This window comes from Gastrolobium bilobum, unplaced genomic scaffold (genome assembly GCF_033153095.1).
Source record: "Gastrolobium bilobum isolate Gb01-03AN ecotype WA unplaced genomic scaffold, APGP_CSIRO_Gbil_v1 utg46394, whole genome shotgun sequence".
Taxonomy (NCBI): domain Eukaryota; kingdom Viridiplantae; phylum Streptophyta; class Magnoliopsida; order Fabales; family Fabaceae; genus Gastrolobium; species Gastrolobium bilobum.
Window position 1 is genome coordinate 64936 of NW_026895545.1, and position 65777 is coordinate 130712.

At 33.4% G+C, this 65777-nt stretch overlaps 5 protein-coding genes across 7 annotated transcripts; 3 read left to right on the plus strand and 2 right to left on the minus strand.

Moving 5' to 3' along the window:
• The first annotated feature begins 5017 nt into the window (after positions 1–5017).
• Positions 5018–5442, plus strand: LOC133315873 (LOB domain-containing protein 25). Its single transcript, XM_061517550.1, has one exon. It carries the CDS (start codon positions 5020–5022, stop codon positions 5440–5442), a length of 423 nt encoding a protein of 140 aa, XP_061373534.1. The 5' UTR covers positions 5018–5019.
• Positions 5443–12323: 6881 nt separating this feature from the next.
• LOC133315881 (protein RST1) lies at positions 12324–26914 on the plus strand. Of its 2 annotated transcripts, XM_061517562.1 has the most exons (25): positions 12324–12854; positions 14428–14694; positions 14817–14903; positions 15026–15302; positions 15777–16027; positions 16265–16448; positions 16543–16730; positions 16838–16938; positions 17188–17263; positions 18295–18426; positions 18514–18595; positions 18734–18806; positions 19109–19268; positions 19380–19510; positions 19592–19683; positions 19890–19978; positions 20057–20272; positions 20395–20472; positions 20784–20966; positions 22016–22912; positions 23017–23313; positions 24345–25004; positions 25260–25410; positions 25617–25735; positions 25994–26914. In XM_061517562.1, the coding sequence occupies exons 1-25, from the start codon at positions 12462–12464 to the stop codon at positions 26354–26356; spliced, it is 5547 nt and encodes a 1848-aa protein (XP_061373546.1). In that variant the 5' UTR covers positions 12324–12461; the 3' UTR covers positions 26357–26914. The 2 variants fall into 2 exon arrangements, with proteins under 2 accessions (XP_061373546.1, XP_061373555.1); XM_061517571.1 differs by lacking the exon at positions 12324–12854 and having other exon boundaries at positions 14670–14694; positions 15072–15302.
• Positions 26915–28018: 1104 nt separating this feature from the next.
• LOC133315957 (pentatricopeptide repeat-containing protein At5g40400) lies at positions 28019–30314 on the plus strand. Its single transcript, XM_061517647.1, has one exon. The coding sequence runs from the start codon at positions 28073–28075 to the stop codon at positions 29954–29956; it is 1884 nt and encodes a 627-aa protein (XP_061373631.1). The 5' UTR covers positions 28019–28072; the 3' UTR covers positions 29957–30314.
• A 4093-nt stretch (positions 30315–34407) lies between these two features.
• Positions 34408–49063, minus strand: LOC133315827 (zinc finger CCCH domain-containing protein 41). Of its 2 annotated transcripts, XM_061517511.1 has the most exons (6): positions 48929–49063; positions 46601–47491; positions 38878–40071; positions 38190–38516; positions 35818–36299; positions 34408–34730 (listed from the first exon to the last, which is right to left on the minus strand). In XM_061517511.1, the coding sequence occupies exons 2-5, from the start codon at positions 47384–47386 to the stop codon at positions 35850–35852; spliced, it is 2757 nt and encodes a 918-aa protein (XP_061373495.1). In that variant the 5' UTR covers positions 47387–47491; positions 48929–49063; the 3' UTR covers positions 34408–34730; positions 35818–35849. The 2 variants fall into 2 exon arrangements, with proteins under 2 accessions (XP_061373495.1, XP_061373486.1); XM_061517502.1 differs by lacking the exon at positions 34408–34730 and having other exon boundaries at positions 35520–36299.
• Positions 49064–54437: 5374 nt separating this feature from the next.
• On the minus strand, positions 54438–59177 carry LOC133315895 (uncharacterized). The gene is made up of 3 exons (XM_061517583.1): positions 58697–59177; positions 57556–57834; positions 54438–55783 (listed from the first exon to the last, which is right to left on the minus strand). The coding sequence occupies exons 1-3, from the start codon at positions 59045–59047 to the stop codon at positions 54656–54658; spliced, it is 1758 nt and encodes a 585-aa protein (XP_061373567.1). The 5' UTR covers positions 59048–59177; the 3' UTR covers positions 54438–54655.
• Positions 59178–65777: the final 6600 nt, after the last annotated feature.

Consider the following 65777-nt stretch of genomic DNA (forward strand, 5'->3'; position numbering starts at 1 on the left):
GGTTGTTATTTATTATGAATTAATAATTAATTATGAGTTTAATTTGCGAAATTCATAATAAATGACAACCGTTGATTGGCGGAAATCAACGGTTATGATATATGGTTGTAAGAGGTTATAAAAAAAGGTTGTAACTATAACCTCTCCCTTAATACAATATTGGGATAGTATTAAATTTAAACACATTTTCAATACCATCGCCACATATCCTAATTTTTCTTAACTTTATTTCTCATTTGGTGTAATTAATATTAATTAAAGTTGGATTTCCTTCCAACCATATTCGTCTTTATTTCCAAAATAAGGCAATCAAACATTTCTACCTAAATAATATACGGGGGCCTATATGGGAAGGATATTGTAACAACTAATTAGGTTTATTATCTATGTTACTACCAATCAATTTCACAATTAGATCGATTATGTTGATCCAACGGTTATATTTATTTCTATCTTTGTATGGTTATGATTTCTCATATTTAATATTTAATATTTATTTTCACTTTTGTATGGTTATGATTTCTCATATTTAATGTGAAAGTATTAAATATGGAAAATCATAACCATACAAATATGGAAATAAATATAACCGTTGGATCAACATAATCGATCTAACGATGAAATTAATTGGTAGTAACCTTGGTAGTAATTCTAATTGGTTATTATCCTACCCCATAATATATTTAGGTTTTGAAGCATCTTTCAATCTCAAATAGCACTTTATGGGTGATATTTGGGAATGGATTTTTGTATGTATTATTTAACATTTTCATATTATGTGAGAGAATCTTAACAGTTTGTAGACAAATCAATGGTAATAAGTGATGAGAGAAAAAAAATATTAGGATAGAGAGTGACAAAATCATCATCGTTGATCTACACATTAATGATTATGATCATCTCAAATCTTACATGACATGATCATGTTAAATAACACATGAGAGGATCCACATTATAGTTATTTAAGTCTCATATGCTTATCTTTAAAATGAATAAATAAAGATACATCTATATCTCTAAATTATATAGTGGTTTAAATATCATAATTCACTTTATTAAATTAAGGATGAATATATTATTATTAGCTCAATTTAAAAATAAATTCACTTTATATGAGATTTTTTCCATTTAAAGGTATGGAATGAGATTCTTAACCTAGTATGAGTTTTGGGTATGCTATATTTATTTATATGCCATATTAGTGTTATATTCATATATCCCGTATTTTTATTGGATTTGATCAAGTTATTATCCAATTAATGATCGGATATAGAGAATATATTTTCTAGTGGACATTTTTCTTCATTTTTACACTTTAAAATTTTCCTATCAAATTTTTTTACCTAGGCAAAATTTTCCTACTTTATACCAATTATGATCATTTGTGAATCTCATCTACGATTTTCCTAACATTCTCAAGAAAAAATCCACATACAAACACTCCCGTGAGAAAGTCCATTCCTTACTCAATCCAATCATTCTTTCCACAAAGAGATGTACGGAGTGAATGGCACAGCAGTAAAACCATAAATATTTCCATACGCTAGATTTATTTGATAGATGTACGGAGTGAATGGTACAACAATAATACCGTAAATATTTCCATACGCTAGATTTTTTCCACAAAGAAATGGAATTCACATATTTATTTATTTATTTTATTCGTACACTCTTTTAATTATCTATTTTTTTCTCATTTAAAATAACATAATGTGTTATATTTTAAAATGACACACTTTTTCAAATGAAAAATGAATAGAAATAAAAATAGGAAAACGAATGGGAATTGTTTGTAGAGAGAAAGCGAGATCTAAATATCTAATTCCAGTTCTAGAGAGAGAAAGAATGATTGGATTGAGTAAGGAATGGACTTTCTCACGAGAGTATGCATGGGAGGGTTTGTACGAGGATGTTATGAAAGTGGTAGATGAAGTTCACAAATGATCATATTTAGTATCAAGTACAGAAAACTTGCTTAGGTAAAAAAATTTGATAAGAAAATTTTTATAGTGTAAAAATGAAAAAAAATGCCAATGGCAAAATATATTCTCTATCCGATCATTAATTGGAAAATAACTTGATCAAATCCAATAAAAATACAGGATATATGAATATAACACTAAATATGGCATATAAATGAATATAGCATACCCAAAACTCATACTAGGTTAAGAATCTCGTTCCATACCTTTATATGGAAAAAACTCATATAAAGTGGATTTATTTTTAAATTGAGCTAATAATAATATATTCATCCTTAATTTAATAAAGTGAATTATGATATTTAAACCACTATATAATTTAGAGATAGATGTATCTTTATTTATTCATTTTAAAGATAAGCATATGAGACTTAAATAACTATAATGTGGATCCTCTCATGTGTTATTTAACATGATCATGTCATGTAAGATTTGAGATGATCATAATCATTAATGTGTAGATCAACGATGATGATTTTGTCACTCTCTATCCTAATATTTTTTTCTCTCTCATGACTTATTACCATTGATTTGTCTACAAACTGCTACAATTCTCTCACATAATATGAAAATGTTAAATAATACATACAAACATCCATTCCCAAATATCACTCATAAAGTTCTATTTGGGATTGAAAGATGCTTCAAAACCTAAATATATTATGAGGTAGGATATTATAACAACTAATTAGGATTACTACCAAGGTTACTGCTAATCAATTTCATCGTTAGATCGATTATGTTGATCCAACGATTATATTTATTTCTATCTTTGTTTGGTTATGATTCTCCATATTTAATGTGAACATACAAAGGTAAAAATAAATATTAAATAATAAATATGGGGAATCATAACCATACAAAGATATAAATAAATATAATCGTTGGATCAACATAATCGATCTAACGATGAAATTGATTGGTAGTAATATTGGTAATAACCAATGTTGTTAAAATCGAGATCTTAAGTAAGATCGAAAGAGGATTAAAAAATCGTAAACCGTAAAATCGTAATGTAAAAAAATCGTAAAAACGTGAAAGCGTTTGGAATATTAATAAAATCGTTTTGATGAAAAAAATCGTAAAATCGTAGCGATAAATCGAGATTTTAACAACAATGATAATAATCCTAATTGGTTGTTACAATATCCCTCCCGTATAAGCCCCGTATATTATGTAGGTAGAAATGTTTGATTGCCTTATTTTGGAAATAAAGACGAATATGGTTGGAAGAAAATCCAACTTTAATTAATATTAATTACACCAAATGAGAGATAAAGTTAAGAAAAATTAGGATATGTGGCGATAGTATTGAAAATGTGTTTAAATTTAATACTATCCCAATATTGTATTAATACCACATTAAATGAATTTGGATATGGATTTAAATGCTATGACAATCGGACATTGAATTTAAATATTAATTTTTTTTACATTAAAATTACATAACTATACTTAAATTGCATCTAAGCAAAAAGCAGATATGGGCGAATCTATAAATTTAAAAGTGTTACGTTTTTTTTTTTTTGCACATTACATTATTACACCGTGTTTATACTTTTCTTTTCTGGAAGAAAATAAAAACACAGATTTTGTTAGAATCTAATTTGTATTTTTCTTGATTTATCATCCAAAAAAGAAGTGGTGTAAAACTTTTATAATTAATGAAATTGGTGTAGAAATTAAATACAATTCTTAATTAAATTGAAAAAGTACGTTTTCTGAATTCATTTTCATTCCATTTTATGTTTCTTTCTTTCTCATTTTTATTTAAGGGTTCTCTTTTTCTGCAGTTACTACAGATAGTATGCCCAATACTTTATTATTTGGGGCGGAAATCATGGTATTTTTGTAATTTTAATTTATTTCAGGGTTATTATAGTCTTTATAATTATAATTTTTTAATCTTTCAATTTCAAAACAACGTCGTTTTGGAAATAAATGCAGATAACTTATCTGCATTAACTGCAGAAATATTTTTCTAGCCTTATTTCTTTCCTCCAACGTGTCTCAAGTTCAATGAACCTAAGCAAAAAAAGTTGCTAGAAAGTAAGATAAATCCTGTTTTGCTTTCAACTATAGTATATGCTTGTTCAGTTGCTAGAAAGTAGCTACCACATGTAAACGCAAATTAACCTTGGCTATATATACTTGTTCAGTGCTTGATATTATTATATATAAAGGTTGTGTTATAGTCATTGTTGTCCTGCAACTAACTAGGGTTCCTCCATCAACTCTCACATCCAACAGTAAGTTTTCATTGACTCTCTCCCTCTCCCTCTCTTCTTCCTTTTCACTCACATTATTAAAGATTAATACATCTTGAAAGAGCTAGACTTCTACATTAAGGGAGAAAAAAGGTAATGATCGAAATTACATAATGTTTGTTAAAAAAAAAAAAAAATAGTTCCACATGCATGGTACAGATTTTCTTCCAATGATCGCGTTCTTTGTCTTGATTTTTATTCTAGTTTTGCCCAAATAAATTAATGTTCTAAGGTTTGGTCAAGATTTTGGTTCAATTTTTTTGAGGAATGAAATTCTTGTTGAATTAATGGTGTAAGTACCATTAATATACATATTGAACTTGAAGTATCACTATTCACATGACATACTTATCATATATATATTTTTTATTATTTTTGTTTTAATTCCCTCCATCGTCTTTCTTGGTATTGAGAATCTATGAATAGTGATACAAGGATTCATTGAAGACTGCTTAGGCACAAAAAGTAAATAAAGTTATAAAAGTAGTAAGCAAATAAAGTCTCCATAACCCTAGTTTAGACAATTTCATATTAAAGAATTGAATTTCGCGCGATTAGATGATTAATTACTATGCATGCCGACAAGAATTTTATATATGTACGATAGGGTTTTTGAGATGCCATGTGTACTCCGAATTATGAATTATATTTATGTTGAGGATATTGATTTATATAATATGATGATTTAAAAAGTTTTAATGATAGGGTAGAGGTTGTAATTAATTAATAATTATTTGGTTTAATTAAATATATTGCATGCTTTGAAGATCATGGCCCCTTCAAGCTATTCCAAATCTCCTTGTGCTGCCTGCAAATTTTTGAGAAGGAAATGCATGCCAGATTGCATTTTTGCTCCATATTTCCCACAAGAAGAGCCTCAAAAGTTTGCAAATGTTCACAAGATATTTGGTGCAAGCAATGTGACTAAACTCCTGAATGAAGTCCAACCAAATCTAAGGCAGGATGCTATGAACTCTCTGGCTTATGAAGCTGAAGCAAGGATTAAAGATCCTGTCTATGGTTGTCTTGGGGTCATTCCAGTGCTCCAAAGGAAAATCATTATGCTCCAAAAGGAACTTGATTTCATAAATGCTGAACTCATCCGCAATACCAGCAATGGAATGCCAACTCAAGCTGGGAGAAGGATTAATGAAGGAGCTTCCTCTCTTGGTTTTCATCATTCTTCTATTTAGAACAATAATGGTCCTTGTGGGGATGGCTAGCTACCATAGAGTTGATAACATTGTGTGATTTTCAATCTTCTCTCTATGCATCAATAATGCAACTACTCTAGTAATAAATTTCAAGTTAGCCATTTTGGGTTTTTTATCTTAATGTATTGAAGGAAGGGGATATACATAGAGAGAGTAGGGATATTCTTACTACTAGAAAAATTCACTACCAACCTATTACCTCCATAATCACCATTGGATCAATATTTTCTCTTTCTTCAAAAGCTTTTTAGCATTATCTCTCTTTGATCCAATGGTAATTGTGGAGGTAGTGAGTTGGTAGTGGATATTTTTGGTAGTAAGAATATCTTCCCTCATATATATATATATATATATATATATATATATATATGGTTCCTCATGGTTTTTATGAATAAAATATGGTATGTTATTGTGAGATGCATGGCCCTCTGCTTAATTATATATTACAAAATGTGTCTCTAACCAATAATAGGAATTAATTCTCTTTAGCTAGCAAACTGAAAAATGAGAATCTATCTCAAAGCGTATTAGAACTCAAATTGTTTCATATTTCTCAGAATAATCTCAGTGACAGCGCAACATATATAGGATGTGCATAACCTATGATGCACGGACACATACACGGGACACGGGACACGACACGACACGCCGACACATTAATTCTAAAAAATGTTATATTTGGACACGTTTAGATATTAAATAAAAATTTTAATATATATAATATGATTTATATTTAATACATATAAGAAACCATAATAAGTCGTATAACCAATCAAATATTTAAATTTCATAACATAAATATAAATATAAATAATTTTTCGTACTTTGTTAATTTTTAATGTCAAATTTCATAACAGAAAAAAATTAATTTATAAATTATTTCTTTTATATTTAGTTAACAAAATAAAATTAAGATTTAAAAAAAAAAACAAAAAAAAAACGTGTCAGAGCGTATCCCCAAATGTTGACTGCGTGTCCCTAAATATTGACCACGTGTCGGAACGTGTCGGAGAGTTGACCGCGTGTCCCCAAATGTTGACCGCGTGTCCGAGCGTGTCGGAACGTGTCCGTTCGTATCAGACACGTGTCTGACACGCAAATTTTACAAAATTTTGCGTGTCCGTGCAACGGAGTGCATAACAACCATTCTGTTTTTTGACATTATTTTATGAGAAAATAACTTAAATTATATAAAATGGCCCCAAGTATCTTAGTCCTCCATATTCCCCCGCCTTAATTAAAGTCCGAGATGTTATCTAAACCAGTGTTATTAAATCCGACCCGGGCATCGACCCGGTCGGGGTACTGGGTCACTGATCGGACTGATGGATCACTAGTCGAACCGATTGACCCGGATACATATAGATATATAAAAAAATATATAAATATGAACATATAAATTCAATTATATTTTTATATCTAAAATGAATTAAATAAGGTTCCTCTAAATAAGCTCAAAAAACATGAAGTATAACTAAATAAAAATGCACGTTATTACTATGTCAATTTAAATTGTTACTCAGAATCCCCATAAACATACCTCTCAATGACATTGAACACATATTTTTTAAATTCAACTACATTAAAATAACATATGTTACATTCTCTTAATTTATTATTCCGCAAATTGTTTCAGTATTGAAAACTGAAATTTGAGATAATTGTAGAAGAATATATTAACAAATAAAATTATAAAAAAAAATTACAATGAGCTCTACATTTTTTTCTCACAAGATGAAACAATTTTGATTTTTTGGTTTTTTTTTTTTAATGAATGACCCGACCGGGTCAACGGGTCACCGGGTTTTGATCGGGTTTGACCGGGTCGATGCATGACTGGTCCAATGCTTGACCCGGACCGGTTCAATGACCGGGTCACCGAGTTCCGGGTCGACCAGGCCGGATCGGGCCAGATTTTACGACAGTGATCTAAAGAGAATCTTGTTGGTCTAATTAAACTCGTTATTTTTGTTTTTGTGAAATAGTGCGATATATTTCTGAGAAATATTGTCTCCATTTCATTGTTAATTAAACACCTATTTTGTTTCTTTTGTTAGGTCTTGCATTATGGATTAGGAATATTTGGGGTTAATTGTTCACAACTCAAAACCCCAGGTATTCATGAATCCTGCATAGGTTTATTTCCAATTCACTACTAAAAAAAACTGACAAAATTTATCAACCGAAAATATTCGGTCAAAAATAATAACAAAAAAATTCCGTTGAAAATATGAATATTTCTAGTGATTTATCGTCGCCTAATCCAACCACTTCAACTTTACTTATAACTTTCTGCTCCATACATGCTCCCAAACACAGACATTTCGTAGAAAAACTCAATTAGATAAAATTTACAAGTTCACACAATTCTCAAGATGAGTTCATTGTTGACTACGACAAAGATTTGGAGGAAGCAATATCTTATGGTTCATCGCTGATAACTAAAGGCAAATGCTAATTGGCATTGGGTAAAAAATTATTTAGAGTTTGTTAACGCGTGCCTTCACTACAAGAAAAAATCTTATTAGTGTCGCAAATTTCGTCACTACATATGAAATTTCGTCACAAATTCCCGAGTCGCAAATTTATTAGTGATGAAATTTGATTATTTGTGTCGAAAATTTTTATTTGTGACAAAATTTGTGACGAAATTTTTTGTCACAAATAAACTTTTTTCTTGTAGTGCTTTATGTAACGTATTTAATACCTTAGCTACAGTGTGGTTAATATATTGATAAATAATGCATTTACTTTTTTTTAAAGATATTTACCTAAGGAATTATAAATAATAATTATTAAATGAAAATTATGTATTAGTTATTAAGCCTTAAATTTAGTTTAGTTTAGTATTTTTTTCTTTTCAATGTTTTAACAACATAGATATCAAGATCAAGAGTGATGACTCATTAGGCTAATTACCAGGTTATATTTTTTAATAAAGTACTAATTATTTCATTTTATTAATACTAATGGGTTTATTTCTTTTGTTTATTGCAGGATCAAAATTGAAGAATTTGTTGTTCTTTCGCTATCATTTTTAGATATTTAGTTTTTTTTTAATTTAAGTATTTTGAAATGCTTGTAATCTTGTAATGAATTAATTTATATGTATTTTGATTTTAAAAATTTTCTTGGATATTTTGTTATAGGTATTTAAATTTGGGAGCTTTGTTGGATATTTTTTTCTGTTTTAGTTGTTGTAAGTAAATATATAATGGATAATTTATTTTTAAATGTTAGATTTGAATTAATTGAAGGTTTACTATTTTAAATAACAATTGTTATCATTCCTGTCTATAAATAAAATAGATGTCACTATTCCAAATAAATTTTAATAATAAGAATTATAAATTTTGTGTTATATAAGCAGAGGGCCATCTCACAATAACACACCATATTTTATTCATAAAAACCATGAGGAACCATATATATACACATGTATATATATATATATATATATATATATATATATATATATATATATATCTCCTTCCTTCAATACATTAAGATAAAACACCCAAAATGGCTAACTTGAAATTTATTACTAGAGTTGCATACACACAATGTTATCAACTCTATGGTAGCTAGCCTTCCCCACAAGGACCATTACTTTTCTAATTAAATAGAAGGATAACCAAGAGAGGAAGTTCCTTCATTAATTAGTCCTTCTCACAGCTTGAGTTGGCATTCCATTGCTTGTAGTATAGCGGATGAATTCAGCTTTTATGGCATCAAGTTCCATTATTTGGAGCTTAATGATTTTCTTTTCGAGCACTGGAATAATCCCAACACAACCATAAACAGGATCTTTTTAATCCTTGCTTCAGCTTCATAAGCCATAGAGTTCATTGTATCCTCCCTTTGATGTGGCTGGACTTCATTCAGGAGTTTTGGAGCTTGATGAAGAGGCCATGATCTTCAAAGCATGCACAATATCTAAATAATTAAACCAAATAATAACTATTTAATTAATTACAAACTCAACCTATCATTAAAACTTATATTATATAAATCAATATCCTCAACATAAATATAATTCATAATTCGGAGTACACACATGGCATATAAAAAAACCCTATCCTACATATATAAAATTATTATCGGCATGCATAGTAATTAATCATCCAATCGGAATTCAATTCTTTAATGAACATGTCTAAACTAGGGTTATGGAGACTTTATTATTTGCTTATTAAATTAAAGCACTTTGCTGTTGTTACTTTTATAACTTAATGTACTTTTTTGTGCCTAAGTAGTACTCTTCAATGAATCCAAGTATCACTATATATATATAGACGCTATGTCAAAGTGTTGAAATCTCTTATTTACAGATATGATGGGCGTTTCCAGCCCGAGATTATGTAACCTTAAAATTTATATACTTCCCTCGTGAAAGATATCAGAAACAGAAGAAGAAGGAGAGGAAAGGAAATGAAGAAGAGAGAAACGAAGTTCTTGATTGTAAGCACAAAGTAAAGAATGAAAGAATTGTCTAACAGATACAAGAGAGTGCTTAGCTTTATATGTTGAGCTAGGCACCACTAAGTGACTGTAAATAGAATAACAGTTAAACTGAATTACTAACAAACTAATAGATGTAACAAACTAACAAACTAATATATTGGGCCATTGGACCGTGGGCCACAGCCTCATATGGCTTTCACCTCGTTTTCAAAAAAATAAAAATAAAATAAAATAAGAATTCAAGAACCAAAATCTTGACCAAGAACATTAATTTATTTTAGCTAAACTCGAATTAAAATCAAGACAAAAGAAACGAGATCATTGGAATATTAAAAACTGTAACACTGGTCAAGTATATATTATATTATATGTATGCATGCTCCATATATCTGCAGGTTCTTATTGTACCTATTACATCATATCTCGATCGAAACTTCCTATCTACCAATATAAATGTTGACCTACCTTTCGATCGTATAATTTTTTGAATGTACGTAGTGTTGATAAGCCTTTGTTGTTTAGCTCTGGCGGTTCTACTTGTAAACACGTTCTACTTGTAAACACGAGTAGAAGAGATATAATAAACAAAAAAAAGCATTAAATAAAAATTATTAAATGAAAAGTAATTTTTTTTAAAAAATTAAATATCAAATGTTTATTTATTTAGTATTTATCATTTTTTTTTATTCCTCAATCCGTACCTAATAATACCCGTAGAAAAATATTAAATAATATCAATTAATTCAGTTTTCTAGCTCACTAATGAACAGCTAGGTCAGCGCATGCAGCTGATTAATTAAATTTCAAATCTTATCTGAGACTGCAACTTCAACAAAAATTCCTCAGGTTAGAATTTCATGGTACGTAAGTTTACATTAGTGTTGGGGTACGGTTTTTATTTTATTTTATTTTATATTAAATTTATTAGATATACATGCAGATGCAGGGATGGTCATAATAATATGGGGAAAACGCAACCCTAATACCGTACTACGTTACAGATCGTATGTAAGACGCGTGGGTCCATAGATGTTCCTCCTAACAAGTAACAAGTCGCTATTTCCTTTGCATGCGTTGTAGAGTTCAAATTCCTAAGATCAGTTAAATTAACACAAGTGAAAATGAAAACAGAGAAATATAAGGAAACAAAAATGTCAAATATAAGGAAATAGGTTTTACATTCCCAGCTCAACTAATGTATGGTATGGAATAAGCCTCCACAAAAAAAAAAAAAAAAAAAAAAAAAAAACTAATGCATGGAATATGACTAAAATGAAAAAGAAAAAAAGAATTTGTGTGTGTGTGTGTGTGTGTGTGTGTTGTTGAAGGAGAGTGTCTCTTCTCTTATTCTTCAATTTTTTTTACTGATTCAAGAGGTGAGTGGAATCCGTATTTTCACAAGTTTGAATTGGTTAATCCTAATTTTCTCTTATTATAACCTCAGTATTAGCTCATATCTTTTTATGCTCCAAAGTTATCCCTTGAAGAGTTGAAGTGTCTTAGCTTGGGCCGTTAGTTGCTTTTAGAAACCCATTTCTTCATGTTTTCACTTTTCCCAAACTTGGGCTTTCTACGCATGATAAAACAATCACATAAATTGTCCAAAAATATTACCACACAATTTTTTTTTTTTTTTGAGGTTTTTCAATTCATTTATCACTTCATAATTAATTTGATTCTCGTGAATTTCAGAATTAATGCTTTAAATCTCAGATGATATTGAGAGGATGAAACACATATTTTCACTCCACTTACTTAGTTCCTATACGAACTAACATCAATTCAGCCCCAAGTTAAAACAAGTTATAAAAAAGGTTTTTTTTGCTCATTTTTTGTCCAATTTTCTCACAATAAATCATGCTTTTTAAGTCTTGACCCAATCATAAAAACATGGTAATTTCACATCAAAACGCACCTGGGTAATAAACAAATAATATTAAAAATAGAGTTCGTTTTTTCTTCGGTTACTATAAATAAATTATTTGCAATAAACTTAATACAATGTTGTTTTGGAAATAAATACAAATAACTTGTACATTTTTTCCTTAAAAATAACATATTTTTAGTATATTTCTCATATAATTGGATATCTAAAAAATAATCTATCAACGATTCATCATTGATGTAATTATTTTTTGTTACATATTTCAGATTTTTTTATCAAATAATAATATAAAAAAAAATAAAAATTAACGTAACAGTAAATAAAAAAAAATAAAAAAAAGAGTAAACACACTTTTTAATCCCTGACAATATCTACGAAGTCCTTTTCAGTCTCTGGCAATACAAAAGGACTAAATACTGAAAGTACAAGAAAATGGTCACTCTACATATTTGAGAGTTGACATAAAGACTAACATGACCTTTTTTTGTAATTTCAGAGACTAATTTGATCATTTTTTATTATTGTCAGTGACTAAAAAGAACTTCGTAGATATTGACAGAGTTTAAAAAAGGTGTTTACCTAACAAAAATATTTGAGTCTGTGTTCCACACGACTTGAATTTGCAGAGTGTGGTAACAATTTGTGTGTGATGGAGTCTTATGATTCTCTTCTGGAGAAGACCCGAGTCCCTCAACCGGGCCTTCAAAAGTTGGCCGTTATAACCATTTTCTCGAAGCTCCGATCAGCGCCCAAGTATCTCGACCCGGAATCCGAACCCGGAAAACACGCCATTGCTCACTGCCTCAACTCCTCTTCCGTTAACGTCGTCGACCAATCCGTTAGGGAGCTATGCCGCCTCGTCACCGACTCCGTCATCGCCGTTTCTCGCGGGTTGATGGAGCTCCAATCAGCACTCGAGGGATCCGACCCGAAATTCGTACCCGTTTTCGTCAAGGGATTGGGCTTCCTCGTTCGCTATGGTTTCCAGAAGAACAATGGCTCTTGGCGCTTCACTTCAATCGAAACTCACCCTTTTGTTAAGGTCAGTGAGTCACAGCAATTTTAACGCTTCACCAGAGTATGACTATAATTTTTCAATTATTGCTCAATTTTATTTTTATTTTTTAAATTTCTTTTTCATATTTATTGGTATCTTAGGCTAAAAAAAGCCTAAAGATAAAAACTTGATTCAAAATGCCAAAATGGGCATGCTTTTTTTTTTTTAATTAAATTTTTTTATTTGAGGTAGGGAGTGAAAGTTTGTGGAAGGCATATTTGCTGCATAGTATGAGATTATGCCTTATAGTACAAGATCTTATAGCACAAGATCTATATTATAAAATCTGATTAAATTTTAATAGTATCCATATGGTATTGTATAAGATAATATCCTCCCATATTTAAAAATTAGAGTAAACACTCTTTTTGGTCCCTGACAATATCTACGAAATCCTTTTTAGTCTCTGACAGTAAAAAGGGACCAAATTGGTCCCTAACAGTATGCAAAAAGGGCCACGTTAGTGTCGGAAGAGTTGACATAAGGACTAATGTGGTCCTTTTTTCATAATTTTATGGACCAATTTGGCCCTTTTTTATTGCCAGGGACTAAAAAGGATTTCGTAGATATTGCCAGGGACCAAAAAAGGTGTTTACTCTAAAAATTAATATATTAAAAAAAATTATTTTAATATATTAATATTGAAATGATATATTAGTTCTTGAGAATTGTACTTGTAAGCAATATTAATATATCAATCTCTTATAAGGCCTAATCTCATCCCCTTAGGCCTGATTAAGTTATATACCATTTTGATGTATTAAGGGGTTTTGCTGTATAAGCTTTATACTATACGATGATCATACCAAACAACTGAAAATCTCATAACGTATAAGCTTATACTATCAAGTCTTATACATCACACCAAACAGGCACTAAGTGTAGAAACTTTGCATAGTTGCAAAGACAAAGATTGGAGAGAGTGTAAGTGATTCTGAAAGTGTGATTCAATAGTCTGAGTAACTAGTACGTACAGAAGAGTATTTATAGGATAGGATCTAAGCTAGGTTCACAACTAACTCTTAACAGAATTTGTTACAGACAGTTGCAACTCACTGACTGCTGTTACAACAGTTACAAATCTGTTTGTGATATAGACTAAGGCCCTGTTTATATACTGTTTTTTAAAAATAGTTTTTTGGTTTTTAGAACAAAACAAAAAACAAAAAAACCCATTTGATAAGGCTTGTTTTGTAAAATAAGTTTTAAAAGCTGTAACTTTTTTTTGTTTCTAGAATCAAATTTAGAGAACATGTTTGAGTTGTTTTCGTTTTGTGTTTTGACTTTTAACTTTCAGAAAAAAATAAAACACCTATTTTGATAACTATTCTAAAAACAGTTTTAAGAACAAAAAAACCAGAATACAATCAAATAGACCCTAAGCTTAGTCTAAATTCAACTAATCCTAGTTCTGGTTGAGCTATGCACTCAGTGCATTCTCTAACAGTAAGCCAAACAAAAACAACAAAGAAATTCATTAAACTTGGTCTGGTTCTGCAAGTTAACTGTTGAGTGTTGGATGAAGTAGGAGTGTTATTTTTCTTTTTTTGTTTGGCAGGTGTTGTCATGCCGGTCGGAAGTTCAACATGAACTCCTGCAGCAGGTATTGCTGTTTATGTTGCAGAATAAGCGGCTGGGAATGGTGGAAGTTTGTGAGTTTTTGAGGCCCTTGTTGAATTTCTCAACCATAAGATATTCCTCTTCATTTGCGATGCAAATGGTATCAGCTATGGCATCTTTCTGTTGCTCGTTTCCCAATGAGTCCATGCCTGTTTTTAAGCTGCTAATGGGATGCCTTAAGTATCTTCCACATGAGACCTCTGAAGTAAGCGTAATTTTGAGAATAAGCATTGGATATGTTGGGTTAAATTAGTTTTATTGGTGTAGTGAAAGGTGAAATGAAATAATTACCTTATTGTTGTTTTCTTTCTTTTTGGACCTTCTCAGGACTACAGGAAGTTAGTAATTGTTGTAGAACATGTGGTGGAGGCATATATAGTGGTACTGAGATCTTTGGTGGTTGGAAAGAAATCGGTATGTTCCTTGTAATTTGTTGTTCACTTTTGCATCTATTACTGTCATGACTCATGATGTTGTTCCTTTGATTAATGTAATTTGTGCCTCGCTCTCATGTTGTTCTTGATCCCTCTTAGCAGCTGATTACTGAGGCTCAACTTTGTGCTATTGAATTTCTGGAAACAGTTTTTTCTCTGTCGACATCCCTTCAGTGGCACCCTGGTGGTCATGAACCCATGTTTGAACTCTCAAGGCGGTTGTTGTGTGTGCAGAAAGATCTTGGGTTGCGATGGGTGCCTGGTTTGTCATCCACTATGGTATCATTATTCACAATCCTTGTTCAATCAGAACTTGAACATGAACAAATTTCTATATTGAAGCTCCTTCTCTTAATCCTTAAGTGGAAGTATGATAATGGTAAGTTTTCTATCGCCGTCCTGATTTTGGGGGTTTATGCATACATTCAAGTTGAATAAATGTGACCATAAGTATGATATTCTTCTATTAAAAATGTTGACATTTGTTTTCCAAATCTTCCTTTTGAGTTCTAAGTCAATCTATGCCAATGGCATTCATATTTCATAGAAAAAGTTTATGAATTTTTCAGTGTTTCGCCTACTCAATCTTCATCATATTGTGATGAACTGAGTTCAGGATTTTAGATGGTTGGTTTGTTAAATATTTGGCAATTAGGCTGTGTGTGCCTTATCCATACCATCTTCCACGATCCTGAATAACCTTATATAGTTCTTGGCATTGCAACATTTTTTCCTGATGTAATTTGCTCTAGCTCAAATGCATAAAAGAACCCTGTACTTATGCTCATTTGATACTCCCCTTAATATCATCATTTTTTTTAAAAATTATTTGTTGTAATAATTGCCAACGCAGATGATGCTATCAGCACAACTAAATCCTCTCCATTTGAAGAGATTTTGTTTCTACTTCTTCTTGTTGGCCTCATGTCATCTCCTTCCAAATCTGTGAAAGGACTAGCTACTGATTTGCTTCTCCTCTTGGAGAAGCTCCTTGTCAAGATGATTGTGGCACCAAAAGATAAACCAATCATTGAGGGGGGAGTTCCTTATCTTAGCACACCAGGAATTATAGTTTTGAGACTTTTGCGACATCTGTGGTATCAGGTTTTTTGTCTGGCATATCAGAGTTTTTGTGTTTAAAATGTTATATTTATTATCTACACAAATAATTTTTATTTTTAGATGGAAGCATTAAAATTGCTGTTGTCCTGAATGAATATATGCGAGCTCACAAGTTATGTGACTAGAAACAGGGCAGTAAAATAATGAGGATTATAGCTATTTCTAGTTTTCTTCCAGAAAATAATAAATTTTAGAAATTCTATGCTTCTGTTGTTTCAGGATGGAGAATCTTCTTCCAGAATTTCCCTCCTGAATTTGGCTTTAAAGGGCATGAATGAAAGCGAAATAATGCATGATAGACCAATATCTTGGGTTTCTCATGTAAGAGGATTTTGTTTGTCAATTGTTGACCGACGAAAATCTTTATTGCCTCTCTCGCATTTTGAGGAAGTATTTTTGACTGGTATAACCCTTTAGCTTTTGGAAGTGGAGTTATTTAGCAGAGTTTTGTTAAAGCATGCAAGAGATTTATGTTATCTCTATCACTGCCCTTGCAGAGATGCCCTTGTTACTCAGTGCTGTTCTTGGTGTTTTATTCATACATCCATCAATGGGGCCTGCTGCTGTTGATTCTTTGTCTTCCATTGCCATTATGGATCCCAAACTGGGAGTTCCTTTGTTGCTAACAATTATGTTTTACAGTAATATACTCACAAGAAACGATGTCATTAACCATGATATGTTGGTAACTTCTCCCTTTCGTACTGGCGCTTATTGCATAAACTATGTTTTGTCTCCATCATTTGTAAGTATGATTTTTTTCTCTCCCTTATTTTTAAACTGTTGTTGCAGCTAAAGATTTTTGAAATGCTGCCATCACTTGCTTCACACTCAGCAATGATTCCACTTGTTGTTCAAACTATCTTGCCAATGCTTAACAAAGATGCAAAAGTGTAGGTAGTCTGCTAGATTGTGTGTTTTGTTTGCTTCTTTTTAATTTTTAATTTTATTATTATTGTATTACTCCGGCCTTATGGTATCCTGCACCATTAGGAGGATGTTAGTTTTTATGATAGAAAATCCATTATGGTCCTCAAATGTCATTCTGGCCCTGAAGTTAAAATTTGGTGCTGATGTATTCATCAAAATATTAAATATCAATGAAATTCAGCTTTAAATGTTCTTTTCTGCCCCACATGCAGCTCGTTATATGCTACAGCAATTCGATTGCTTTGTCGAACCTGGGAGATCAACGATCGGGCCTTTGGAAGTTTACAAGTGAGCTTTTCATTCCACACTTTCCTATACCATCCACTGCCACACATATTCTTTTAGGTGAAGATAAATTATTACTTAATGCAGAAGATGAGAAGATTTGAATGGTAATTGATTAAAGAAATGGAATGGTTAAGATAATGAATCAAAATTGTAATTGTTTATAAAAAAAATCTCTTTAAGGAAGGTTGAACAGATTGAAGTAGTACCAATATTCCATTCTCAAACATTTTATTATTTGTTAAGATGGTGTCTTAAACTGCTAATAGAGTCATGGTGTGGTTTGTTTAATGTATATGTTATCCTTTAGTTCTTAGGAGCAGGATCTGTTGTACCATGTCAAGAAATGAATGAAGGATGCATGGGGGACATAAACTATCTGTAGGTATAAAGTTAAAAACTTATTTTCTAGGTTTTTCTACTTATCTGATAATAGAGAATCTGAGATGACTCCTGAGAAATCCTATTTGTGGCTAGTCTGAACTCTGTTTTGATTCACAAAACCAGTTGCTGGAACCTATATATATTTTTTCTTAAATTTATGTGCTGTTCTCTAATATAAACTTTGTTTTATATGTAGAAGGTAATTTAGGAGAAGCAAGAATAATAGTTGCTTTTAGTTTTAGGCCAAAGTTGATGTAGCATATTTTCCTCTCTTTTATGGGAGGGGATGCCAGCTTCTTAGCACCTCACCTGAGCTCAGCCTTATAGCCACAAGACTTTGATGCTATATAAACAACTCTTACACATTCAAACTCGTACTTTATCTGCAGTCTGCACCATTATATTTTCTTGAGGATCTGTGCTGGGTCACATCGAAAGGTTTTGCACATATCCATATGCAGTCTTACAACTGTGCATATTGTCTGTCCCATTTTATCTTTCTGAGAGTTGTCTGTACAGCATATTTCAAAGACTTTTGATGTTGAGATGCCAATTTGCTTTTTTTTTTTTTATACAGCCCCTTGCTGTTTCTTCGAAGTCTTATTATTTCAAAATTTCCCCAATCTATTTTACATTTTCTCCATATCTAGGGTGTCTTGCTTCCTAAAGGGTTCACTGATTTCATGTCAGAGAGAGCTATCTGCATCAGCATGGCTGCTTCCATTCGAGATGTTTGCCATAAAAGCCCTGATAGGGGTGTTGACCTTATCTTGTCTGTTTCGGTATGCCCTGCCCGTACACTTTTTCCTTAATTATCTTTTTCCTGTGCATGCTTTTATGATAAATTATGGTTGTGTTGGAATAAACAGTCTTGCATTGAGAGCCAAGATCCAATAATTAAAGCTCTTGGCTTGCAAAGCCTTGCCCACCTTTGTGAAGCAGATGTGATTGGTAATGGTTTTTTTTTTTTTTAATTATATTTAATGGAATAATACTGTACTAAGGCATAGGAAGTTATTCATGAAAAATAGTTTGATATTAGATTGTGTTTAAAGCATTCTGATGGGATATGATGCATCATTGGCTTAGATTTTTACACTGCATGGGATGTCATTGCAAAGCATGTGCAAGGTTATCAAGAGGATCCTATTCTTGCACATAGGTAAGCATCTCTAAGGCTCTAAGCAGACGCTTGTATGTTGTTGACTGACTATAACAGTGATGGTGGTAAAACAACTTCTAGCCTAAACTGAATATTTTAAACCCCTGGGCCTTTGCATCCCAACTCTCATTGAGTGGCATTGGAAACTTTGGTTGAAAATCTTGAATTGCTTTATAAATATTGCTTTAGATATATCTTCTTTTTAGTTAATATGTATAGTATTTTGATTACTAAATATGATTTCCAAATGTTAAATTTTCATCCTCTTGTCTCAATAAAAGATACTTCCTGTCTTCTGGCAGCATTTGCCTTCTGCTAAGGTGGGGTACGATGGATGCAGAAGCATATCCAGAAGCATCAACTGGTGTGGTGCAAATTGTGTGGGATGTAGTTACCTCTGGCCAGGGTATACAATGGGAAAAAGCAAGAATTTCAGCCCTGGAGGCACTTACCCAATATGAAGTATATCCATCGATATAAGCTTTGCTCTACATGAGTGGACTTTTATTTTTTATTTTAAATTAAGTCGTTTTCACTTTTTTTCATTAATATTGTTATGTTACCACTTCCCAGGTGTTGCAGCTTGAAAAAAGTATTCCAGAATTTAAGAAAATGAATTTGGAGCTGTTTTTTTCTGAGACAAATCTCAACGTACTCAAGGTTATGGAGGATTTTCAAGTCAAGATAATAACATATGAGCACATGTAATCGTTACATCCTACAACCAATTTACTGATCTGTTGAATGTGATAATATGATGATAATTTTCTGTCCATTTGATTTAGAAATCGTCGAAGAGCAGTGAAGGAGAAAAGAGTTACAGGAAGTAAGATTGAAAAGTTGATGGATGTATTTCCACAGGCTATATTCTCTTCAGGTATGGTGGTATTAGCTGTCCGTTGTAGTTATGTTGTCAGGACATGGTTACCTACCTTTATATGATTTAGAAAAAAGTGAATGGTTCCTTCAATGGAATGGTGGAAATTCTGTCACTAATTATTTCTATCCAACTCTGTCTGGTTTAATGTGTTTTTATTATTTTTAATTTGAATATGTCTTGATATGTAAGCATTCTATTTTTAGGGAAGATAAGTGAGGCTAGAGAATTGCCTGGTGCAGCTTTATTATGTTTTTCTTTCACTCCTAAAGACGTGAATGAACATTCATCAAAAGTAAGATATCAATAGATTAATTAGACATATTCTCTGTAGATTTGACTGAACTTTTAATCTGATATTATAAGTATTCAGAGGCTAAGGGACGTCCATGCTGGGTATGAGAATTCTCTAGTGGAAATAGCTGCTTCTCTTCAGCTCTCAAGAAATATCATGCTTGCACTTATGGCACTGCAATCATGGAAAGGCTTCATGCGACGTTGGATGAAGGCTTGCATGCTGTCCTATGATGCTAAGGCACAATTGAGTGTCCTAGATAAAACTTCTAAAGCTGCTAGTGATATTTTAAAGGTCCAGTTTGGTGTTTTGTTATTACAAAATATCCTCTCTTTTTTCATTAACCAGTTGTCTGCTAGAACTGCTCAAGTATATGTCATATCTGATGTAAGTTTCGTTACATGCTTTTTGTGCAGAGTATGATAGCAATAACAGATGAGGCTATACCTAGAGCTGCTGAAAATATTGCACTGGCCATTGGTGCACTCTGTGTGGTGAGAAGCTTTTACATGGTTGTGCACCCATTTTTTATCTTTACAGATTCTGACTACTTATCATCCGTGCTGCTTATTGGCATCTCAATATATAAGCCGTTGTTGGGATTTTGGAACATGTAATTCTATGGGTATTAACTACATGTTTTATGAACACTTATGCAATATGAATGATCTTGGAACTAATTCAGTCTGAGAATCTGATATCTGTTGCAGTAACCGATATCTATGATTTGACTTAAGGTGATGTATTTTGTGTAATTAGCATAATAGCATTTAACTGTTACAATCTCTGGCCTTTCTTTTCTCAGGTTTTGCCTCCATCTGCTCACACTGTTAAATCTGCTGCTTCGAAGTTTCTTTTGGAGTGGTTGCTCCAACATGAACATGAACACCGGCAATGGTCTGCTGCAATTTCTCTTGGATTAATCTCAAGTTGCCTTCATGTAACTGATCATAAACAAAGATATCATAACATCACAGGACTTCTTGAGGTATTCTTGTTCTCTTCTTTTTTGCATATTTTTGTTGTCTCTTGTTTTTTTTAATAGATCTAGGTTATCTTCTTTCTATTCTATTTTTTCTATTTTATAAAATACCTGTTTTAAGGGGGTGAACCGGAACAGTGGTAAAATTGTTCATTCATGACTGAAAAGTCATGGGTTTGAATCCAGGAAATAGCCTCTTTGCAATTATGCAAGGGTAAGGCTGTGTACAAGGATTTCCTCCACCCCACACTCGCTAATCGGGTTTAACGGGGAGTGGTTTTTATTTTTTTATTTTTTTATATAAAATACCTGTTTTAGAAAACAAGATTGAAGAACAAATTTCAAAGATGAAAGAAAGTATAGTATTGTTTATGTTATTATTTCTCTTAACAGTGTTTAAATGAAATGCAAGTGTTTCTGAAACAGTTTTCAACTCCTCCTTCTCCCCTTTCCTTTGCTTTCATGAGTCAAATCAAAACTTTTTGGAGAGAGATATTCATACCTTATGAGATTTTATTAATGTTGTAGCATACTTGGGTTCCTATTCACCTTTGTAGTAGGATAATTGAGAAGAAAACTGAAGAAGGCTATTATATATATTTTACACACACACACACACACACACACAAAAAAAAGAGAGTGAGAGAGAGAGGGAGGGAATGGGTCTATTCATTTTATTTATTTATTTTTTTCCATTGGTTCACTTTTGAGAGGAACTTATTTACAAGATTTTCTGGCATTCTATTTCATTGATATTGTAAAGAACCAATTCAACCCAAAAGCTTAAGTGTGAGGATTTTTTAATGGTTTATGCTATTTTCTAACACGCCCCTTTACAAGAGAGTCCATTGGGCTTGAAAGGTGGATGATGCATCAGGCCCAGCCTACCTGTGCTAAGAAATTCCACAAAAAAAACGGGGGGCGTTGAGGATCGAACCGTGACACTGAGGCTCTGATACCATGTAAAGAACGAATTCAACCCAAAAGCTTAAGCTGGTGGGTGAGGGTTTTTTAATGGTTTATACTATTCTCTAACAGATATTATGAACATCCAGGTTCTTTTTGTTAGCAAAAGTTCCCTTGTAAAAGGAGCATGTGGTGTTGGTTTGGGTTTTTCGTGCCAAGATCTTCTTACCAGGGTTGAAGTTGCTGATGACTCTATTGTCAAAATGGAAACAGAAAAGGTTCCAGAATCTGAATTACTAGGAAGAATTGTTAGGGCCTTAGCTACAGTGATACATGAGAGAACTCAAAGTTCTTCTGATGTTTTGGACAGTCTATGTTCATGCTTTCCACCTGGTTCACATGATGTGAATGCTAAAGTATTTGAACCATCATCTGAGAATAGTGAAGACTTGGAAGAAGATGTCTGGGGTGTTGCAGGACTTGTTCTTGGTTTGGCTACCTCCATAAGTGCAATATACAGAGCTGGAGAGTTAGAGGCTGTTATAAAGATAAAAAACTTGGTAATATCATGGCTTCCATATGTGAACTCACTTGTTCAAAGCAGTAGTTTCCAAGGGGAAGAATCTGAGATTGTTTTAGCACTAGGATCCTGTATTGCACTTCCCACAATAGTGGCTTTTTGCCAGAGAATGGAATTGATAAGTGATATTGAGTTGGACCAAATTGTGGTTGGCTTTAAAGAGCTGATTTCTGAGTTAATCTCTGTGAAAAAATCTGGCATTTTGCACCATAGTTTGCTGATGGCATCATGTGTTGGAGCAGGGACTGTACTTTCTTGTATACTGAATGAAGGCATTCACTCTATTGAGGTTGAACGTGTTAAATGTTTGCTGGAACTATTCAGGAAATGTTACTCCAATCCTTTCCCTTTTCTTGTCCATCTTGGTGGTATGCTAGGAGTTGTTAATGCCATGGGAACAGGTGCAGGGATTTTGCTTTATATGAATTTTCCAAATTATACTAGGGAATCTGGTTATCAGAAGAAGGTAATTTACCTTTTGTTAAAAATGTTACCAGCTATCTTTCATCATATATTTGTTATTTTTTTATTCATGCTTCCTATTTAAATATCTTACTATATAAACAACAGGAGTCTTATTCTGTCATGGGTCCTCTCCTGTCAAGTTCTGTCTTGGAACCATACTTGACATCATTGGTGCAAGAAATGTTTCTTGTGGCACAGAATTCTGATAATCATCATCTACAACAGTTTGCTTCCTGGGTACTCAGCTTCCTTCGACATCATTTATGGTCCAAGGAACTTTTGGTGATGGATGGTGATAGGAATGTGGCTGAAACTAATTCAAAATCTGTTTCTCAAAGTTTTTCTGATGACAATGTGGTTTTGAAACTTAGCTTGTGGCTTACGGATTTCAAATACACTGAGGTAGATCTCTTACTGGTATTGTGTAAATTGTTTTTAATAAGTTCTTAATCCTTGAGTGAACTATGTATATGTATTTCTAAATATTTCCATATTCGTCTTTCATTTCCAATTAGCTGCCTGTTTCTCTCTCCTTCAGTAACATTTTTCTTTCTGTGTAGTCACCTTCCTTTTCTTGACAGGAGGCCTGTGTGTTTGAAGCTGATTTACATTTTATCTTTGAATTATCTAGAGTTTTTGTTTCATGTATGCAGTTGGAAAACAAACTAACTACACATCAACAACACCTTTATCCCAAATAGCTTAAATTCTATAATTCATTTGACAAATTATGGAAACTTGGTCATAAATATATGTAACTCTGTTAATTATTCACTCGAAGCTAGTTGTTGGATTCAGTAGTTTCTGTTAAAAATGATTTGACACATCAAATCAATAGTTGATATCATTTGTAAAGAATCAGTTCAACCCAAAAGTTTAAGCTGTTAGGTGAAATCTACATTAATGGTTTTATATCATGCTTCTCTAACATGTTCCCTCACACGAGAGTCCATTGAACTTGAAGGGTAGACAAAGTACAAGTCCACCTACTCGTGCTAAAATAATCCACAATATTTAATTATTTATTAGTAGAATAGGGGCGGTGAGGATCAGACTCGTTATCACTTGGTCATAGAAGCTTTGATACCATGTAAAAAACTAATTCAACCCAAAAGTTTAAGCTGTTAGGTGAAGGCTACATAAACGGTTTTATATCATACTTCTCTAACATCATTAATAAATAATATGTTTAAATTTGATTGAATTTATTTTTCATCCTTCTTGAAAAGTAATAATAATCATGCTAACATAATTGGATGTCAATCGTTTTAGTATTATTATAGCCATGCTACCTGGATTTAAACAGTTACAATTGTATATGATAGACTTTTAATATACATTCTATACTTAACAAGTCTATTACATTGGTTACGTTATATGTTCTTTGTTATTCTTTTCTCATTGTTCTCATTTTTTGTCTTGTCCAATTTCAGCCAGGCACTATGATTCATGTTGGCACAGTTGTTGCTATATTAAGGTGCCTTTCTAGAGCTCCCAGGTTGCCAAGCTTGGATTGGGGGGCAATTATTAGGCGTTGTATGAGATTTGAGGTCAAGGTTGCTGAGTTGTTGCCAGCAGATTCTTCTTTTAAGAAAGGAACTCTGAGGGAGGAATGCATAATGTTTGCAATAGCTCATGCAAATCAATTTGATTCACTGTTAACTTTTCTTGATGAGCTATCTGACTTTTCGAGGTTCAGGACACTTGAAACAAATCTACAGTCATGTCTGCTAATTCATCTAGCAGACCTCGTAAAAGTATATTCAAGCACCAGGTTGGAGAAACTATTCGGTGAAGTGAGTAATCACTTGTCTTCATTCACTTCATACAAAGAGTCTGGCACCTACCAGAAAAACTTGTTATGTATTTCATGCTGGAAGGGTCTCTACGAGTGCCTAGATGAAGTTTCTGTGGACACTTCTGGTCACATATCCCATGTAGAGAGATGCATGGAGGTTCTATTTATGTTATTGCCAGTTGTGCAATCTTCTAGCAGTGAAGTGTCAGGGGACGTAGGTTCTGTAGAGGAGTGGTATGAAGCTGTAAGATGCTTAGGGAAGGCTCCACGGAGTTGGTTATTGGATTTCCTAAAGGTATGCATACCTTTTACTGTATCTCTTCATCTGCTTTTCCCCTCAAGAAAATTATTTTGAGTTCTCTTACTCCAATAATAATATTTTACTATGTGCTATCATTTCTGTTGTTTAGTACATTTATTGTGTTGATGTTTTGTTGTTTACTTTAAGTTATTCCTCCTTGGCATTGATTCAAATTGATTGAGGTCAAGCTTATTAGATACAAAATGTTTGTTTAAACCCTCTGAGTTAAGCAGTCATTTGCAACCACAGGTTTCACATGAGGAATTTGTTCAAAGTGCTGACAAATCTATTGAAGTCCAAAAAAAGGTTCTTGCTAAGATCAAGCTAGTGAAGATTGGTTCTCTTCCACTGATTGAACTTGGAAAAATGAAATCCTACATATTGAATTCCAAATCACCAGGTTAGTTTTCTTCTCTACTACTCAATGTTACTGGTTTTTCGGGAACAGGAACTCGGATCAATTTGGGCTGAAACAATTAATGGTTCTTACTTGAATCAGAGTTGCTATTTTTTCAGTCACTTGAGAGTTGTTTGGAACTTAGAAGGGTATTAAGCTAGAAGTGCTTCACATATCAAATATCAATATTAAATATTTAGTTTTTGCAGGACTCTGGGATGTATTCTTTGAAGTAGTTGCGGCTTTGCACCATGCAGAGGGAAGTGTCAAAAGACAGTGGCTTATTGATGCTCTCGAAATTAGCTGTGTTTCCAGTTTTCCTTCCATGGTAGGAACTCAAAATTGATACCTATATTACAACTTTATTACACGGGTAGTAATTATTATCCAAATCTTGCATGACAAATTTCAAAAAATTTCAGCAAGAATTAGTTTGTGATCAAATGGTGGATATTTTCATTTATTTTAAAAGTATATAATACTTTAAGACATTTTGATGGAAAACAAAATTATCTTGGTTTCTTGGTCCCTTTACATTTATTCAAATAAAGCTTACTCTCTTTAATACATCTTCATTATTCTGCAGACACTGCGGTTTCTTGGTCTGCTGTCTGCTACCTGCTGCAAATATATGCCCTTAATGATTGTGGACCAACAAATGGTACTGAATGATCTACCAGTCACCCTTGTGTCTCTTCTAGCAGACCGAAGCTGGAATGTTGTTGCAGAAACTGTTGTTTCCCATCTCTTTTCATCAACTGAACGTATATATAACTGGGCTATGCAGATAGCAGATGGTTCCTATATTCCTGGCTCACAACCCATTGATGAAAGTGAGAATAATATGGCTGCTTTTCTACTGCAAGTGATGCATCATACATGTGTATTGCTAAAAGGCTACTTGCCATTAGATAAGCAGCTTAGGCTCGCCAGCATGGTTATTGCTTGAGATGCAAGAAACCATATTCTTGAAGATACAGTATTATGATGCTTCTTAATTCTGAAGTATGCTCTCATAAATCATTTGCTCAAAGGAACACCATCACCATGCCACATATAAGTGCCCATGTTCTTGGGAATTATGTTTTGCTCTTCATGGAATGTGGACAATTCTGTGTGTTATTCCTGCCACTCCTGTTAAGTTATTCCAAAAAAAGTGTTCAGCAGAAGCCAACAGTGTGGGAAATCTCAGCTAAAGCATGCAGCTATACATAAATTTGCTTGTCCAAATGCTGTAAAATTCAGCAGAAGCAGAATCATGTTGTGCCCTTTTCTTTTCTTCTTATACAAGCATGTTGTACAGTAGTGCCACCTTTACCATTGCTTGCAGAGATATGTAATGCATTTCAATTAGGTTACGAAGGAGAAAGAAAGAAAGAAAAAAACAGTATATTGGGTTACAAAATCTTGATTTCTAAGTTGAGTGGATGCTTCCATTAAAATGCCAAGTGTTAGTAGATACTTACATTTGTTTTCTCTTTTATTTTTTTGAACTTATGACTTTAAACTTGAGTGAATACATGAAGATTTAATTATAATGAGGTACATAATAGAATTTATGATTATATAATTTCAGGATTGTATGCTTTTATTTTTAGGAAATAAATTTTCATACAAACTAGTAAAGTAATGTTTTTGGATTAGATTTTTAAGTTGATCTTTTAAATATTAGTATGTCATCCTACAATTTTTTGCCATTAAATTAATCTTGCAAAGAAATAATGGAGTTATCAAATACGTTATTTGTCTCGTTATAACAAAATTCTTTATACGGACGAATGTGTTAATGTTTACTGTTATACTAATTTGATGACAAAAAATCTTTAAAGCATTAATATCACAATATTATAACCTTCAAAGAGAACTATAGCAATTTTTTTTTTTAAACTTAATATTATCTTGTTGTTTTTGAGAGGGACGTAACTATACTTTCAAGAAAGTATGTGCATAACTGTCTTTGGTTTAGTTTTTTTTTTTTCATTATTGATATATCTTTATTAGTAATTATAAAAGTATTATCTTATTCTTATTTTATTTTTAATAATTTATAAAAATTGATGAAAATTAATTTTTTTTCATATATTATAAAAAAGGAGAAGTTATAGTTAGTACCTTTTTTTCTTACTACCTCTTACAACTAAATTTTAACTTTTGATTTTCGTCAATCTAACAGTTGTAATTTATTGGGTCATATTTATTAATTAATTAATAATTTCTAATAAATTATAATCGTTAGATTAGCTAAAATCAACGATTAAGATTTGATAGTAATAAAGAGAGTAAGAAAAAGATGTAGTAAGTATAACCTCTTCCAATGAAAAAATGAGGTAAAAATAAGATAATATTTTTTTGATAATTAAAAATGGGGTAGAATCTTTTGACGTTTGTGTCAAATTAAAAAAGTTTGACATCAAATCTCAATCATTAATTTCGGTTATAATTTATCGGGTTATATTTATTAAATTTTAATAAATTATAACCAATGAAATTGAAAAAAAATTTAATTTAATTTGAGATTTGGTGTCAAATTTGACACCAACATCAAGCATCATCTCCCATTAAAATTAGATGAAGAATAGATGTGTTTGATTTCACACTCTATACAGTTCCCAGCAACCTGGTATGTTGTTCTTTCTCTGTCCTATTTCCATAGTTACCCATTAACATGATTCATCGATCTTCAATCTACGCTGCCACAGAATCATTCTCTTTAACAAAAAAATCAGCTTTCTTTTCTTCATCTTCTAATTCTCTAATCACTGTTCATGATTCTCAGTCCAAACCCATTTCGAGTCCCTTTTACAATCTTCTTCCCCATACCCAAAACCCCAATAACATTGTCAACCTCATCTCTTCAACCCTCAAACACAAAAGTTCTCATCTTTCCCTTCTTCAAAATGACATCAAAGGGATTCTTCCCCACATGGGTACCCAAGAAATTTCAAGGGTATTGCTCAGATGCCAATCTGATTACTCTTCAGCTCTCACCTATTTCAATTGGGTTAAAAATGATTTGGGTATCACACTTACTGTTCACAACTATTGTATAATTGTTCACATACTTGCTTGGTCTCGAGTGTTCTCTCAGGCTATGAAATTGTTGTCTGAATTAATACAATTGGTTGAGGTTGATTGTGTTTCTCCAAATGATGACATTTATCAGAATTTGGTTTGGTCTATTGAGGATTGTAATTGGAATCCTGTAATCTTTGATATTCTTATCAAGGCTTATGTGAAGACAGGTATGGTTGAAAAGGCTTTGGCAACTTTTAGGAAGAATGTTGAGGCTTGTTTTATCCCCAATGTAACTGCATGCAATTGTTTACTGAATGGTTTGTCTAAGTTTAATTACATTGGTCACTGCTGGGAAGTATATGAAGAGATGGGAAGACTTGGAATACATAGGAATGTTTTTACTTTCAACATTATGACTCATGTTTTGTGCAAATATGGAGATACGGATAAGGTGAATGGATTCTTGGATAAGATGGAGGAAGAAGGATTTGAACCTGACTTAGTGACATATAACACTCTCATTAATAGCTATTGTAGGAAAAGAAGGTTGGAGGATGCATTTTATCTATACAAGATCATGTACATTAGAGGTGTGATGCCTAATTTGATTTCGTACACGGCCTTGATGAATGGTCTTTGTGATGAAGGGAAGATCAAGGAGGCTCATCAACTTTTCAATCAGATGGTTCAGAGAGGGATAGATCCAGACATTGTGTCATATAATACTCTCATATCTGCTTATTGCAGAGAAGGTAAGATGCAAATGTCTAGATTACTATTGCATGAAGCGATAGGAAATGGGATTTGTCCTGACAGTATCACTTGTCGGCTTCTCGTTAAAGGATATGCAAGGGATGGAAAGCTTCTGTCAGCCTTGAATTCGGTTGTGGAGCTTCAGAGATTCGGAGTTAAGATTCCTGAAGATGTATTTGATTACCTTATAGTTGCGTTGTGTAAAGAAGGTAGGCCATTTGCTGCTAGAAGCTTTCTGCAAAGGATATCTCAGGATGGCTATATGCCTGAAATGAGAACTTACCATGAACTGGTTGAGTCTCTATGTAAATTCAATAATGTGGAAGAGGCATTAATTTTGAAAGCTGAGATGGTAAAGAAGGATATGAAACCGAATCTCACTGCCTATAGAGCTATAATAAGCTGCCTGTGTAGAGTAAACAGGACTCTGGAGGCTGAAAGTTTGTTGGAGGAAATGGTTGGTTCAGGCATTCTACCTGATCTAGAAGTAAGCAGGGTAATAATAAATGGGTATTGCAAAGAAAAAAATGTTGATAAAGCTGTGTCATTATTGAAATTCATTGCCAAGGAATTTCAAATTTATGATACTGAAAGCTACAATGCAGTTGTTAAAGTGTTTTGTGAGGTTGGTAAAGTGGCTGAGTTGATGGAGCTTCAGGATAGGCTGCTCAAGGTAGGGTATGTTCCAAATAGTTTAACATGCAAGTATATGATCCATGGATTGCAGAAAGCTATGGAACTAAATGATGAGATATCAGGCCACAACATGCTTGAAGTCTAACACTTTCACAATATAGGACTTTGTCCAACATCTCACCTACCCAATTACATGAGCATGGCATATTTGGTTATCAAGTAAAATCAATGGCATGGCATATGAGGATCACTACACTTTGGAAGGGTTTCTCCCTGCAAATAGCCCTTTTGATATGGTTACTTCATTTAGGTAAAGATAAGCTAAACAGAAAACACCGGATTTGGTTCCATTCTTCACTATTGAACCATAAACTGAAAACACTTAAAGGAGCCTTTGAGGAAAAATTATGATAAAGGGATGAAGGTTTAAATGCTTCGCTTTTGGTTATAAATTCAACTTGTTTCATGAGTACAGATAAATCAATACATATATTAGCTGCATGACACATGGTATTGGTATTTTTTTCTTCTAATTGTAAGTAACTAGTATTTAGATTCTCTGTAATGTGAAAAATTGGATTGAAAATGTTGTCATTTCTTGATTCACTGCATAGGTAATTTAGCAACTTGTTTAATTCGATTTTCTAATCAAGATTAACATTTTTTCCTCCTTTTTGAGATCCCTTTAATGCTTGTCAAGTATTTTGTATTGTTAAGTGAACTAAAACTTTGCTTGCAGAGTATTATAAGTGTCTTATTAATTGGCATATATATATATATATATATATATATATATATATATATATATATATATATATATATGAGGTAAGATCCTTTGACACCAGTGTCAAATTTCAAATTTGACATCTCATCTGAGAGCCGTTAGATCAAAAAAGATCAACGACTCTTATTTGCAAACATGTGACACCATTGATCTTTTTTGATCTAATGGCTTTCAAATGAGGTGTCAAATTTAAAATTTGACACTGGTGTCAAAGGATCCTACCTCTATATATATATATATATATATATATATATATATATATATATATATATATATATATATGACAACTTTTGTGATATCTATAAGTTGGATTCTGAAGTTGTTCTTATTTTTGTATAAATACCTATGAAATTTATTTTTGGTCAAACACCTATAAAATGTTTGAATTGAAACAATACACGATGATGGCCAAATTCATGTATAAGCTGTGGTATGAAAATAGACACAGATCCTTTCCTTATGGTGCTAATTGCTAATTAATTTTAAATAGTATCAATTGTTAATTAATTTCGAGTAACAGTAGGGGGGCAATCAATATAAGGGAAAATAAATAAATTAATCATTGAGATTATTAATCGTGCCTCGTAAAATAAATTATTATTTTAGAACGAGGATAGAATTAACTATGACGTAAAAAAAATGGAATTAGAAATTAACTCTAGAGATTATTTGTCTAAATATTTAGTTGTCCCTTATGATATTATTAATTTGGCAGATGACGACGGTCGAATCAATTCGGGACAAAATAATTAGTGAGTTAACTATAGAGATTATCTGTTTAGATCTCTAATTGTCTCTTAGGTAGTGTTTGGTTGGAGATATCTTAGGAGATAGATAGGTATTTGAAATTGAAAATCTAAGTATATATGTTTGGTAGAAGAGATTGTAGTATTTCCCCACCAATTTCATTTCCCTAGCAATTGATATTGGCTTGTAAAATTGCACAAAATACACTGTCACAAATACCACTTGGCATGTGGTATTTGGAATTGCCCAGCTAAATGGAACAAGAAAACAACAATTTGTTGACAATAATATTCTCATTTATCTAACCAAACAACTTTTTTTACATTTTTCTACCAAACTCGCTTTCCAACCATTTCTCTATCAATTACATTTTCCTAGTATTCAAAAAATTTCTCCTCAACCAAACGCTCCCTTAAAGAAAGTCTAGAGTAAAACTTTCTATCAAATAATGGTAGTTCAGTTTGCGTATGGAAGCTGAGCAGGTGAGAGTAAGAACATGTATTTGATCCTTTTCAAAATTATCTTTAAGAGGAATTTAAAGCTTTAATTTTAGACTCGTCCCGAACAGAATTGTCTCTAGTAGAAAATACATGTGGTTTATAAAAAAAATAAAGTAAGACTTACTGATCGATAAAAAAAAAAAAACATAATTGAAAAAGTGGCTAGATCTTTGATCAACCTAATGACCTTGGACTAAGATTAGTTGACAAATAAACAAAGGGGGAAAATAAAAGAAATATTTTGCACTGTCTAGGTCTTCTTCTTTTTTCTTAAGTTAAATTATTGTCAGTTTAGAATCAAAAATAAAATTAGTAACAACATTGTTAAATCTTTAGTCGTGCCACATGATCATTCACCTATTACCTAAATAACTTTAAATAAGACTACTGGCTTAATTAAGAATAAAAAGAGTAAATAATTCATTGGGACAATGTAATAGTTTAATTGGATTACCTATCCAAAATTCATATTTCATATTTCTAGATTGTTTTTGTTACAATTGCATATTAAATATTAGATATGACGCGTGAGCAATAATTTAGTGAACTAAAATGGAATAAAAAATATTTTCACTTGCTCCTCCAAATCTTTCTTCTTTTTCTTTTTTGCCGTGAATCCCGAAAATCCAACAACACAATGAAGATAGCCAGGGGAAGAAATTATATTCCTAATTCACATATGCTCTCAGGCCAAGACTACAACAGATTACAGCCTTTCAAGTTAATGGTACAGCCCAACATAATTATAAGATTTAAAAAATTTTAACCAAAAGAAGTCATGATTCTTTAGGAAGCGTTTGGTACAGAAGAAATACTTTTTAATCAGATAAATGTAATTACTAAGAAAACAGTAGGAAAGTAAGTTTGGTAGGAAAGTTTTAAAAAAGTTATTTGGTTGACTAAAATATTACTGGAGAAATTAAGTTAAATTATATGAGTCTATGTTTGGTTGAAAGTAAAATATAAAATAGAAAATTTGATATTAATGACAAAAATAACCTTTATTTAAATTTTTTAATGTTACAAAGATGACGGGGGGTAGTTGAGCATTACTTTGCTCGGTACTAGGTCTAGGACGGGGTAGTTTTGTCAATCCCTTTAATACACTTTTTGTCATTTAGCTATGCTTATTGAAATACCACATTCAAAATGGTTAAATGGGAGCAAACTTTTGGTGCGATGGTCGCACATACGACTTCCTTTCAAAAATTGCCACTTGAATTTATTTTTTTATTTTTCCATCCCACTTTCATCTTCTCTCTCTATTTTTTATTGTTGTTCCCTACTGAATAAATGTTACCACCGTGGTACCTTAAAAATTTTCGTCACATGGCACAGTAGTTTTCTTGTTTTTTTGCATGCTTTTGTCAATGGCTGGGCAACCGTGTTTCATGGGCATATTTGTGGTTCTCTTCTACCAAACGAAGAAACTCACAATGTCACTCATGAATGATTGAAGAAATTCACATATAACCTGAACCAAGGGAAAAAATTATAAATATCATGATTCAGATGGTGGAAAAGAAATTTTCTTATAGGTTTAATTTTCCAATTATTTTTTATTGAAATTCAGATTTCAAGTTCAGGAGAATAAAGAAAATATTATTGAAAGCCACAATGCTCAAATCAACTTAATCTAACTTGATTTGGGGGGGGGGGGGGGGGATTCATATTTTTACACAAATAATTAATGGGAAATTGATTTCTATAATTGTGGCAAAAATCATTCCTTTGTCACTGACACATTTTTATTTTCTCTCTTATTTTTGCATCAGTGGCAGAGCCCTCATAATAAATATCCCTTAAATGCAAGGTATAGTAAAATGGCCCTTTCAATGAATTTTGTCCCCTTTTATCTTCCTTAATATTCAAAAAAATATGTTAAGTTGATTGATATCTCTTGCTTCTTTCCTTTCTTCCATAAATAACTACATTGGTTAAAGTTGCTAAAACGATTAGAAGGTTAAAAACATACTTTTCTAATTGGCCCAATATAAACGTAAAACCAATTTACAGCTAACTTTATGTAAATGCTTGCAATGTGCAAAATAATTGGGACCCTATAGCCAAGTGAAAACTCTCACTTGCCAAGTTAAACTTTAAGGTGGCGTTTGGTATAGAGACTTTTTATAAATTCCTGAAAAACTGAGTTTGAGATTCTAATTTATCCATGTTTAGTATAAGAAATGCAATTTTTTTTTTGGAAAAATCATATTCTTGGGATTCATTTTTATAAAAGAAAATACCAACTTAAAATACCATAAGATAAGTGGTATTTTGCGAGTCCCATATGAGGAGAATCTTTTGCAATTTCAAATTAACCTTGGCTCTTTATCGTTCTTCTTTGGGAACAAAATTGGTCTAACTTGCCAAAACAAAATATCTTGAACAGAAGCACTAGCATTGTTTCTCACCGACGAACGCTATCTCCTCTCTCTCTCTTTTTTTTTTCTTTTCAGAGTTCTCTCTCTCTCTCTCTCTCTCTCTATATATATATATATATATATATATATATATATATATATATATATATATATATATATATATATATGCTCTTATCTCACTTTCTCTTATTCTACTTGTCGTTCTCTTTAATTTTTTTTTTAGTACAAATTCGCATCAAACAAAGGATAACCCCTCTCTATGTAACTCTAATTGGTTACAAGGAATGATGCAGGTTCTAGTGGGACCTACTTTCACCATAGACGTTCAGTTGTCTCCGTCACCACCGATCGAAGAGAACCCAAGCAATGATGCCGGCAAACGAGTAGTTTCGTTGCCCATTTTCGAGGGCGGGATTTTCGTCGGCAAGTCCTCAGAGAGCTCGTCGTAGGAAGAGTTGTAGAATATATCAAAGATCTATATCGTGGTCGAAGAAGATAAGAAGTCTGGAAGTTAGGTTGTCTCAAGGTTAGTTTTGTAAAATGACGCACATTCCTATCAATATTTTACAGTCAACCAAACATACTATCAGAAAAATTGACCCAACATTTTCAGGAATATTTTGACCTAGTCTACCAAACAACTTTTTAATAACATTTCTAAAAAATTCACTTTCACACCATATTCCTGAGATAAATAAAAACTTTATCCTCTATCAAATGCCCCTTTAAGAAACCTTCTAAAATTGAAGGCATGAGCATCTATTGACGGCAAAAATTACATTAGTATACATTAATACCAATAATAAATAAAAAAAGGCTCAATATATTGGCATTAGTTATTAAGAAATTAAAATAGAAGCAATTAAATAAAAAGAAAAAGCATACATTATCTTAAAATCTAAAATGTATTTGATATTTCCTTCTATAAAAAATTAGAAAAATATAAAACAATAAATTTTTATCAATTTGTACCACTAGAACACGTTAAGTAGCTATAAAAAAACCTATTATAGTTTATTTTAAAAGTACAAAAAATAAGAGGAAAACTTTTAAAACTTCAAATAACCAGTCACTAATAATTACTTATTTTGTAACACAATTTCAACAATTTGAGAGTGAGAATTTATAACTAATAATAAGTAATTTTTATATATTAGTCAGTTTCACTTTAAAGAGCATTAAGCTAAGAACAAGAGAATTTCAAAGGAATAAAAAGAACACTAAGGTAAATTAAAATAATAAGTAGAAATGAAACAAGCAACATTTCAAGATTAATGGAGTCAAACTAATCGCTTCAACTATATTTACTGTAACTAGAAACATAAAGGGAAAGGGGTTCCCGAATATTTGTCATGTAACCGTTAACAGAATTTTGAACTCCAAAACTTTTATCCTAGAGGTGAACTATCCAAGCTGAGAAACAACATGATGCACCATTCAACTAATACCACCAAATACAGGAGGCAGCCAAAAAGAAAGAAATTTACATGTCTCGAAGCATTAAAAAAGGAGATTATGGAATAATAAATTTTCATAAATTGAACAAAAATAGGATCCTGAAAATTAGAGTTTTGATAGATTAAAATTTTACCTCGCTGTACAAATCTGACCATTAGTAGATCCTCAACACACATTGCCCTCAGGTGATTGTTTGGCAGAAGAAACTTGCCTTGGGGTAGACTGCAGATCTTCACCAGGTTCTATTTCCATATTTTCCAAACCATTTTTAGTTTCAGAATGTTTAAGCTCGCCATCTGATACAATTGCTTCTTGGTTTACAGAGTTTTCCAATTTTTCTTCAGAATGGTCCTCTGTGTCTAAGGGCTCCTTGGGAGCAGATAGAGAACGTTCTCTACTACCAGTGGCATTGCTAGAATTAGTAGGCGCCAGCCACATGAATTTCAGATTATGGTCTTTCCAGCATTTTCCATCACTAAATGCCCTCTCAGCTGCACGACGAGTAGTGAAAGTTATGTGTGCCTCTTCTTGGCTACAATCATTAGCTTGCACATGTTCTACCTCCACAGCGGAAAGTTCACCATATGGCAAGAAGTGTTCCTTCAAAACAGCAACCTAAAAGACAGCATTTTAGTTAAGCAAAAACATAACAAGATGAAGCTGTCTGTGCCCCGTTTAATAATGGCTGAGTAACATATCTAAGAGACTAAGACAAAATGACCATATAAATAGATAGACTTCTACAAAATCACTTTTTTTCATCTGATACCACAATAAATTATCTCATAGTAACTTTTCGAATTAAAAAACGATATGAGAGGAGAATATATTTCACTTGGGCATTTAGTTTTGACATGATACCAGCTAATACAGTAGACTCATGCAATGCAAAGGGCTTAACTATTTAATCTTGTAGGTTCTTTCTTAAAAGTAGGTCACGCTAACTCATGATCAATGAACAATGATCAACTTCATATGGATAATCACAACTTAAGGCACACAACACACAGTAAGTATAATTTGTTTTACATTGACAAGACTTTATCGATAAAAAGGGGAGACCAAGAAGATACAGCGAAAAAGTAAGGGATAATGCAAATGCTATTACAAGCTAATAAGAAATGAAACTTATACCCCTTAATTGGAGTTCATTACAAGCAACTGCTATCTTAAACCATAAGAAATACATACCACTAGTTCATACTTAGTGCGTACTGTAAGCAACCTTGTATTATGCCACAACGTGGTCAAATGTATGATCAATACCATTGCTCATTGACTTATAAACAATTTATGTTGTTTTTTCCAATCGTGAAGGAATTTAAAGCTCACTAAGCAGTGTAGCAGGTTGTGCTAAACATTGAGTCATCTTCGTTTTTTTCCACCCATTTCTTGAGGCAAGTCAAAGAACCAGACAAACAGCCAAGGGGCTCTATCTATGGTGGGAAACTTGTACACAATAAGGAGGAGTAGAAAGCAAATTCTAAAGAATTGGGATGAAGTAATTAATGAGAAAAACCCTTTTAATTGACATTAGGACTGATGTGATTATGCCCTGTTAGGTTGGTGAGAGAAAGTGAAAAAGACCAAGTAATACAATAGAAAGGAAATGAAGAGAATGAAATAGATGACAGTCGTAAGACATTTCTATTACATTTTATTTAATTTAGAAAAATGGAAAAGCAATATCCTTAATTAAAAGATTATAAAATTATAAAAAAAAGGGAAGAAAACTGACAATTAAAGAGTGTCAACTTTCTTAGTTTAATTCTCTTCGCTTGGAATAATTAGGGTCTCATAACTCTTGCACCCAGAAACCTCACCCCCAAAAGCAAAAAAGAAAGAGAAAACTGTACTGGTGGATTGAAAAATACAATCCCCTTTTCCTCCACACTAAATGATGACCAATCAAAGGATTGAGTCAAACCTTTAACTAACTTTCCCTAGCTCCCAGATCTCTCACCCCATAAAATACATACAAAGGTATAAATAATAGGGAATTGGCACCGTGACTAATGGAATTTGAAGTATGAATTTTTATAAGAGTGTTAGCATTAAGTTGTACACATCATATACAAACCTGTTAGAAAAAATACAAACAATAAAAAGGAAGGATGGCAAGCCTATCATTTTCTTGTCTCAACCAGTAACTACTATTTCTTCTTTCTATCTATAATAACTAGTATTTCTTTTTCATAAATATCCTAAAATGGTTCAGATTTGGGAAAGACAACTAAGAAGACAGATCACAGACTACAACATCGCTAGGACCTGAAGGTCTTCAGAATTCAAATTTAAAAAGAAGAAACCTTTTCCAATACACATGGACATATATCTGATTCAATATTTGCTGTTTTCAGATGTGAGTGCATGTCCAACTCCAACATGTGATGAGTCTTAATCAAGTGATGGTATTAAAAACAAGTGAATAAACGAGTTGTGCCATTGCAAAAATTCTCCTTTCTAACAAGTCCAAAGATAGAAAGACAGAGAGAGAGGACTTACATTTGCTAGGCCAGCCGGCAAAGGCGGGGTGATTCTAAATGCAGTTGGACGATTGTCCAATTTGTATCTATTTACAGGCACTAATGGTTGAATTGGCTGCTTCAAGCCTGTAGACTCTTGCAGTCTCATTGTTGTACTTGCTTTAGGACTTTGGGATACAGTATTTACCAACTGTTTGTTTTTATCAGATGCTGTCTCTGTATGCAGAGATGCCATACCAAGATCAGCATCAGACGATTGAGGAGAAGCCAGTTTGGCAACATCAGATGCTGTTTTGGGTCTTTTGGCAGCTTGCTCGGTATCTACTTCACCCTTGAGTCCTGTAGCCTGTGAATAATCAGAGTTTATATTATGAGAAGGAATGATATCAACATGGGAACAAGATGATAACAGAATGTAACAGGAGAACGGTAATTATGCCTAACTTCTATGTCTAATTTTTAATACAGTTATGTAGAGGATAAACTATGAAATCCATTTTATTAGTTGATATCAGATATCCTCCACTTGGACTTCAAAAAGGCAGCATATGCATTGTTGATACATGGTACGTGTTACCTAACACCAAACTAATCACATTACTTACTACTAGTATAGCCTTTTAAGCTTCTAACAGCCAAAAGGTCACGAGCCTCTACACCAACATATCATCAATTATAAATTAAAGGCAAGGACATTTAGGTTTTACCTGTTTCTCAAGTTTGTTCAACTGGCGCCTGAACTCATTACGCTTTTGGTCCAGCATTTCCTGCTTCTTGCGCAGTTCTTCCTTAAGATGCTCTAAGTTTTCAAGCTTCTTTTGCAAAGGAGGTGGAACATTGGATCCATCTGCAATGACAGGCTTAGGTTGATCAGAGGGTGGTGGTACATCAAATGTAGTCTTTGAAGCATCAGCTTGATGGATATCTTTTCCCCTATCAGTGACAACTGGAAGAGATGGAACAAAAGCAGATGCTTGCCCACGAGGAGTTGCAATTACACCATTCCCACTTGAAGTGCTATCATTGCGAATACTATCACGATTAGCCCACCATAGCTTGATAAACCGATTACCCATTACAGCATCCGGTGCCTTCAAAGCAGCTTCAGCCTCTTCCCTCTTGGAGAATTGAACAAAAGCTCGTTCGCTGTTCACTGGAATATAAATGTCAATAACTTCCCCAAACTTCTTAAAATGAGCAAGAAGAGCCTCCCTTTTGTTACTTTTCAGAGGTACCCCATTTACAAATAGAGTTCGCAATGCCTTTTGTGATGGTTTTCGTATGTTACGCATACTATCAGTCTGTGCCTTCAAATGAGCATCCAAGACTTTTGGGTCAGCATCATCTGCTATAATTTGCTTTCCTTGAGAGGAAGCACTATGAGCACCAACTAATTCATCATTATCTTCCTTTAATTGATTCTCAGGATAATGAAAGGAACTCAATGTAGAGTTAGTTTTTTCTTTCATGTCAAATCTGTTTTTTGAACTACCAATTCTGGCCCAGACAGATGAACTAGCACCCTGTGAACTGACAGAAGTTCTGGTTGTCCCGACTGGGCAATCACTATCTGGAGCGTCACCAGATATGGGCTCGGTGTCATCAATCTTGGATGACTGAAGAGTTAGGAGCGCATTTGAAGACTCCAGACCACTATCATTCCAAAGGGGTTGATCAGGATCATAAAGATCGGCTCCACTTGTGCAACCAGGACCAGGATACGCACCATCCAAGGGCAAAACATCATCACCGACTACAGACTTGCAAAATTTTCCAGGTATACATTTATTGTTAATAGAAGTGGTTGAAGCATTTACTGAATGTAGAGATCCAGATCCAGCAGGTGCTCCAATTAGGTGTGCACTTGGAAGCGAAACAGGAAGGTTGAACTGTGAAAGACTCTGAATTGTGAACAACAAATTAATTAGTGAGTTTAACAATGAGTCAGACCCAATAAAAAGAACCATGCATCTAATCCAACCAAAAGACACTATAATTATGATAAGGTGCAAAATCTAGGACAGTACAACATAAGTCAACACAATACTCCAATAAATATTAATATTAAATATCTAAAAGTTCTACAAAATGCAAGTTTGTGTTACAAAAATCCAATAGCATATAATTTATGTAAGCATTCTATTAAAAAACATATGCAAACATGTTTAGTTCAAGAAGGAACAATGCACACAAGAAAAGAAAAATGAATATCTATGGGCCAATTTGGTCAATTTGGTTCAAGGAAATGCTTTATGTTTTCACTAATAATTACAAAAATGCTACCATGTTTTCACTCTGTTTCCTATTTTCAAAGGTTTGTACAGGAAATGATGAAAACAACAAAATGTTGTTTCTTACAACATTTCCTTAAACCAAACAGATCATAATTTTCCAAAACCAATTCTACCAAATAGACCATAAAACATGTTGAATGCTTAGCTTCGCTCCGTGCCATCCAAAACTCATGCACAACAGTACTGAACTTACCAGACAAAGTTCAAGGAGACCATTTCAACTTAGAACCCAAACCTAACTCCCCCTAAGCAACAAACCCAGGTAGTTGCTCCATGCAAGAAGTATTGAGAATAGGTTGATAATTAAATTAGTCTTATGCAATTGTTACAGTCGCTATATATAATAGAGCCTCCGTTGTGTTTTTGATATACGAATTCCAACAATCATCTGTTGCTTTCTCATTATTCAAAAAAGCATCAAAGCGGTACGATACTTCGTGACCTATTCCATCACCATTTTGCTTTTGAGTTCCCTAAAATTTGAAACTCTTCGTCAATTACTATTTCCATCTACCATCTCTTATTTGTTTGTTCCCGTGCATCTCAAGCAACCTTCATCTCTTAGTCGTATAGTCCCTTTGGCAACATTCTCATACACTTGTTGCATTTCTAGTTACCTGAGCCAGCCGTCGTATGCATATTCGTCAATGACCTTTCCAACTAACGACTAGCGGATCAAGACTTCCTTCTCTCGATCTATCCAACCATCCAAGTCTGGTGGATAAAGACTTTCTCACGCACTGACATACACTACCTTTAGTTGTGGCTGCAAATTTCTTCCACACGTATGTCATAGAGCGTCTAGCAGACGCCTTTGTCCGCCCTCCACAAACAAGAGCACGTTGGCCTAATTTGTCCATATCCAGCCTTTTTCGAGAATGGTTCCACCATTTCAAGCTTTCTCCGGCGAGTCAAACAAGTTTTCCGGCCAATGAACGACAAATATGGATCGTGCCGATGAGATGAGTCCATACATTCTTGACTTAGATTCAGAAGCCTTCAAGCACGCCCTTGTGAAAAGTTAAAGCTTACAATTTTGGGCCCAATGTTCGAATATGGTTTTTTGGAATGTTTGCCCACTATTTTTGGGTCTCCTTTTGGCATTCCAACACCTTTCTGAGCAAGTTTCTCTCTTTGGTGTTTTTTCAATGACTTTTTCCGGCTATTCCTTGGTGTTTTAGTCTTTCCAACCATATTCATTTAAATCTAGTCCTTCCTAGTTGAGGGTCCATCTTTTTTTTTTCCTTTTCCAACATTCCAACTTTACAAGTACTTTTTTCGGCATTTCCCAGCTTCTTTCCACTGTTGCCTAAGCCACTCGATGTCCGCCCAACACTTATTGTTCCTCTCCAGGCCTTCTCATGTTCTTTTGATCCTCCACTCCAGCATGCTCACACTATTATCTCGTCAAATCTAGCCCTTCTTGTTGTTGATTGTCTCTTTCCCAATGTGAAACATAGCATTTTTTTTTTTGGGGGAGGGGGGGGGAGAAATTTGGGATTTGCATTCTAGTCCTGTCGGAGCATCAAAGGTAAAACCTCAGAAATCACGTTAAAGTCAATAGAAGACATGACGTAAGGTGTGTCTTCAAAGAAAGTGACATTGGCAAAGGTATACAATCGGCAAGTGATAGAAGAATAATAACGATATCCTTTTAACATCCTGGAATAGCCAAGGAAGACACATTTAATAGCACAAGGAAACAACTTATCGCGGCTTGGAGAAAGATCATGAACAAAATAAGTACATCCAAACACCCGAGGAGTAATGGGATATAAGGGAGAGGTGGGATCTAACAGTAAAAGACAAGACAAACTTTATTATTGATGACAGATGAGAGCATAACCACTCCCCATTAAACCCTGACTATCGAGAGTAGGGGTGAGCGCAATCCTTGTATGCAATCTTATCCTTGCATATTTGCAATGAAGCTGTTTCTCGGATACGAACCATGACTTTTCAGTCACAAAGAAGCAACTTTACCACCACCCCAGGCTCGCCCTCTTTGATAACAAATGAGAGCATACAATTTGATTAAATAGTTAGTAGTTAGGAGACCATCAATCCAAAAATTCAAAGGCATCCTTGCTTGTAATAACAATGTACAAGTTGTTTCAATAAGATGACGGTTTTTCTTTCAGCTACTACATTTTGTCAGGAGATGTGTGGACATGAAGATTGATGTAAAATACCACGAAAAGACACAAATGATCAAAAATCAGTGGAAAAATATTCCTTAGCATTGTCACTAGACAAAACCTTGATAAACTTACAAATCTAGTTTTGAATTTTAGTATAGAACAACTTAAATATGGAAAAGAGTTCAGACCCGTCTTTCATTAATAATAGCCAAGCACACCATGAAAAATCATCAATGAAGGTATCAAAATACTTAAAACCAGAGGGTATGGAGACCTGACTTGGGCCCTATATAACAAGATGAATGACAGAAAAACTAGATTTAGTTTGACTCTTGTACTAAGTAGGAAAGAAAGCCTGGACATGTTTCCCAAGTTGACATGACTCACAGTTTAAAGATTTTAAGCTAGCAAGAATTGGAACCATTTGTTGAAGCTTTGATAGAGTAGGATGATTGAGACACTGATGGAAGGAAAGTTTCAATAGCAACGCACACCAAATGTTTTGTTGTCTTGAGATCATAAAGTCAATATGATTTATGTCTCACGCATAGAAGTTAATTGTGCCGCAATAGCGGCGCCGTATGGGCGTTGCGGTGCCTCGCTGCACCGGAACGCAATAGCAGCCATTGTTATGGCATTTGCGTCCAAATCGTGGCCATATTGTTGTCTTAAGGCACAATGTCAATTTTTTCCTACATTTAAAATGTGCAACAAAAATTTTTTAAGGGTTTTTTAGTTTATCTGCGTCTTTCCCTGTCAATTTTACTATCTTTTCCTTTAAAAAATATTATTTTGTCGTTATTTCTGTAATATATCTATTCCGCTATTTCCGCAACCGCAACTCGCTATAGCGCTACAGCGTTTTTCGGGGTTGGCCACGATATGCCGCAATCCGCATTTGATAACTTTGGTCTCGCCAATCACCTGTCCCGTACCATGTTCCTGGGTGACAGAATAATTAGAATGAAAGGTTACTGAATAGTTAAGGGATCTCATAAGTTGAGTCAAGGAAATCAAATTAAAAGGACGTCCAGGTATGAATAAGTTTTGTTTCGAAGATATAGACGCAGTAGGAAAACTATGACTAATGCCTTGGGCAGACCCTTTAGAACCACAAGCTAGGGTGACAAAACGAGAGAAGTCAAGTCGAGAGAGAGAGAAGAAAAAAGTGACAAATTATCAGTTATATGGTCAGAGGCACCTAAATCAAGAATCCATGGTACATAATTACTATTGTACAAGACATGCAAATTGTAGAATTACCTGTGTATGTGATAGTGGTAGCAAAGGACTATGCCTGTTTGATTGTCTTTGGCGGGAGGTACTCTACCATCAATTGGAGATACTCCTGAAACTTTATCTTTGTATAAGATTGTTTATCCAAGAGGACATTACAAGATAGATTTATCACTTCGGACAAACAAGAGCCTCTGAAAACAAAGGAATTTTCATCACTTGAGGCCATAAGTGCTCAATGAGGTTGCTGAAACAGGGTGAATAATACCCAAAACACATGAACAGTACTCAAAATGAGGTGGGATTTGATGACCCACTATCAAAACGATCTAGAACCCAACGATTGATCACCAAGAAGGACAGAGGAGGCTCCGACAAACACAAGACCAACAATGTGGGCAACTGGATGGCGACGCGTGGCACTCACGCGCTTGTGAGTGGGCGACACGTGAGATTCACGCGGAGGGAGAAAAAAATGCACGTGAAGGCATGTGTTGGAGGATCTGACAGTAGCGCTCCGCAGGTGGCCAATCGGAAGACTCTGAGAGAGCACGGTTTTGGTGTAGTGGGGGTCTGCCTCGAGTTGCTTAAGGTTCTTTGTGAATCTAGCTCTTAATACCATGTCATGCAATCAACTCTCTCAAAAGCTTAAACTGTTAGGTGAAGGCAAATAAATGATTTTTAAAATTTTATATTATATTTCTAACAGACAAAAAGTAAACTTTACTAGAAAGAAAAGAAAGTATAAGGATAAAAACAAGATAGATAAAATCAAGAATGAATGCAGAAGGGTTCCGCATTCTCACTGCATCTTGGAAATGGCCTTTCCCCTAGACAAACCCTGAGCAGAACACCACAGAAGAGTAATAAGCCTATTCTACTACAAGTTTATGGCTGACAAGGATCCCTTAATGACGCAAGGGTTCTATTCCAATCAAATGCATCAAAGAATAACATATAATGCACAGTCATACAAACATATAAACTTGTCTTTTGCTTCTTAATCCCTTTATTGGGTGTCTAGTGCTTCATTCAGATACAAAGGGTTTTTCATATGCAAAGTATACATGAATTTCACAACGTTAAAAATACACATTTTACTGTGAAAATTCCCCCACGTTTTATGGCTGCTACCATCATACTTGTGAATAGCCCCGCTTTAGTGCGCTATAGCAGAGTTGCGTTGCAGTGCAGTAGCCAGCCGCCACAGACCGCGCCGCAACTGTCAGGCAAAGTGTAGCGGATGTAGCGGCCGCTATTGCTGTTGAATAGCGGCGCAATACCGCTACAATAGTTTCTGCAAAAGTGTTCTCGTCGTAGAAGGAAGAGATTTACAACTTAGATACAAGTGAAAGTGAAGATGAAGATTTGGATGTTCATGATTTCAATTATGATTAGTTCCTTAAGTTCTTTGATTTTGACATTTCACTTAAGTGGTAGTTTGAATTTTGACTAATTTTAACACCTTATTTTGTTGTGTTACATTATTTGAGACTTAAATTCCTTCAATTTGCTTATGATTTGAATTTTAATATTTGAAATCATTTATGTTTTAAGTTTGAGATCCTTCAAATTTGTTTTTTATGTCACATTTTCATATTTTAAGTTTTATATTTGTGTAGTACAGTTTAGTGTATCACTTAAGTACGCTTTGCACAGTAGCGTTGTAGCGCTACCCGCTATAGCGCTATAGCAGTTTGGAGGGTCAGCAGCTACGCGCCGCTATCCGAGATTAATAAGTATGACTACCATGCATGATTATAATCTTTATCCAAATAAACTTGAGGAATGATACATATAACTTGAATTGAAGAACATATGATTAAAATTGAAGCTAATTTTCAAATCAAACCTCACAATTTTTTTAATGTGAGGTTTTCATTTTAGAAACCACTTCAATTCAGCCTTATTTTTGCTTGGAGTGTCTGATGTTGTGTTTTATGATGGGAAAAATAAAATGTTGTAGGAAAATCCTAATCTCATGTCATAGATACATCAAGTGTGGGACCCACATATTTAAAACAAAAAACAAAAAAAAAGTGGCACACCTTTTTATGGTGTGTGTAGGAAGGGTTTGTTTTCTTATGCAACATGAGAAAAACAAACCCCTTAATATATTTAATAATAGGGTCAGGATAATTTTGTTCTGGTATAAGTTACACTCTCAATCTTAACTATTGATCTTATTTATATCCAATAGTTCTAATTTATTAGATATTTGAGCTGTTAGGTGCAAGCAAATTAATGACCAAGACTTAATATAAGACTTCTTATTGTTACACCGGTGTAAGAATAACTAATAATAATATAACTAATATAAATGAATCATGCATTGCACATGCCATTGCTTTATAAGTAATACTCAGAGGAATTATCATTTCTTTTCACTTTGATAAAACAAAGTTTGATTAAGATTCACAAGAGATGAGAGACATGCAAAAGGGAAGGACAATAAATGCTACCGGAACAGCCAATAAAACAGGCAAATGCAACAGCAAGTCATCAACAAGTTTTGTCCCAACCAAGCCAGCAGATCATACATTAAAACTTCCTCGGTATATGAACAACTGAAACATAATTGTTGTGCAAGAATTCTGAATTGATTTCAACTACAGTCAGTCTATTCTTCATTGAAGTGAAACAAAATAGGAATATTATTCTATTGAATTTATTCTATTATAGAATTTCTCATTAAATTTGAAATATAAACTTCGCTCTTGTTGGCTGAACAACAAGAAATATCTTAAGAAAAAAGGTACCTGAACATCTTCAATGACAATCCGATTAACACCATGTTCCATAGGGCACATGTCCCCTCTAAGGCAAAATCCTCGTTCCTCAAAATCTCTACATCGTTGGCGTGGAATATTCACATTTAAAGATGAATTAATAGGTGGTCTGAGCGTTCCTTGTAAACCCATTGGATGAAGCATATCTAGGCCACCATTGGGTACAGCTGGAAGTAAACCAAATGTGTTCCAGGATGCATTTTGTGCATTGGAAACATTTGGTAACCCGCGCCCAGTATACAGGCTTGGTGGAATGGACCCCTGCGGAACCATTTGGGAAGCAGCAACAATTGAGCTGAACCTAGATTCACGTTGATTCCAAAAACCAGATTCCCTGCCTCTTCCCCTACCAGCACCAGGGTCTACAGTAAATGATTGGTTTGCCCGTAGTCGTTGACTCATATCCAAAGGTGTTCGAGGAATTGAAGTCAAGCCAGGGCGCATTCTTTCAAACTTGGAATAGAATTCTTTATGTGCGGTGGCATCACTGTAATTTTTCAGTGTTTCAAAGGCTAGAGATTCATTTTCCCTGAAAGGATGCCGATTCCCAAAATTTTTGTTACGCTTTCTGAATGGCCTGCTAATAACAGCGTCTGAAACATCTCTCTCCAAAGATTGCGAACGAGCTTCCCGCCTCCGATGCTTATGATTCCGATCATCATCATCATCATCACTCACTTCCTTCTCCTCGGGATCACTGACACAATCAGATGGTGCAACAGATTCTGGTTTTGGAGATGAAACTTTCAGCTCCATTGATTATCTTTTAATGGAAGTTTTACAGTATCTTCTTCCAACCCCCAACTAGGAATGATATGCCAGCTTATGTCGTCCGGAACAGTTCCAGAAATACAAAGGGACCTACATCAATAGAAAAACTAGAAGATCAAATACGAGAAAATTTGATGTCATATTATAAATATAAAGGATTAACAATATTACCCACAGCAAATTCATAAGGCACAGGCTACTTAGATATATATATTATGTTATGTGCTTTTAATGGCCAGTTTCCTAGTCATGTATCCTCGCACTCAGTGCAAAGGAATATGTGACACAGTCAATTTGCAAATCTTAATTTACTAATTGCAGAATATTTGTGAAGAAAGATATTCTGAATTTCCAAAACACATTAAACAAACATCAAAAGATGATGCCTTAATTGGGAGTCACGTGCAGCAAGTCATTCATATTATTCCTATAAAGAACCAAAAATAAAGAAAAAGGTCTTGGAAGTTATTTTTTTATTTCATGAAACAATACTCAACGGATAACACGCAAGAAACTCATAACAATTACAACGCAAGAAACTCAAACAATTACAAGAGGATAAACCGATATGAAACCCAAACTCTTCCGTTCAATTGTAGTGAGTGAGAAAGGCTTACTAAGCCTGTTAAACAATAAGAGAAGAATTCGGCATGTCCCAATGGTTTCTTAGATATATGTGAACTATGCAGCATGTTTTGCAAATTAAGACAATAAAACCATAAATACTTGTAACCACCTAACGCCAAAAAGGAGTTTGGCTCATCAAATTATAAATAAATATATAAATAAAAATATCCGTGTTTTCAGGACACACCCAAGGTTGATTTCATCAAAGACTACAAAAAGCCCACCACAAATACAGCCGCTGGGCAACATAGAAACAAATGTGCAGCTGATTCAGAAATAAAACAACACATCACAATATCATACAACACATTAGGACTTTACCATAAAAGGAGGCAACAGATCTCCAGCTACCCAACATCATCATCTATGACAATGCAGTAACAGTAATTTCACCACTCTAAGCTAAATACATTCTAGACCAAAGTAGTTATCAACAGCTCAAACCTGCAGGTCAAATCACAACTGAAACCCCAGCAATCAAGCAAATTACAAAAAATAAAAAATAAAGTGTCATTTGATTATTCATCAACGCTGTTGAAAACACTGATTAATCCAAGTGATAGCCTAATTGGAAAGATCTCCCACTATTGTTTGCCCTAACCAAAATCCTTGTTCGCATCCCGACGCTCTTTCATTCGTATTCTACCCTCCAAGTCATCAAATAACAACCACTACACTGTGCGTCTACCACGCAAGGGGGTTAACGTTAATAACGACGGAGAAAATCACCAAATTACGAATCCCCCTTCAAAACACAAAAATTCACTGAAAACGAAAGAGAACGCAATCACAAATATACATGGCTATTCCATCCATTCCTTCAATTAAGAAAAGAGAGAGGCAATTCGAACAACCTATCTTATCCACATAATTTTTTAGAGAGAGAAAGAGAGAGAGAACCTGAGGAAGAAGAAGGAGTCGTGGAAGAAGAGGCGACCTTCGTATACGGCGATGACAGTTGTCGGCGGCGGCTGCGGCGATTGGACGGAGGAGCTGAGAGTGAGAGCGTGGTGCGTGCGGCTCTCTGCCTCGAGACTTAGGAGAGAGAGAGAGAGGTTGGAGGAAAGGAAACAAAACAACTTAATCAAATGAAATAATCTATTTTCTTTTTTTTTTACTTGGTATTTTTATGCATTTTTAGCATAACAAAAAAATGATTTTCAAATGTAAATTCATAATTATAATTTATGTAGTGTAATGTAATTTAATGAACCTCTCGTAGACTCTAAAAAAAATCATTTGTAGAAAGTCACACACACCACATCAACAAAATAGAATTGATTTTCAATCGTCCATAGTTTAATACTGAACTGAATTAGAGTATGAGATGGAAATATGTTTCCAAATGGGTAATATACGTTAATCTAAAGAAGACATAAGAGGTAACACTATGGGTTCATCAACCGATTCAAATCGCGGTGACCGAACCGAAAAATTGATAACCAGATAAACTGAAAATCGAAAAACTGAAAACTGACAAAAAAATCGCAAATTTAATTGAATTGGATCGGTTTTCAGATCGATTGATGAAAATTGATCTAATATATTAATTTTCCTCTACCTACTTGGGTCTTTCCCTAATCATAACTCAAAAATTTCTAAACCCAAGACCCGTTAATCCATCAATTAAACCCAAGAAAAGACCTAGTCACATCTCATCAACAAAATTCATCTGTGTAAAGTTTCATATCTCATTGTCAAAAAAAATTATATTATCGTTTACTAATGCTTTTGTATTTAAAAAAAAAATTACAAAACCAATATATACAAAAGATATTATTTGTACAATAATCATGAAACAAATTTTAAGATTTTCAGAAAACCGATCCAATCCAAACCGAAAAAAATTGGATTGTATCGGATCGGATTTGATTTGAAAAGAAATCCAAATCGAATGGATGATTATATGATCAAACCAAAGGGATTGGATTAGATGATTTTTGCTTCCAAAACCGATCCAATCCAGACCGCGAACACCCCGAACCAATGATCTTGTGGTGTTTTCGATTAGCTTTAAAGGTATTGAGGGTGTAGAAGGGGAATGGTGTATATGGGTTATGGTTGTGTAGAGAATTCATAATAATAATAATAATAGTGAGTAGAATAGAGAAGATGAATAATAGACGAGATAAGACCTTTTTCTATATATATATATATATGGGATAGGATATTGTGACACCCAAGTTATGTTACACCCATGTGACACCTAGTCAATCTCACCGTTAGATCGATTATGTTGATCCAATGGTTATATTTATTTCCATCTTTGTATGGTCATGATTTCCCAAATTTAATATTTTACATTTATTTCTACCTTTGTATGGTTATGATTTCCCATATTTAATGCTTTCACTTTAAATTTGGGAAATCATGACCATACAAAGATGGAAATAAATATAATCGTTGGATCAACATAAGCGATCTAACGGTGAGATTGACTGGGTGTCACATGGGTGTAACATAACTTGGGTGTCACAATATCCTATCCCTATATGTATATATATATATATATATATATATATATATATATATATATATATATATATATAGAAGTAGATCCTTTGACACCAGTGTCAAATTTTAAATTTGACACCTCATCTGATAACCATTAGATCAAAAAAGATCAATGGTGTCACATGCTTACAAATCAGAGTCGTTGATCTTTTTTGATCTAATGGCTATCAGATGAGGTGTCAAATTTCAAATTTGACACCGGTGTCAAAGGATCCTACCTCATATATATATATATATATGAGGTTAGAGATTCCTTTTTAGTGTGCAAAGTGTGACGCCATAATCGTTTTACAACCGTATGGTGTATATGGGTAATGATTGTGGAGAGAATTCAGCATAATAATTATAATAATAATAATAATAATAGTGAGTAGAATAGAGAAGATGAATGATAGAAGAGATAAGATCCCTTTATTTATATATATATATATATATATATATATATATATATATATGAGGTTAGAGATTTCTTTTTAGTGTGCAAAGTGTGACGCAATAATCATTTTGCAATCGTGTGGATCTCACTAGATGTGAGGCAGCATGACCTGTCAAATGTAAAGGGTTATGCGTGCAAGGAAAACGTGAGGGAACACGTATATGAAGAAGCTAAATACTCCACGTGCTGGATAATAGTGGACCCTCTGGACATATTAGAACTCGACTGAATAGGTTCGGCTGGACTAGAACAAATACTAAATAATGAAGGAATATCTCATGTTTCCTTTTTCTTGTTTATAAATTGAGATTTTTATTCAACTTCCTTTAGTTATTATGTTCCTTAAGTATGACCTTAGAGCTAACTCTTCCTTGTAACAAAAGTATAATAAGATGAAAATGGATCTTCTCATATTAAATAAAACATGATATAGTCATGTGAAAAAAATCACAACCACACAAAAATAAATCAACGGTGATGATAATGCAACTACTTATTTCAATATTTTTCTCACTCTTCCTTATTGATCTGGATAAAATATAGTAGACCCACTAAAGGTTAAAGCCCAAACACAATAGGCCCGTAAAGGGTTAAGGGCCCAAGTAATGCGTGATATCCATGTCGCGTAAAAGAAATTAGAGGCGCGATGGCTTCATCGCGCCCAAATCGTCTTTAACGTAACTTCATAGTGAAGGAAGTGATCAAATAGGTAAAAAAGCCACCGCGCTATAGAACTAATACACAAGAGACAACACCAGCTTGCCACTACTCTATCAAGATAGCCTGATATAATGAGATAGGGTCAGAGCAACATCAGTTGAACCTGCACCCCATCTACAGCCAATCAGAAGATACACTGCCTATCAAAGGTGTAACGCCCGGCCACTTCAAGAATTAACGATTATCCCCACATACTAACACGAGACTTTTCAGTGTGTTTTTTCCTCACTCGCACACTTTTCGGGAAAACTTCCCAGGAGATCACCCATCCCAGAATTGCTCCAAGTCAAGCACGCTTAACTATGGAGTTCTTCCGTTCCGGGCTACCGAAAGGCAGATGCATCTTGTTAGCACAGGTAATACCAATTAATTCTTATAAGCTATCCCAAACTGTGCAGCCTTATACCTGCACAACCTTTGGAATCCCTCTCTTTCGGGTGTCGATTTGATTCATTCATGCATGTAACCCCCCGCTAGAAGCCTGTCAGGAGCCGCTTCTTGTCCGTGCCTCTTTGCACCGGCGATCACTCTCCGTCCTCGTCAGTGCTTGGGATGTTACAAAAGGCAGTATTTGATTCACTATATAAGCAAAGGGTACAAACCCATGTATAATAATATAATTCAGTAAGAATACCACATAAGTCTGACTTTGATACTGACATGAGCGTCGGAGTGTCATTGCAGGTACACCCCCAGTCAAGATCATCGCGCCAAAGGATAATCATCTCATCGTGTAACCAACAACTATCAACAGCCCAGAGAACAGTAAACCAGCCCAAAGTCTTCTCACATCAACCATGTCTGATTAGGCCCGGTACATATTGGCCAGCCCATATTATATTAGTCTGATCACTTATCATCATTGATCAATCTTTAAATGAAAATAATTCCCTCACATGATCATATCATGTTTTATTTAACATAAGAAAATCCACTCCCGTTGTAATATTCATTCTTAATCGAGTTGTAAAGCATAACAGTTTCTTCTCTAATTTCAAAGAGATTTTTCCATTTTATCAGGCATTTAGTGATTTATAATGATTGGTAATTCCAATGATTTTTTTTTCTCCATTTTACAAATTTTGTTAATAAAGCAGTAATCATCAATATGTCTGTGAATAAATGAGATTTTTCACATTACGTGATCGTATTAAAACAAAAGATATGAGAGAATATATTTACATTATTAAATAAGAAAAAATTTAAAAAAATTTACATGATTTAATTAAGGAACGAACCCTCTGCATGTATTATTTAACATGAGTTAATCATGTGAAAGGATTTAAGTCCTCTATAAATAAATCAACGGAGATGAATGAGAGAAAAGCAATTAGGACAAAAAATGAGAAAATGATCAATGTTAATGTGTCTATAAATACATGATATCCTCGCACATAATTAATTATATTAAATGAAACATTAGATTATGATTCCTAATAATTAATACTCATCCATGCATAGGTATATAATAAGTCTTGCATGTTAAATAATTTTAACAATAAATCTTTTATGTGTATAACGTACTGTGGCATGGTAAAAAAAAATTGGTCCAATTGCTAGTTTTACACAAAAAACGTACACTAAATTTAGGTCATTAGAAACTAGAAAGCATATTCATTTTCTCTTTAAACAAGAAACCTCAATTCACTTTGTTTTATACTGAATCAAGCAATGAGCTATTAATCTCATCATGCTTTTCCTCGTTCTCCATGTTTGTGTGATGTTCTACTTATAGTGAGGGCTAGAAAGCTACATGAGGCAATTATTTCATTACAAGTCAACAAGTTTAGCAGATACTCCATAACTTTTAACATTAACAGCTGGAACACATATGCTCTAGGAAAAAAATTTCGTTATGAAAAAAAAAAGACATCTCATTGCAAAACTGAAAACTCTATTGGCGTATCAATTGTTAACGAGTCATAAACAAATTATAGTATAATTTATAATTATACTAAATTATAAAAAAGTTAGGGGATACCCTAGGATTAATAAAGGGTTATTCTTACAAAAATGTATACAATAATACAAGGTTGCACGAGTACATGATAGTTATTATCAGAAGTCATATATGCATTTTGGTTATCAATAACTCACTTTTTTTTTTGACATATCGATTATAATTATCTTTTTGAGATGAATCGACATTCCAAATATCTCCACAATATTCAATTCTTTGAGCCAGCTAATGAGACTAATCACAAGTCAGGGCTTAATCTCAATTAAAGCTTATCGTCTCTTCCGAAAATGATATATTTGATAAAAATCAAACCCATATTCTCTATCCACATTTTGATCACTCGCACATACTTCTCATCCTTTCCTCACTAATGACACAGCATTAAAAGATACGGACAGTTACATTATAATAACCACAATGCTCTTGCTTAATAAAGATCCCATGCTAGACTCTTACATTTGATTGCTGATAATGTTATCCAAGTAACTGGTAAAACAAGTTCATTATATGATATGAAATCCTATGTATATACTCACTGTTCTCCACAACCATATTCAAATCATGTTTCTTAGCGCACATCACCTCGTCCACCATTGCCTCGTGACAAAGTCCTCAGCAAGCGAGATTGTAAGCAACCAGCTAATAGTCGCAAAGTTGGTGAGGATCAAAACATTAACGGATAAATCAACCCAAATCAAAGAAAATATAACATGGAAACTAACAAACAAATCTTGAATGTTCAAAGTAATTTTTAGAAATCCACATCTATTTATTGTGAATATACAGAAAAAACATCAAGATAAATCGGTCCAAGACAAGAAAGCATACGAGTTTCAACTCTCCAAGAAACAAGAACAAAGGGAAAAAAGAAAAAGAAAAGAAAGAAGAGTCAAAATATCCAATTTGGCACAATCCACCATAAAGCCCTCCTTCCTCATAAATCTTCATCACGGAACAAGTGATTCTTCTATACACAATCCAATTGAACAATGTCATGCTACCGACCAAACCAACCTCTTTGAGGCTGCATTTCACCTTCATTCATAAGCTTATCCAGCACTGCATTTAGGTCAACTGATTGACCATTATCTGTCAGCTTCCGAACTGTTGCCCTCACATGGTCTCTAGGGAATCCCATACTCGACACTTTGTCGACTACATCATCAATAGAAACCTTGTTTCCAGTTCCACCAGAACCTGAACCACCACTTGCCGCAGATGCAGTAGGTAATGCTTGTGGGAGTACCCGAGCAGTAGGGAGCTGTGGATAACCACTTCCACCACTTGGAGAACCAGAAGCAGTGGGTAGTTGGGGTGGTTTTAGTGCAGAAGTGCCACCATACTGAAGTGATCCACCATAACGATATGCCTCAGCAGGCCCGGATAATGTACTGTATCCAGATGATGTACCATATCCAGAAGAATAACCTGAACCAGATCTACTCAATGGTGGTTCATATGCATTGGATGGTGTCCCATAGAACTGTTGGGAATGAGGGGGTCCACTCGGTGGCTGAGATGGTTGCTGTCGGATATTGGGAGGATAATTCTGAGAAGGAACATAAGGCGGTTCCTCTACATGGTGACCTAGTGAAGATTGTAGTAGAGGCAGATTTATGGGTGACAGTGAAGGCTGCGGTTGAGGAAGATGAGGAGCTGGCTGAGAGTACTGGGGAGGAGGGGTTTGTTGATACTGTTGATGAGGAGGTGCCCCAGGCTGAGGATGTGGCTGCGGAGCTAAAGCCATTTGGTATTGCTGATTTGGGGTTTCCTGAGATTGAACCGGAGGTTGGAAGTATGGATCTCTTTGAGGAACAGCTGGGATTTGGTTCTGAGAGAATTGATTTGGAAGTTGAACTTGAGGTGGCAAACCCTGTTGGGGGGGAGGTTGAGGAGGTGCATTTGGGGGAGGAACCACAGGAATTGATTGTGGAAGATTTATGGGGGAAGGATGGTGTTGTTGAGATTGCAGGGGAGCAGACGCAGCTTGCTGCACAGGATCTGTAATTGCAGTAGTTTGAGTTTCTGATTGTTGATCTGTCTTGGATAATTGTAGCTTCGCCAGTTGCAGCTGAGCTTGCATTATATCTTGCTTGTCCTTGATAGTCTCCACCCCTGTTTGCACCTGTATATTTTGTGTGTCAAGCAAAATAGTGAAAAAAGGACCAGTACGAGAATAAATTACAACAAATCACGAACTAAAACTTAGAGCTAAAGTAAAAGTCAGGATTATATCCCAATGGTAGCACGTACATACAGCAATTTTTCTCATACATAAAATCTACATAAGTTTCCCCATGGACCGTTCATTCAAATAATTTGTTTACCCTTTCCTTTTTCTTTTTCTTCATTTATTTGGGATAAATGCATAGTTGTCCCACTTCTTGACCTTACCAAACAATGGGATGTGTTCCTCTGGGTTGATGATTAAATAATTCAACCCCTCGATGCTTTTTCTTAAAGGTTTTTAATTCAAATATTTTATCATCTATTTCTTAATGTTAAAAATGAATGTCATTATGAACTAACAATTTCATTTCAATACTATTTAATAATTGTTTTGCTATTATTGAAAATTTAAAAAAATATTAAATTCAATCATGTTTGCCAAAGACCTCTACCAAAAGCTTAGGTGGCTTCAGATTAATCTTATTATATAACAAAGTAAGAGTCGTTGAACTAACCAAATTCACAAAAATTTCAATTTATTCAATTTTACAAGTCAAAAGTGCACAAACACAGGGTTACAATATAACTTTTGCATGACAAACTGACAGCAGAAACACATTACTCAAGTCATAATATCATAACCTTGAGCCTATCTAGTGTGCCAAAAATGACATTATAAATGAATGGCATGATGCCACAGTTGGGACAAAAGATACTCAAAATATAAAATTATAATACAATCTTTTTATTAAAAGTTTCCATGACATTGAATCAATCTTCCAAATACCATCAATTATCTTGGGGTCACATGCATGATAACCACTAGGTGCCCCCTACCACATTTTTATCCACAAAATAGTGGCATAAGTTTTCTCAGGTACAATCACAGCTTACCATCCATTGGCCAAAGTCACTGTTGGACACCCATGGCCACCATGCACACGGTGGGTGCCACAATGTATACACTTTCACCTAAAGGCTCAAAATTTTGGGAATAGTTGGTTCTTGACAGTATGTACAATGTTACAATCAGCCTCAAATTCAATATCAAATTTAGACCAAATTAATGAGATCTTTTGCTCTATAAGCTTATACCTACACCATTTTCCTCAGGAGAAACTCAATCTTGAGTCTTCAAGCATTTAAAAAGGAAAAGCCACTATTAAAATAAATAAAAAACTAAAAAACTGGAACAAATTATAAGCTCACAGAACTAAAACTTGTCCATATACTAACAAAGCCTTGTGAGCTGGTGATCAAGAATTTTAGTTGCGGTAAAAGCCTTTACCCTTACAAGGATAAGTCTGCGTAGATCTGATCTCTCAAAACCACATCCCCAACAATGATGGGAGTCTTGTTCATGGGCCATCTTTTGTTTTTTATTTTACTCAACAGAAAAGTTATCCAGGAAACTATAAAGACAGAAAAGAAAGAATCTGAACTAAGGACCCTATGGATATGCTAAGAGATCGTCATAATGTCTGCCTGTCTGGTGTTAATCAAAAAAAATTCTTAGAATCAAATTGAATGGTTGAACAAAAAATGTTTATAGGATACAACTATTTACGGTATTGATTATTATTTTATTTACCAGGATAAACTTAGGGAAATCTCATATACATAATTACATATATACAACAAATATTTACATCAACCATAAGAATATACCAAATGCTGCCAACTATTACGATTAGAAGAAAAAAAGAGAGAATAATGATGTTAAAATACCTCTTGAAGAATATTCTCCAGATGCCTCAATTTTCCATCAGTGCTACCATGATTGTTTCCAACAGATACCTTTAAGTCATCCACAGAATTCTCAAGACGATGGGTTCTGGTTTCTAGTTGTGTTAACCGAGCACTAACACCTTCTAGAACATGAACCAAATTTTCCATATGATTCTTCACAGTTCGATCAATCTCAGACAAAATTGTAGTATCAGAAGCATTTCGGTCCTTTTCTACAATGACCTTTGCAGGCTCAATAGAATCCAGAGAACTGTAGTTCTGCACAAAATAAGGATGAATACTTAATATTGATGAAGAAAAAAACCACTATACCTTGATTGTACAATAAATTACTAATGCCTCCTACACAACACAACACCATATATGATCACCAGATTATTCAAATATACAAAACCTTGATTCAACATCCAAGAAATATGACAATTTAAACTATAAAGTTGAGAGCACAATTCATATTCAAGAAGTAAATGATAAATAAATAAAAATAAGATAGTGTCCGCTAACTCTAATTATTTTCACCACAACATTTGGAGCCCAGTCACGAAGACAAGTATCTTAATTCACACACAAAAATAAAGAAATTTCCAGAACATAAAGCTCCGACTTGTCATTTGAAGCCAACACCACAAACAGCTATAGGATTTTATGGTCAAGCACTCAAGCCCAAAAGGGCTCTTTGGTAGAATGTACAAATATGTTAGACTGAAACTGAGTGGCCTCCTAACTTTCAATGCTGAAACCCCAAGATCTCACAAACTCATCTTCCATTTTCAATACGCACTTGCTATTATGAATATACTCAAATATGCATAATTTCAAAAATAGCAATAAGCAAAAACAACAGCGAAATATTACATATACCTCCTCCCCATGCATTGAGAGATTGCAAAACCACAAGTCACACAGGGAGACCACATCAATTTAATTACCAAACAAGGCTTAACAATTCATTATCACCCTAATTAATTTAACATCCATAATTAATCGGATAAGCCAATCATAACAAGCAAAAAATTCCAAGTTCCAACAACAGCCATAAAAAAACATGTATCTAAACAATACCCAGATAAGCAAATGAGGTAAAGATTGAAAATTTGGGTAAAAAAGGTGAGAATTATACTTTGAAGATAGGAGGGGAAGAATTAGAGTTGGAATCAGAGTTCCAAGGCCTAGTAAAAGCGGCACCGAAACTGGGGGCAGAATCGTAATTAGAAGGCTGAGTTGAAGCGGCGAGTGGGCGAATCGGTTGGAAATCGTAGCTCGGAACGATGTCGTCTTTGTTGACACCATTGCCACGCCCTTGTCCTTCTTGTTCTTGTTGTTGTCGTTCTTCTTCTTCAACAACTTGGTTTTCGTGTTGATTTTGATGTTGTTGATGCTTCATGAGGTCGATCAAGTCCTTATTGGACTGAGTTGAAGATCCATGTGTTAGATCCATTATCTGCTTGTCCATGAACGGCGTCGTATTCATCGATCCCCGATCAACTCAAACTGAAACTCAAAACACACAATGGTTTATGAGTTAGGTATGTATGTACGTCGTCGTGTCCTTAGCAGAGAAGAAAACCTCTTCAACAACACTATAACTTTCTTGCTTCTTCCACCACGTTTCTTTTGCCTCAAATAAACTCTTAACTATGTTTATTTATTTACGAGTGTATAATATTCATAGAAAGAGGTCATTTTGGGTATAAATCACGGTATCTGTCATATTTTAATTTGTTTAAGGTTATAATAATTTTTAATTTTTTAATGTCATTTTAATAAATATTATATAAAATTATTTAAAGTAACATAAAAAACTTAATTTTTTTTTCTTCTTCTTTTTATAAATGAAACTTATTTCTCCTTATTTGTTTGCTTTGCGGGCTCTTTTTACTCGTAACCTCTTATAATTAAATCTTATTTACTAATTTCTTTTAATTTGATGGTTATAAACTTATAACCCTTCTCTTCTCTCACATTTTCTTAAGGGGCTTTTTGACCCTTATAACCCTTTATTAATAATTAATTATCAAATTTATCTTCATTATTAACTATTTCGAAAATTTAACCCCCTCAAAAAACGTAACACTAATCTGCCCTTGTTTGACCGTTGACCACCAAACCTACCTGGGTATTTTTTGAAATTTTGTGCCTACCCAGGTAGTGATGGGTGTACTCGGGTACTTTTCTTGGCACCTGGGAAATTGCCTGAATTATTTACCCGGGTAGGGAGGAGTGTACCCGGGTATATCTCAACGGTAGGGATTTTATATAACCCAGCAGCCCCCATTTGAAAAACACACAAAGGGGTACCCGAGTAGAGCTGTTGGAGGTGTGTTGGTTGCGCGATTGAGGACGAAATCTTGCTCAAATTCTTCTATTTTGTGATCATCAGTTCGTGCACGTGTGAATCTCTGCCTTGTACCGATTGAAATCCATCCAAGGTTATTTTTTTTTCTTTTTATCAATTATGTTCTGATTTTGATATGTTTGTCCCTCCCTCATTTGAAATTATTGCGTTTTTGTAGTTTGCATGGTTATGTCATTTGATTATGACCGATTAATTTTTGAAATTACTAACTACCACCCTAACCCTAACCTGTATGTTTCTGATATTTGATTTTGGGTTTTTTTTTTCAGTTTAATAGTGTGATGCAATGACTTCTAGACGTGTTTCAAAGCTGCCATTGAGGGATACCGAGAGAAGAACCAAGAGTCGTCACGATGGGTCGTCATCCTCTCAGCCCCAGGCTACTGTGAGTCAGGCTCCGAACTTGACGTTCGGATATTTGTTTGAGGATGACATACTTGCACACGAGAGGTTTGTGAAGTTTTTCATGAGCCGGAAGATTTGCGAGCCGAAATCACTGGACTCGGCCTTCTTCAACTTGGAGCGTTTCGACATTGTGCCGCTTCTTGAGGAGACACATTTACTTGTCCTTGCGAAGATGCGGTGCCCATACTCAGAGGTTATGGTGAGAGCCTTCTACCAGAACCTAGGCTATGCGCATGGCGAGCTGACTTCCCGTGTCTGCTGGATTGATATCATCATGACTGCTCCTATCTGGACGGAGCTACTGGGGTTCGATTTTGATGGTGTCACAGGAGCAGCACTATATGATGGAGACATACATCATATATTTGGTGATTATCACCGGGAGGCCATTGTTACAGAGACTAGGAGGGCAGACGCTGAGGCCGGACATTTTGCTCATTATCCTGTGAGCAACTTGTCGGTGTCTGCTCGCATTCTTCATTACGTGGTGACACATATTATTTTCCAGCGCCCGCATAATCACTCGAAGGTGCTGGAAGGAGACTTTGTCATCTTGTGGGCCCTCCTTCACCGTCAGCAGGTGAACTGGAGGCATTATATATGCATACTAATGTGGAAGTATTGTTTTGAGATAGATTATATTAAAATCTCGTTGGTTTGTTGTTGCTGTGTTGTTTTGTGATGAAAATCGCTCAAAAATATGTTGTTGTTTTTTAGTTTGTTGTATTGTTTTGTTGTTTCCGTGTTGTTTTGTTTAGATGAAGCTCTCATGGTGGAACCCAATTTCGAACAGTCAACTTGTCAAAGAAAGAAGAAAACACTGCAATAGAAGAATCTCAAAAAATCTTAGGGGTTAGGGTGAGATTGTGAGAGAGACATCCTATTTATATTTTTCACTAAAAAGTCTCACGAAATCCACATCAATAGAAAATTCATTAAAATCGTCGGATTTTTGAATACCACGAGATTGTGATTCCATTGTTTAAAATCCTGATTGAATACCAACAGATTTGGACGGATTTTAAAATAATCCTTTAAAATTCTAATCGAATACCACGTGACTTTTTTTCAATCCATTAAAATTCTAATCAATTACCAACAGATTTTTTTGTCCGAAAACAATTCATTAAAATCTTTTGAAATCTCCATCCAATACACCCCCTAAGAGTCGTTGAACTAACCAAATTCACAAAAAATTTCATTGTTGTTCAATTTTATAAGTCAAAAGTGCACAAACACAGGGTTACAATATAACTTTTGCATGACAAACTTACAGCAGAAACACATAACTCAACTCATATATCATAACCTTGAGCCTATCTAGTGTGGCAAAAATGACATTATAAAACAATGTGGTATAAGTTGTTAAGAAATATATTTTTTATATTTTCTAACAATGATTTGTTTTTTTTCCTTGCCACAATGAGGAAGATAATTAATAGTGAGTCAAATTTAATGTTTAAATTAATTAGTGTTTGTTTGAGTCAAATTTAGAATTTAAATTTTAGAAATACAAACCAAACGTTCAAAAAATCGTAAATTTTTTGTTTTTAAATTAGACGTTCGAAATCCTTTTTATTCTTTTTAAACAGATATTAAAATTTTGAAATGGTTTGAATCAAATTTATATGAAATGTTTTTGTTGAGAAATAAGTTTGTTGAAAATGTAGAGAAGGAAAAGAATGTGAAATAAGTTTGACTCACTATAAATTGTTAATATTAGGTCTTTCCAAAACAATGTGGTATAAGTTGTTAAGAATTATATGGCTATATTTTCTGACAATGATTTGTTTTTTTTCATGCCACAATAAGGAAGATAATTTATAGAGAGTCAATTTTAAAGTTTAAATTAGTTAGTTTTTGTTTGAGCTCAATTTAGAATTTAAATTTTAAAAATACAAACCAATCGTTCAAAAAACAGTAAATTTTTTGTTTTTAAATTAGATGCTCAAAATCCTTTTTATCCTTTTTAAACAGATATTAAAATTTAAAGTTTAAATTAGTTAGTTTTTGTTTGAGTCAAATTTAGAATTTAAATTTTAAAATACAAACCAAGCGTTAAAAAAATAGTAAATATTTTGTTTTTAAATTAGACGCTAGAAATCCTTTTTATCCTTTTTAAACAGATATTAAAATTTAAAGTTTAAATTAGTTAGTTTTTCTTTGAGCCAAATTTAGAATTTAAATTTTAAAAATACAAACCAAGCATTCAAAAAACAGTAAATATTTTGTTTTTAAATTAGACGCTCGAAATTCTTTTTATCCTTTTTAAACAGATATTAAAATTTAAAGTTTAGATTAGTTAGTTTTTGTTTGAGTCAAATTTAGAATTTAAATTTTAAAAATACAAACCAAGCATTCAAAAAACAGTTAATTTTTTGTTTTAAAATTAGACGCTCGAAATCTTTTTTATCCTTTTTAAACAGATATTAAAATTTAAAGTTTAAATTTGAAATGGTTTGAATCAAATTTATATGAAATGTTTTAGTTGAGAAATAAGTTTGTTGAAAATGTAGAGAAAGAAAAGGGTGTGAAATAACTCAAATAAGTTTGACTCACTATAAATTGTTATTATTAGGTCTTTCTAAAATAATGTGGTATAAGTTGTTAAGAATTATATGGCTATATTTTCTGACAATGATTTGCTTTTTTTCCCTTGCCACAATGAGGAAGATAATCTATAATGAGTCAAATTTAAAGTTTAAATTAGTTACTTTTTGTTTGAGTCAAATTTAGAATTTAAATTTTAAAAATACAAACCAAGCGTTCAAAAAACAGTAAATTTTTTTTTTTTAAATTAGACGCTCGAAATTCTTTTTATCCTTTTTAAACAGATATTAAAATTTAAAGTTTAAATTAGTTAGTTTTTATTTGATTCAAATTTAAAATTTAAATTTGAAAAATACAAACCAAGCGTTCAATGCATTATAATGCGTATTTTTTTATAAATTGTTAATATTAGGTCTTTCGAATTTTGAGATGCATCAACAGATTAGAAATTCTTTTACCCTTTTGTTTTATTATTATGTTTTCAAATTTGTTTTTTTAAAAAAAAATCTGGAATATTCACCTTTTTTAAAGGATATTGATTTCAAGGCTAATTATGAATAATTTAATTGGAATATAAAAAGCTTCATATGCCTGTATTATATTTTGAAATTGAAGAGTCATCAATTTCTCTCCTAGTTCATATTCTCAACATGAGCATACAAAACAGATCTTTTCAATGCCTAATTAAATTGAATTAGGCTAGGCACTTATACAATAGGCACAAACAAAATTAAAAAAAGTAGAAGGATAAATTCATAGTGATAATTAAAGAAAAAAATTCCTAAAAGAAAAATTGCTTTGAAACTATGTTGCTGGGTTGCACTGGTCTAGCATCTGACACACTTCAACATTCTTTGAAGAAATAGAAGATAGTTTTATGAGGGTCAAACTAGTATCATTCCTATCCAACTCATCACTTCCATCGTCACGGTAAGCATTATTGTCAAAAACAAACATAAATTAAAGAACATCAACAACAATGTGAAACAAATTATGTACGGAGAGGAAGAATAGAAAGGAAAACTTATCTTGCTCTTGCAGAGATTAAAGATAGAAAATAAAAGAACTTTAAGATAAAGGAGAAATTTTTACCATGTTGTATTTTAAAATGGTGCTCAAAAAGCACAGATAACTCACAGGAGAGAAAAAAAACAGAACTTGCCAAAAGGCTGGGATACTTCACGTATTATGCCATTGCTCGTTGTATACTTTAAAGTTAAGACATTTTATTATATTATTTCATTCATTCATGATATTAGATTATGGAGAAAATACTTGTAGAAGAAAAGCAGATAGAGAAGAATGTCATACCTTCCTCTGAGGAAGTACAAAAGCAATATCCCAGTGATTCCAAATCATCCTGTCAGTTTTGTTCTACAACGAAGCTGTGTTCATGTGATAAAACAACAATATGAGAAGATGAAGAAGATAAACACATAGATAAGAGAAGAAATATGTGCACTGAAGTTAATTACAAAATGAAAAAACCAATAACACATATCCTATTTATACACAAAATATTTGCATTTTTTACAAAATATTTTCGTTTTTTTTATGATTATTTTTTAACAAAAAAATAATGGGATAATAAATGAGTTGTCTGCCACCAACAATTTTTCAAATATTTTTTCACCCTTTAAAATTTAAATTCAAATTCAAAATTCAAAATTCAAATTTAAAATTAAAAAATAAAATTCAAAATTGAAAATCAAGATTTCAGAAAGTAGTGGGACATTAAATGTCTGCCACCAACAATTGTTAACATATTTTTTCAATTGAATTTAATTACAAATTCAATTTTATTTAATATATATTTTTTTTTATTCTTTTTTACCAAAGATTAAAGGTTTTAAATATTTTGTAGTGTGAGCACAAAGCTGAAAGTGAAGGAGAAAATGACACGTCAGCAAACTTGCCAAAGAATGAGTTTCTTTTAGAATATTAGATTAGATGGTTTAGTGTTATACTAGCTTATTTTTATTTTATTTATTTACAATTAATTATATTATCTGCATTTGCTTTTGTTTTGTCACTTATATTTCAGTTCGTTGTGTTATAAGTTTATTCTTATCTTAATTATTTATTAGAAAAAATTATTATTATTTTCAAAAGAGAAATTATATTTACAATCCTTTTTCACTTGCAACCTAATTTTAACCGTTAAACAATTATAATTTATTGGATTATAATTATTAAATTCTAATAATTATAACCGTTAAATTAGCAAAAATCAACGGTTAAAATTAAGTTGTAAGAAATTGTAAGTATAAAATTTATCTATTTTAAAAGATATAATTTTGTGTCATATTTAGTAAAACAATTGTGTAAGTGTATATTTGATGACTTTTTTACATTTTTTCTCATTCATAAAACAATCGTTTAACTCAAAATAATATAAAATTAAGTCTTTAAGTTGACAAACGTTCTTCCCTTATTTGTTATTAGATTATTTTATCTTCATTTTTTATTTAAAATTAAATACATTATTTTATTTTCAATTATCTTATATATGTTATTAGTTTTTAATTCAAATTGAAATTTTCTTATCTCAATTTATAACTCTCATTTAATTAAAAAAATAAGAAAAAAAATATTAAATCAATTGTTTTCCTCCCTAATTCTGTGATTCTGTCTACAATCTTCTTTACAAATTTACCTCTCCTAATTTCTATTGTAACACATTCACGAGTAAATTTTATTTTTTTTAATTACCAAAAAAAAATTTAGATAGGCACAATAATACACTCAACCACAACACAACCTCTGCTTCTGATTCTATGTCACTTTTCCTCACAAAATGGGTTCATTTGATGAAACAAGTGGGTCATGATCATGGCCCATGTAGCTCAAGATATAAACTTAGGCAATATCCATTTAACCCAAAAGAAAA

Excerpts from the sequence above, each read along its gene's own strand:
- LOC133315827 (XM_061517511.1), bottom strand. The coding sequence starts at position 47,386 with ATGGAGCTGAAAGTTTCATCTCCAAAACCAGAATCTGTTGCACCATCT. Across the intron at positions 40,072-46,600 it reads TTGTCATTGAAGATGTTCAG|AGTCTTTCACAGTTCAACCT; the intron begins GTACCTTTTTTC and ends TTCACAATTCAG. Across the intron at positions 36,300-38,189 it reads TGCCGGCTGGCCTAGCAAAT|GTTGCTGTTTTGAAGGAACA; the intron begins GTAAGTCCTCTC and ends GCTGTCTTTTAG.
- LOC133315881 (XM_061517562.1), top strand. The coding sequence starts at position 12,462 with ATGGAGTCTTATGATTCTCTTCTGGAGAAGACCCGAGTCCCTCAACCG. Across the intron at positions 16,731-16,837 it reads TCATTAACCATGATATGTTG|CTAAAGATTTTTGAAATGCT; the intron begins GTAACTTCTCCC and ends CTGTTGTTGCAG. Across the intron at positions 25,005-25,259 it reads GGTTATTGGATTTCCTAAAG|GTTTCACATGAGGAATTTGT; the intron begins GTATGCATACCT and ends TTGCAACCACAG.
- LOC133315873 (XM_061517550.1), top strand. The coding sequence starts at position 5,020 with ATGGCCCCTTCAAGCTATTCCAAATCTCCTTGTGCTGCCTGCAAATTT.
- LOC133315957 (XM_061517647.1), top strand. The coding sequence starts at position 28,073 with ATGATTCATCGATCTTCAATCTACGCTGCCACAGAATCATTCTCTTTA.
- LOC133315895 (XM_061517583.1), bottom strand. The coding sequence starts at position 59,047 with ATGAATACGACGCCGTTCATGGACAAGCAGATAATGGATCTAACACAT. Across the intron at positions 57,835-58,696 it reads CTTCCCCTCCTATCTTCAAA|AACTACAGTTCTCTGGATTC; the intron begins GTATAATTCTCA and ends TATTTTGTGCAG. Across the intron at positions 55,784-57,555 it reads TGGAGAATATTCTTCAAGAG|GTGCAAACAGGGGTGGAGAC; the intron begins GTATTTTAACAT and ends CAAAATATACAG.